The 72,089-nt window shown below is 46.5% G+C and overlaps 1 protein-coding gene and 1 pseudogene across 1 annotated transcript; one reads left to right on the forward strand and one right to left on the reverse strand.

Annotated features, from left to right (window-relative positions):
* Positions 1-18,542: 18,542 nt before the first annotated feature.
* Positions 18,543-55,897, reverse strand: LOC103346524 (zinc finger protein 717). Its single transcript, XM_051828030.2, is given in 6 exon segments — positions 18,543-19,557; positions 19,559-21,372; positions 22,905-22,997; positions 23,238-23,364; positions 36,032-36,089; positions 55,751-55,897. Coding segments are annotated over 5 exon segments (2,433 nt in total). The 5' UTR covers positions 36,047-36,089; positions 55,751-55,897; the 3' UTR covers positions 18,543-19,173.
* On the forward strand, positions 25,336-27,124 carry LOC100355114 (ras GTPase-activating protein-binding protein 1 pseudogene; annotated as a pseudogene).
* Positions 55,898-72,089: the final 16,192 nt, after the last annotated feature.

The following is a 72,089-nucleotide window of genomic DNA, read 5'->3' on the forward strand; positions in this document are numbered from 1 at the left end:
GAGGGAGGGAGAAATAGAAGAACAGAGCAGAAAAGAAAAGAGCCCCTGCACCCACAGGGGAGAGCTGGAGGAAGCTCCTGGCTTGGGATCAGCTCAGCTCCGTTGCAACCACTTGAGGAGTGAACCAGCAGATAGATGTAAGACTTCTGCCTCTACCTGTAACTCTGCCTTTCAAATAAATAATTTTTTAAACATCAAAGTTGGAGGCCTCAAGTATGGTATCAACAACTGTGTGTTCTGTGCAAAGTACGTGGAAACCTCTAATTCTCCGACCAGATGGTGGACTCTGTGGGCTGGGCCTCTCTCACGCACTTGGATTCCCACATTCTGCTGTGACTCCAGGATCTGCCCCCAAAGCCACTTTTCATCGGCAGCACCCAGGAGACAGGTCCGCACTCTGCAATTTCCTGTCCCTCAGGCCTGGCCCTGTGCGTGGCCCTGAACAAACGGCTGCTTCGGTGCAGCTGTCTCGGCAGTCATGTGGGATCAGCAGTGACGTCTGTGCCCGCAGCTTGCTTTTGTGCCTCCTATAATCTTTAATGGCTATAATTCTGGGAACATTGTTGCTATTGACCTGTAATCTCCAAATCAAGGCAAGAACAAGAAATCAAAAACAAGAACATATTCCTGTTCTGTGACTAAGCGTGACCTCTGTGCAAATCTTCCAAGAGCAATACCTGATGGTATCAGACATCACTGGAAAGAGTAAGCTGTGGGACCCAAGGGCCAGTGAGGGTGAGGGAGCAGAGGTCACGTGGAGGCCCATCCCCCTCCTATGTGCATGAGGGAGGAACACTGGCAGCAGGGGGCCAGGACTGGTGTGGAGCAATCTGGAACCCCACAGCACCCACCTGCTCCGCCCATACCTGCCGCCAGGGTGGGAATTCTCAGCGTGAGGATTGCTGGGGAGCCCGGAGATCACGTGGCCTCCAGCAGGGCCTCTGCTCCTAGCTGCAGGCGGAACGCGGGTCTTTATTTCTGTTCCTAAAGAAGACGTTTTGGCCGGCGCCGCGGCTCACTAGGCTAATCCTCCGCCTAGCGGCGCCGGCACACCGGGTTCTAGTCCCGGTCGGGGCGCCGGATTCTGTCCCGGTTGCCCCTCTTCCAGGCCAGCCCTCTGCTGTGGCCAGGGAGTGCAGTGGAGGATGGCCCAGGTGCTTGGGCCCTGCACCCCATGGGAGACCAGGAAAAGCACCTGGCTCCTGGCTCCTGCCATCGGATCAGCGCGGTGCGCCGGCCGCAGCGCGCCGGCCGCGGCGGCCATTGGAGGGTGAACCAACAGCAAAGGAAGACCTTTCTCTCTGTCTCTCTCTCTCACTGTCCACTCTGCCTGTCAAAAAAAAAAAAAAAAAAAAAAGAAGACGTTTTAAGTGACACTCCGAATCCTGCCCTTCTGCTGGCCAGAACCAAGGTGTCAGTGAGGGTTTCACGTGCAGCCACCTCAATGAAGTTATTTCCAATGGGGGGGGGGGTCAGAGAGCTTGGAAATCCTTTTCACAAAAGGTATTTATTTCCTTTTCTTGTTGAATTCCTAGCACAGCATCCCCCTCCCTGTTTTTAACAAACACATTTTTCTAAGGACTGAAGATTGAGGAGAACTAAATAAATCAAAGCTTCCTCTTTCACAAGCTTTCTGGAGCTGCCCAATGAGGACAGTGGTGACATTATCTGAGCAGTCAGTGCCTGGGTCCCAGGAAGACCTGAGAAAATCAGCAGAGTAGAGAGGGGGAAGTCATCTCTTGAACAGCTACAGAAGGATTTAAGGCTAGGGTTTAGAAACGTGACACTCGGCCTTCTCAAACTCAGTATCGGCAGAACGTCTCTGAGATTCTCCTTTTATCATTACAGACAGGCCCTGGACGGGAAGATCCAGCTTTTGGACGTCAGACGTTCTAATAACCTTTACACCCCTTTGCTGAGGCGGCTTCCAGAGCGTAAGGTACAGCCTTCCACTTTCTTAGGGTATCCTGAGGGTTGGGTGTCACAGAAAACTGACACTACTTTTTATTACTTAGGAGCAGCCGTTTGTGAGATGTTTATATAAAGTGTTAAGGAGCCTTTCTTTCTACCAACCAATACAGTGGGAAGAACTCAGGCATCATTTCCAGAGGTAATATCTAAATATGAAAGTAAACTGTAAAACATTCAAGGGGCCAGCACTGTGATACAGCAGGTTGAGCTGGAACCTACAATTCCTGCATCCCTTATGGGCACCTGTTCAAGCCCCAGCCCACTTCCGATCCAGCTCCCTGCTAATGGACCTGAGAAAGCAATGTTAGATGTCCAAGTATCTGGGCCCATTACACCTACACAGGAGACCCGGAAGAAGCTGCTGGCTTCATCCTGACCCAGCGCCAGCTATTGCGGCCATTTGGAGATTATACTAGTGGATGAAAGATCTCTCTGTCTCTCCCTCTCTGTTGCTCTTTCAAATAAATCAATCTTAAAAAATCTGTGTCATCAAATAACACCATTAAAGGGTACAAAGAGAAGTGATAGAGTGGGAGACAATAACTGCCTACACTTTTAAGACAAGGCAGAGATATACCCCAATAATAAAGTAGGCAATAGAATTGACAAGCTCTTCACATACATTTCTTATTTATTTATTTCAAAGCCAGACTGGCACAGAGGAGAGGAAGGGGAGAGGGAGAAGGGGAGGGAGGGGGAGAGGGGGAGGGAGAGGGAGGGAAAGAAAGAGAGAGAGAGAGAGGAGAGGAGAGAGAGGGAGGAGAGGGAGGAGAGGGAGGAGAGGGAGGGGGAGAGGGGAAGAGGGGAGGGGGAGGGAGAGGGAGGGAAAGGGAAAGAGGGGGGGGAGGGAGGAGAGGGAGGAGAGGGAGGAGGAGAGGGACGAGGAGAGGGACGAGGGAGGGAGGGGGCCCTTCCATACACTGGTTCACTCACCAAACTGACACAACAGCCATGAAGCCAGAAGCCACACACCAATATGGGATGCTGGTGTCATAAGTGGTCGCTAACCTTCTACACTACAATGCCGGCCCCCTAGCTTCTTTTTTTTTTTTTTTATGATTTTTAAATCTTTCATTTGATTCGAAAGAGAGAAAGCCAGGCTGAAGCCAAGAGCTAAGAACTTGCTCTGGCTCTCCCATGTGGGTGACAGGGACACAAGTGCCTGAGCCCTCATCGGTTGCCACCCAGGGTGTGCGTTAGCAGGAAGCTGGATTGGAAGCAGATGAACTGGGACTTGAACCAGGCACTTTGATATGGGATGCAGGCATCCCAGGCAGCAGCATAACTGCTGCACAAATGCCTGCCCCACCTCGACTTCTAATTGCTTAGCAATCATATGAAATGTGATCAACATATTCAGAAATTAGGGAAATGCAAACTAAAACCACCTCAGATAGACAAATTAGGCTTCTTTGATGAAGACATGGAATCATTTAGCTGTCAAGTACTGACACTGGTGTCTATTCTATCTATCTGGGTAAACTGGCTATTGAAAACACATGACACATCAACACCACAGGCATGGACTTCGAGAAATGCCAGCACACGTGTATCATAACACAGGCAGATACCCACACCCATGGCAGTCTAAGCAGTTGAAACCCGGGGAGCAAGGGGAAGAGAAGGAACATTAGGAAGAGACAAATGAGAATGTGCAGGGCAAAATTTCTAGGGATGAGTCCCACTGTCGGTCTTGCATGTCCAGTTTAATAAATAGTATGAAACACCAAGCAAGTTTCATATAAATGTCATATGCAGGTGATATTTCACACATGCATTTTTTTTAAAAAAAAAAGTGTAGATTCTATGAGAAAATAAGTTTACAGAGGGACACAAAAAGACTGAATTACAGGTGAGTGCAGATAAGAAAACACTATTACAAAGGTATCACATTTCCCCAAATTAATCTATAAATACAATATTATCCCATCAAAACTTTAATGGGATTCAAATACAATATTCTAGAATTCATCTGGATGGTTATATATTCAAGAGCACTTCAAAAATTTCATGGAATATGAAAGTAATTAAGTTTATTTGGTGCCAAACTCTTGAAACCCATACACAGTTTTCTCATAATACACATTTTTAAAAACTTATTGAAGATTCTTCATCTAATTGAAATTAATCAAGAAACTTATGAATTATGAGAGCAATTAACAACTGTTACCTGACAGGAACATATGAGACCATAACATTGCAACAGATGAAGACCAAGGATCAGCACATGAACAATATCCACAGACCGGCCCATGTGGATGAAGAGAGTGTCAGCGAGAGGCAGCCATCAATCCAACTACGTCAGAAATAACAGTGAATGTGAATGATTAATCAATGCAGTTAATGGGCAACTATGGGGGGGGGGGAGTTGATATCGACACTGGGGTGGGAGAGGTGGCTCCTGATTCTCTTCCACTCACAGATGCACCAAATATACATCTATTCATTTTTCAATGGTTTCTGAAAGTCACAAGGTGAGAGACACCTATGTCCAGGCAACTAAGAAAATATCCACACTGAATAGTAGCAAAAGCTGAGTCACACTTGCTTGCCCCAAGCACTGTGCCAAATATTCGGAGAGGAAATCCCAACATCCAGCATTACCCTGAAGACAGGGAGGTTGGCAGCATGCTTACAGCACCCTAACTCTAATATTCCTCACGTCTGGCTCTTCACCCACCCAGCTTTGAAAGTAGAAGGGACATGCACAGGCCCTCCTGGATCACAGGGCAAAGTGGTAGCGTTATGGTGTCACGCAGGTACTGAGAGGGGCTTCACACTCCAGGACCAGGGCAGCTACGAGGTCCAAGTTTGCCTCTGGAAGGTGTCTGATCTGCATCAGAAGTCAATGAGGCAAAAGTGGGGCCTGGTAGCCTGAGCTCACACATGCCAGGACCTCCACCCTACAGAGCTAACTTCTCCTGGAAGGAGTCTGTCTGTGCATCAGCTGTCTGGAACTTTAGTTTCCATGCAAGAGATGGCATCCTAGGCTCTGGGGTCAGAGGAAGCTGGCAAGTGTGAATCTCCCCAGACCACAGGGCAAAAAGGTGGCTTTGAATGAGTGTGCAAGAAATTTCAGGGGCTGCATCCCCAGAAGTGCACAGAAGCGGCTAAAGAAAGCACAGCTCCCTATCCCCCTTCCAGAAAGGGGTTCCGGCACACTCTTCCAGTATGCAGTAGACAGCTGGCTTCTAACTTGCATCAAGGAGCTCACAGGGCAGGAAACAGCAGACCTCAAGCAGCCGAGACAGACACTTCCCACTTCCCAGTCTTCCTTCCCAGCCTGCTGCAGCAGCAATCCACCCAGGTGCCGTGACTTCGCTCCCTCCAAGGGACTGCCTCCTCAACTCCATCTCAGGAAATGAAGGAGCGCTGCCTTCCTGGGTCTCTTCAGACCACCATGAACAAAGGAGGACACACAGGGAGCTCACGTTCAGTGGCCACCTCCCCAGGATGAATGCAAGGGCAAGCAATTGCCATAGATCCTCTCCCAAGATCAATGAAGAGACAGCGGGAGATAAATTGCCCACTCTTAACCTCACAGCGAGGGGCAGGCAGTGTGGCACTGCTGCAGACACCCACGTCCCACACAGGAGTGTTCCCTGAGTCTCAACTCTCCTGCTTCTGATTCAGCTTCCTCTTAATGTGCCTGGGAAGGCAGTGAGTGATGGCCCAAGTACTTAAGGTCCTGCCACTCACGTGGGAGACCTAGATGGAAATCCTGGCTCCTGGCTTGCAGGCATCTGGGGAGTGAAGCGGCAGATGGAAGGTAATTGTCTCTCTCTGCCTTTCAAATAAACAAACAAAAAAAAAAGGTCACAGAGGCTGACGCTGGGGCTCACTTGGCTAGTCCTCCGCCTGCAGCGCCGGCACCCCGGGTTCTAGTCCCGGTCGGGTCGCCGGATTCTGTCCGGGTTACTCCTCTTCCAGCCCAGCTCTCTGCTGTGGCCCAGGAGTGCAGTGGAGGATGGACCAAGTGCTTGGGCCCTGCACCCGCATGGGAGACCAGGAGGAAGCACCTGGCTCCTGGCTTCAGATCAGTGCAGTGCACCAGCCGTAGCAGCCATTTGGGGGGTGAACCAACAGAAGGAAGACCCTTCTCTGTCTCTCTCTCTCTGTTTAACTCTGCCTGTCCAAAAAAAAAAAAGTCACAGAGGATAGAAGGAATAAGAACAAATACCGCAAGCTTAGCAGCTACATCCAGGAGCTGGCTTCTAACTTACTGTCTTTGGGTACTGAAGAAATGTCTTACACACTAGTCACCCAAAGGCACAGCAACAGAGAGCACTTTACACAAACACAAACCTGAGTGACAGCTTAGAAGCTCTGGCTAGATAAATTGGTGAGATTCTTCTCCTATACAAGACCAGTCTGATGGAGACTGGAGGGGCAGTTATCTTACCTAATGTGCAGAAACCAACACAGGAAGTCAAGGAAAAAGAAGAAACAGAGAAATGTCTTCCCAGTATAAGAACTAGATAAATCTTCAGAATCCAGTACTACTGTAGTGGAGATATGTGATTTACCCAAATGGAAATTCAACTAATGGTCATTAAAGAGGCTCGCAGATCAGGTAAGCAATGCAAAAACAAACTGAGAATGTCAAGGGAGAAAATATACCAAACTAACAACCAAGCCAAAGAACCCAACTACAAAGTTCAATAGCAGACTTGATCAGGTAAGAAACAGAACCAGTGAACTTGAACATCAGCCCCTGGGAAGTACCAAAACTGAAAAGCAACAAGATGAGAATTATAAAGTGAAGACAGTTTAATGGACTCATGCCACATGTCACTATCAACATATTTTCAGCAAAAATTTTATAGGCCAGAAAGGAGTGGTACGAGACCTTCAAAGTCCTGAAAGCAAACAAACAAACAAAAAAATGCCAAATAAGAATACTATATTTTATACTATTTACATACACACACACACACACACATATATATATGTAAAAAATGAAGAGTAGGGGCCAGCGTTGTGGTGCAGTAGGTTAAGCCGCCATCTGCAATGCCAGCATCCCATATGGGCACCAGTTTGTGTCCTGGCTCCTCCACTTCTGATCCAGCTTCCTGCTAATGCGCCTGGGAAGAGCAGCAGAAGCTGGCCCAAGTGCTTGGTCCCCTGCACCCTCGTGGGAGACCTGGAAGAAGCTCCTGACTCCTGGCTCTGGCAAGGCCCAGCCCTGGGCCATTGCAGCCATTTGGGATGTGAACCAGCTGACAGAAGACCTCTCTCCCTTCAACTCTTTTAAATAAATAAATAAATCTTAAAAAAAAAAAAATGGAGACTAGACAATGACTTGTTAAACAAAGGATGAAGGTAGCTATCGCACTAGATCTGTATTATAAAAACGCTCTTCAAGCATAAGGAAGAGGATGCTAGTAAGTGAAAACGTATTGAAGTACAAAGCACATCAGCAACAGTCAGTTCACTGTTGAACTGAAATCACTACTACTGTAACAGTGGTGGTCAAGTCCAGTCTATCCCTAGGAGAAAGATTAAAAGACAAAAAACTAAAAACTATGATAGCTACAATATTTTCTAAAGGGTACAATTTGAAAAAGGGTAAAATGCTGACATAACAAACATAAAATATGCAGGAGAAAGAGTAAACGTAGCTTCTACATACAATGAAAATTAGGATTATCAGCTTAGATGCATGTTATAGGATGCTTCATACAAGCCTGAGAGGTAACCACAAAGCAAAAGCATGTAATATGAGGAATCTGCAAAACATTCAGGAAAATATGTATTATGAAAAAGCTATACAGATATCTTAAAATTTTTTGTACCCAAGGCCGGCGCCGTGGCTCACTAGGCTAATCCTCCGCCTTGCAGTGCTGGCACACCGGGTTCTAGTCCCAGTTGGGGCACCGGATTCTGTCCCGGTTGTCCCTCTTCCAAGCCAGCTCTCTGCTGTGGCCAGGGAGTGCAGTGGAGGATGGCCCAAGTGCTTGGGCCCTGCACCCACACGGGAGACCAGGATAAGCACCTGGCTCCTGGCTTCGGATCAGCGCGGCGCCATTGGAGGGTGAACCAACGGTAAAAGGAAGACCTTTCTCTCTGTGTCTCTCTCTCACTGTCCACTCTGCCTGTCAAAAAAAAAAAATTTTTTTTTGTACCCAAATAAACTTATCTTTTATCTCTAATAAACTCTTTGTAATACCCTTGTAAGAAACACAAGAAATAAAAAAGGAAGATTCAAAGCATGACACTACAGACAACAATCAAACCGCAAAGGATCTACAAATCAGTCACAAACAATTAACAAAACATCACTAGGAAGTTCTGACCTATCAATAATTATCTCAAATGTAAATGGTTTGAATTTTCCAAATAAAAGGCACAGAATGGCTGAATGGATTAAAAGCATAAGACTCAACTCACCTCACCTTAAAAGACACTCACAGATTGAAAGTGAAGGGATAAAGAGATATTCAATGTAAAATAAAGGCAAAAGAGAGCAAAGAGTACAAATCAAAGAAAATATCAACTTTAGGTCAAAAATTGTAAAACAGAGAAAAGAAAGGTCAGTATATAGCACTAAAGGTGTCAGTTCATCAAGAGGATGTAAAAAATACAAGTATCTATGTACCCAACATCAAAGCACCTAAATATATAAATCATATGTTAAGAGAGCTAAAGGAAGACATAGATTCCAACACACTAAGGGTAAGGATTTAAGTGCTCCACTGTCAACAAGAGATCATTCAGAAAGAAAATCAATAAGAAAACATCAGACTTGAACTATCCATGACATCAAATGGTCCTAACAGACATATACAGAATTTTCCATCCAACAGCAACAGAATGTAATTCATCTCAAGTGTACATGGAGCATTCTCCAGGACAGACCACGTCTATCTTCGCCACAACACTAGTCTAACAAGTTACAGAAAACGGCAATCATATCAAGTACCTTTTCAAACCACAGTGGTATGAAAATAGCAATCAGTTACAGGAAGAGTCATGGAAAATTCACAATATGTAGAAATTAAACAGTAAGCTCCTCAACAACTATTGGGCCAAATAAGAACAAGAAAAAAAAAATGTTACAAAATACACTGAGACAAGTGAAAGAACATACATACAGAATGCATCAAAAGCAGTTCTACGAAGGTTTATAGTACTGCATCCCTGTATCAAAAAAGGTCTCAGGCCGGCGCTGTGGCTCACTTGGCCAGTCCTCCGCCTGTGGCGCCGGGACCCTGGGTTCTAGTCCCGGTCGGGGCACCAGATTCCGTCCGGGTTGCTCCTCTTCCAGTCCAGCTCTCTGCTGTGGCCCGGGAAGGCAGTGGAGGATGGCCCAAGTGCTTGGGCCCTGCATCCACATGGGAGACCAGGGGGAAGCACCTGGCTCCTGGCTTTGGATCGGCACAGCGCGCTGGCTGCAGCGGCCATTTGCGGGGTGAACCAATGGAAGGAAGACCTTTCTCTGTCTCTCTCTCTCACTGTCTAACTCTGCCTGTCAAAAAAAAAAAAAAAAGTCTCAAATAAACAATCTGATAGCCTAACATTACTACTCAGGGAATTAAAAACAGAGAAGCAAAAAAAAAAAAAAAAAAAAAAAAAAACCAAAAAGAACAAGTTAAACCAAGAGTTAGCAGAAGGAAAGAAATCACAAAGATTAAAGCAGGCTTACAGAAATAGACAATAGAGGTGGATATCTGGCACAGCCATTAAAATCCCAGTTGGGATGCCCACTTCTCATATTGAAGTGCCTGGATTTGAGTCCTAGATCTCCTCCTGTTCATAGCTTTCTGCTAATGCACACCCTGGGAGGCATCAGCTGATGACTCACGTACTTGGGTTCCTGCCACCCATGTGGGAAACATGGATTTGGTTTTTGGGTCCTGGCATTGACCTAGGCCAGCCCTGGATTTTGTGAGCAAGTGAGGCCTGAATCGGCACATAGGAGATCTCTGTTTCTCTCTCTCTCTCTCTCTCTCCCCCACCTCAAAAAAAAAAAAAAATTATAAAAAAGAGACTAGAAAATAGAAACATCAATGATACTAAGAGTTGTTTTTGTTAAAAGCTAAACAAAATTGAAAAGCCCTTAGCTAGGCTAATTAAAGGACAGAAATAAAAGAGACATTACAACTGATAACAAAGAACAAAAGATCCTAAAAATTATGAATTATAAACCAATAAAAATAATAACCTAGAAGGCGGCCGTCGCCACGGCTCAATAGGCTAATCCTCCGCCTAGCAGCGCCGGCACACCAGGTTCTAGTCCCGGTCGGGGCGCCGGATTCTGTCCCCGTTGCCCCTCTTCCAGACCAGCTCTCTGCTGTGGCCCGGGAGTGCAGTGGAGGATGGCCCAAGTGCTTGGGCCCTGCACCCCATGGGAGACCAGGAGGAGCACCTGGCTCCTGCCTTCGGATCAGCGTGGTGCGCTGGCCACAACGCGGCAGCCATTGGAGGGTGAACCAATGGCAAAAGGAAGACCTTTCTGTCTCTCTCTCTCTCACTGTCCACTCTGCCTGTCAAAAAAAAAAAAAAAAAAAAAAAAAAAAAAACCTAGAAGGCTAAATTTCTACTAACAACAGCCCACCAAGATCAAATCATGCTAAATATTAACAGACCAGTTATGGCTAAAGAAATTAAATCAGTTATAAAAAAGTTGCCAATCAAAGAAAACCAAAGGCCAGATAGGTCCAAGGCTGGATATTCTCATAGATTTAGAAAAATAATACTATCCTCAAAGGCTTCTAAAAAGCTGAAGAACACTTCCAAACTTCTTTTATGAAGCCATCATCACCCTGTTACCAAAACCAGATAAGAAAGGAAAAGGAAAAGGAAAAGGAAAGGAAACTGTAGGCAATTGTTTCAGGTGAATACAATGCAAAGATACTCAAAAAAATTTGTAGCAGACTGTGCTCAACAATACATTAAGGCCGGCGCTGTGGCTCACTAGGCTAATCCTCCACCTTGCGGCGCTGGCACACCGGGTTCTAGTCCCGGTTGGGGCGCTGAATTCTGTCCCGGTTGCCCCTCTTCCAGGCCAGCTCTCTGCTGTGGCCAGGGAATGCAGTGGAGGATGGCCCAAGTGCTTGGGCCCTGCACCCACATGGGAGACCAGGAGAAGCACCTGGCTCCTGCCTTCGGATCAGCGCAGTGCGCCGGCCGCGGTGGCCATTGGAGGGTGAACCAACGGCAAAGGAAGACCTCTCTCTCTCTCTCTCTCTCTCTCTCTCAAACTGTCCACTCTGCCTGTCAAAAAAAAAAAAAAATACATTAAAAGAATTATTTACATTGATTAAGTGAGATTTATCCCTGGGATGCAAAGACTGCTCAATACAGGCAAATCAATTCACTACAGTAACAGAACAAAAGATAAACATCAGATTCAGAAAAAGGATTTGGCAAAAGTCATGATAAAAACTTTCATGATAAAAACTCCCAACAATCTGATTACAGAAGAAATATACCGCAATAAAAATCATACATGCCAAGACCACAGCTAACACCACAGTCAGCAGTGAAAAGCTGAAAATTTTCCACTAAGTTCAAGAACATAAGGACGTCCATTCTTGGCACTTCTATTCTGTATTCTATTCTGAAAACTTCTGAATAGACCACAGGTAAGAAAAAAATGATGGAATGTAGATAAGAAAGAAGTCAAATTCTCTGTGTGCAGATGACACAGTCTTATGCAGAAAGCCCTAATGACTCCATTCAAAAAAACAAAAACAAAAAAAAACACCTTAAAACCAAATTCAGTAAAGTTGGAGATTACAAAAATCAAATCAAAATATCTAAGTCCACACAATCTTTCTCTCTCTCTCTTTTTTTTTTTTTTTTTTTTTTTGACAGGCAGAGTTAAACAGAGAGAGAGAGAGAGAGAGAGAGAAAGGTCTTCCTTTTCCATTGGTTCACCCTCCAATGGCTGCTTTGGCCGGCACATCGGGCTGATCCAAAGGCAGGAGCCAGGTGCTTCTCCTGGTCTCCCATGGGGTGCAGGGCCCAAGGACCTGGGCCATCCCCCACTGCACTCACGGGCCACAGCAGAGAGCTCGCCTGGAAGAGAGGCAACCCGGACAGAATCCGGCACCCCGACCGGGACTAGAACCCGGTGTGCCGGCGCCGCAGGTGGAGGATTAGCCTAGTGAGCCGCGGCGCCGGCCTTGCACAATCTCTTTAAAACTAACAACATTCTGAAAATTTTTTTCAAGAACAAAATCTCATTTACAATAGCAAAAGAGAAAAAAAAAAGCCAACTAGGGTGGATGTTTAGCCTTGTAATCAGAGGAGCCCCAGTTGAGACACCCACACCCCACAACAGAGTACTGGGGTTCGGTGCCTGGCTTTGCCTCCAGACCTTCAGCTTCTCACTCATCTAGACTCTGGCTGGCAGCAGTGACTGGGTCCCTGCCTGACTGGGTTCCTGGCTCCCATTTTTGGCCACTGTGGGCATCTGAGGCATAAACCAATGGACTGGGGCCTTTCTTTCTCTAACAGATTTATTTTTTAAGCTTGCTTTTATTTGTGCGAAAGGCAGAGTGACAGAAAACGAGAGCAAGTGCTCCCTTCTGCTGGTTTGCTCTGCAGATGCCTCAAACAGCTGGGGCTGGGCCGTGGTCTGCTTCCGAGGGTGCGTATTACCAGGGAGCTGGATTGGAACTGAAGGCAGTATTTGATCCCACGCACTCTGATACAGGACCCAGGTGTCACAAGCAGCAGTTTAACCTGCTGTACCACACACCCACCCCTCTCAAATAAATTTAAATTAAAATTAAAAAAAAAAAAACTTTGCAGTAAATCTGACCAAGGAGGTGAATGATCTGTATACTTACAACCATAAAACATTGATACAGGGCTGGCACCGTGGCTCACTTAGTTAATGCTCCGCCTGTGGCGCTGGCATCCCATATGGGCGCCAGGTTCTAGTCCCGGTTGCTCCTCTTCCAGTCCAGCTCTCTGCTATGGCCCGGGAAGGCAGTGCAGGACGTCTATGACATTGGTCTTAAAAAAGGATTTGTTGGATGTGACCCACAAAGTACAGACAAAAAAAGCAAAAATAAATCAACGGGTGGGGCTAGGGCTGAGCAATAAAGCCACCGCCTGCAGTGCCAGCATCCCATATGGCACTGGTTCTAGTCCTGGCTGCCCCACTTCTGATCCAGCTCTCTGCTATAACCTGGGAAAGCAGTACAAGATGGCACAAGTGCTTGGGCCCCTGCATTCGTGTGGGAGACCCAGAAGAAGCTCCTGGCTCCTGGCTTCGGATTGGCTAAGCTCCAGCCACTGTGGCCATTTGGGGAGTGAACCAGCACATGGAAGACTCTATATATCACTCTCTCTGCTTCTGCCTCTCTGTAACTCTGCTGCCTTTCAAATACACCTTAATATATATATATAATAGGATTTCATGACACTGAAAAGCTTTTGCCCAGCAAAGAAAACAACTGAGTGAAGAGACAACCCCCACACTGAAAAAAAAAATTTAAGTCATATAACTGTTTAGGGAATAATATCCAAAATAAAGGACTCAAATTACTTAATAACAAAAAATCAAATATCACTATGAAAAAGTGGGCAAAGGACCTGAACAGACATTTCTAAGAAAAGATATACATGGCCAACAGATATGTGAAAAAAAATCCTCAATGTTACAATCATCAGTAAACACACCAAATTTCTTTAAGATTTTATTTATTTATTTGACAGGTAGTTAGTTACACAGAGAGAGAGAGACAGAAAGGTCTTCCCTCCATCAGTTCATTCCCCAAATGGCTGCAACGGCCGGAGCTGCGCCAATACGAACCCAGGAGCCAGGTGCCTCCTCCTGTTCTCCCATGTGGGTGCAGGGGCCCAAGCACTTGGGCCACCCTCCACTGCCCTCCCAGGCCACAGCAGAGAGCTGGACCAGGAGCAACCAGGACTAGAACTGGCGCCCATATGGGATGCCGATGCTGCAGGTGGAGAATTAACCAAGTGCACCGCGGCACCAGCCCCAGTAAAAACAACAATTAGTTATCACCTCACACCTGTCAGAATGGCTACTATTTGAAAAAAAAAAAAAAAAATGAAAGACAGCAAGTGTTAATGAGGACGTGGAGAAAAGTGACTCCTGAACACTGCTGGTGGGAATGTAAATTAGCACAGCTAGTTCAAAATAATACAAGACTCCTCAAAAAACTAAAAATAGAACTACCATAGGATCAAACAATCCCACATTTAGATATATATACTCAAAGGAATTCAAATCAGTATGTCAAACAGATGTCTATACTCCCATGTTCATTACAGCAGTATTAATAAGTTATGATATAGAAAGTACCAATGCACAACCAATGGATAAATAAAATGGAATTCCCTTCACCCTGTGAAATAACAAAAATTCTGTTACAGGGTTTGTGGTACAGCTATCTGGTTAAGCTACTACTTGGGATGCTGCCCACCCCCCAACACTGGAGTACAGATTTGATTCCAGGCTGTTCCACTTTTGATCCAACTGCCTGCTAATGCCTCCTGGAAGGCAACAGATGGTGTAAGGGCACTGGCCTCTCCTACCATGGGAGACCCACAGGGGGTTCAAGGCTCCTGGCTTCAGCCTAGCACAACCTTGGCTGCAGTGTGGAAGTGAACCAGCAGACGGAAGATCTCTCTGTCACTGTGACTTTGCCTTTCAAGTAGATCAAAATAAACATACATTTTATGAAAAGGAAATCCTGTCACTTGCAACACAAATAAACAGATTATGTTAAGTGATGTAAGTGAGGCACAGAAAGACAAACACTGTATGATCTCACATGTGGACTCTGAAAAAGTCAAATTTCATAGAAGAGAGAATGGCAGCTAGCAAAGGGTGGGAGAAGTGTGTAAGGAGAAAGCTGATGGGAACCAGAGCCCTGAACTCACTCCAGGTCTCCCCCATGGAGACCACCTGAACCATCAGATGTTATTTGAGCAGAAAGCTGGAGTAGAAGTGGAGCCAGGACTAAACCTCAGAGACTGACAGGGGATGTGTGCATCCCAGGTGCTGTCCTACCTGCTGCCACACATGTCCACTCCCTGAGAGAAGATGTTAGATGTTCTCATCACAAAGAAATTGTAAGTACATGAGGTGACAGATATGTTAGTCTGATTTCATCACTCAACAATGTATACATTAATCAAAACATCACATTTTACCCCATAAATATATACAATTATTATCTGGCAAAAAAACTGAAAATAAAAAAAATTTTCAAAGGTAGACTGTCATATGATTAAAAAATAAGATTGAATTACACATATGCTATACAGGAGAAACTATTTTTATCCATTTGACAGGTAAAGACAGAGACAGACAGAGATTGTCCATCTGCTGGTTTACTACACAAATGCCTGTAACAGCTGGGGCTGAGCCAAGAGCCCAGAACTCAACCTGGGTTTCACACATGGGTGAAATGACTTCAGCCACTACCTGCTGCCTCAAAGGGTACATGTATTATGAAGCTACACTGGGAAGCAGAGTCAGAATTTGAACGCAGGCACTCTGACAAAGGAGGCAAAAAGCCAGTGGTGTCAACCAGTGCAACAAATTCTCACCAAGAAAAAAAAAAAATTAAATTCAAAGATACAAGAGTTAAGGCTAAAAGACGACAAAAATATATACTATGTAAAAGAACTCTAAGAGAGCTTGATAAACTGGCTTCACCTTCCAAATAACAGACACAACAGAAGTTAGAACTAGAGATAAGGAGAGGGGCCGATGCCGTGGTGCAGCAGGTTAGGACCCTGGCCTGAAGTGCCGGCATCCCATGTAGGCGCTGGTTCTAGTCCCAGCTGCTCCTCTTCTAATCCAGCTCTCTGCAATGGCCTGGGATAGCAGTGGAGAATGGCCCAAGTCCTTGGGCCCCTACACCCACATGGGAAACCCAGAGGAAACTCCTGGCTTCAGATCGGCACAGCTCTGGCTGCTGCAGCCATCTGGGGAGTGAACCAGCAAATGGAAGACCTCTCTTTCTGTCTCTACCTCTCTCTGTAACTCTGTCTTCCAAATAAGTAAAATAAATCTTTAAAAAAAAAAAAAAAAGAGAGAGAGAGACAAGAAGAGACATTTTACAGTAACGAAGGGGATGAAGGGGTTAATCAACCTGGACAACAATAATGACACAAGTACATAAAAGAGCTCAAGAGTAAATGAAAGATAGAAATTAAGGGACAAGTAGATTTTCAACACAATACTCAAAGATATCAATACCCTAAGTTTCATAATGGATAGATCTAAGTCAAAGACTGACAAGGATGCAGAAGATTTGAACGCTACAGCAACTTAACAGAAATATCTGTATTCCTGTTTCTATCAGGCATACACTGTGCTCAACTGGATATGGAACACTATCCAGAAAGGACCATTTGCTACAATCGTAAAATAGACTAAGTTGAAAAAGAATGAAATCATACAAAGTACGTGCTCTGGCCATAATGGATTTAAACTACTATCAACAATAGAAAGACAAACGTGTAGAAAATAAACATACTCTGAAACAGCCAGTGGGTCACAGAAGTCCTAAAAGATATTAGGAAAAGTGATGAGATGACTGAGAAAGAAAATGCAACATACAAGAACTAACGGGGTGGACTTAAAATGTGCCAGAGGGAAATTTATCACTATAAATATCTGCATTTTGAAATGAAGATCTGAGTTTAATAAGCTAACCTTCCATCTTAAGAATCTATACAAAGGAGAACTAAACCCAAAACAAACAGAAAGAAGGAAATTCAGATTAGAACAGAAAACTGCAGAGAAATGATGGTGCAGTGCTCCCTCCTGCTGGCATGACAAGACACATGGGGGTGGGATGGTGGCCAAGTGGACAGTGACCTCCCTGCCCACCAAGACCCCACAAGCTCTGTACCTAGCCACACCCCTCAGAATCTCTCCTGGACTCAGTGCTCCAGCCCTCTCTGGACCCCATATCCCCTGGGACAGTGGCACTGTGCCTGCGGTGCATGTCAACTCCACGCTGAGCCCAGCAGTTATGTCAGCCTTCATCACCTACTTGCTCTCGTCCAGTGGCTTCAGGCCAGGCTTGCTCCATCTTGGTCAGGAACTATGCAGTCTAGGCTATTCCCTGCTTACAGACAATGAACCTGCTTGGACCTCATGGATGCTGGAAGGATACTAGAGACCTAGGTAAGAGACAAAGGACTGTACTACTCCCCACCCAGCATACAACATCATTAGCAAATTCACCTCCAATCCTCATCCTGAGACCATGTGGCAACACTAGGTGCCCAGATGGAAGCTGTATGCACGGTGGGCAAGCAGGGCAGGAGGATCCAAGTAACCCGTGACCCATTCCAGCACAAGCAGTTGCACACACCAAAGCAAGCAGCAAAAAAAAAAACGAGCTCCTTTGGCCCTGCACTAGCTGAGCTGTGCACAACTGAAGCTGCTCTGCATTAGGATACAGCAGCAAAATTCACTCTGGACAGGACGCAAGGACTGTGTCCCTACCAACCCATGCTGAGTACATGGCGGGTGCTATCACCCCTAGCCACTCACTCCATCCTCCTGACCTCATTCCTGGGATTTGCAGACCCACTCACTGATGTGCTTCCTTGAGATCTCAGCTCCAGACAGACTCCAAGGCAAACCTCCTCCCTCCCACTTCTGTCTCTCCTTGGTGACGGCTTCCTACAGGAGTCTCTGGGGGCAGTGAAGGGGTTACCACAGACTCCAGGGGGCTCCTCTACTGGAAAGAGGCTTTGAAGTGGGGCCACTGCTAGGTCAGCAGGCTGCATGGGTCTTGCAGCTCTTCTGCGTCTTGAAGAACCTGACAACTGATGCGCTGCCCAGGATTCCTCCAGCTCAGAAGTCAACGTCTCATGCACCATAGGATGTCTGCCGTGCTGCTGGCGGGTATTTTCCTGGCTTGGTAGAAAACATCAGTGAAAGTCAACTGGGGCTTTCTGCTTCCAGTGTCACTACACTGACAATGGGGATTTCCACATCCATTTATTACTTCAGTTTCCCATTTCTTACCTTTATTTTCTACACTTCACTCCCTTTCTGAACACAGGAAGACGACAGTCTATGATCACCCATTTTCTACTCCTTTAAGTTGGCTAAATTTTACTTTATCATGCTGAGTTGAGAGAAACATTTTTTAGAACTGTTATATAACCCAGACTGAATATTTTCAGTATAGATTTTTTTCTCTCTTAAAATGTTTTTGCCTCAAAGTCAACTCTGGTTAGAAGAAATGCAGCTATTTGGCTTTGTCTTGCAGTTTTTCATAAAATACACACAACCATTTATTTTCCTGCAATTCTGTATGCACTCTGATATTTAAGGTCTGCATCTTGTGACTGACTAGCAGCTGGGAGACACCAACCAAGGGGGCATGACCAGGGCTCATCGGGCTATCTCCAGTGGGTATTAGTAGAGGAGGCAGGGGTGACCTGCAGGCCTGTCCTCAGGAAGGGAGACAGGACAGGAGCAGCTGCACACAGAGCAGCTATCACTTCAGCCCGGGTACCTGAAATGGCTACACCACCCGGTGGACGGTGCCATCCTGAGTATGTGCCAAGACCAAAGATGAATGTAAAACCAACCAGAAATCAGAAAGGCCTTCAGAGATGAGGAAGTTTACTGATTTCAAATAAAACTAAAGCTCAAAATGATGGCAAAAGGGACATACAGCAACTACACTATTAGACATTCCTGTATTTATGTAAAACTGCCTGAAGATAGCTCAGTAAATAAAAAAGGAGAAATACAGATCTTATAAATTCAGTCTAGTCAGTACTCAATTACAAACAGAGTAATTCACCTCAACAGAGTGTAACTGGAACAAAAGGAAAATCTAAGTCCTGGCACATCAGTCACTGAAGACTCCTGAACGTTAGGCTGCCAGGACACTGCTCACAGCTTCTCTTCTTCCTCATAGTACAGGCAGCTGCAGATCCACACACTAGCAAGTCTGTGATTGTCAGGATTTCAGAAGTCAGCAGAGACTCACACCCCACCCTGGACAAAACACTCACCATGCAGGGCTGTATGCACAGCATTATGACTGCCACCTGAGTCATATGATGCCCCCGTGGCCACACAACTGGTCTGTATCAGAATAACGCGAGGAAGGAATGATGGGCAGAGAAAAAGCAGCCACTCCAAACCACAAATTAGTAAATGATGAAGATGGCATTTTGGAGTGGATGTTTATTTCTTCTCCTAATTTGTATGTGAAAGCAAGAGCTTAGTTATATGGTCCTATCCACAATAAGGGGAGGATGAAAATGCAGACTGTATGTCCAACAGAGAGCAGAATTTGAAGAACACGTAGCCAGTCTCTGCCATACAGGGTTACTCCCTTGCATGGTTTCTGGCAAAAGCGTTTCCACATTCATTACAGTCGTATGGTGTATTCTGTGTGATGTTTGTCGGCTTGACTTGTGTTTCCTCCATTCACAGTGCTTCTCTTCTGTGAATATTCTGATGTTTGCTGAGGTGTGACTTCCGACAAAAAGCCTTTCCACATTCGAGGCAGTCGTATGTTTTCGCACCTGTGTGAGTTCTCTGATGTGTCCTGAGGTTTGATTTCTGGCAAAAGGTTTTTGCACACTCATTACATTCATAGAGTTTTCCTCCTATTTGAGTCCTCTGATGCCTGATGAGGTGTGACTTCCGGTAAAAGCCTTTTCCACATGCATTACATTCATAAGGTTTTTCCCCTGTGTGAGTTCTCAGATGTATGATGAGGTCTGACTTTCGGTAAAATGTTTTCCCACACTCATTACATTTGTAAGCTTTTTCCCCTGTGTGAGTTCTGTGATGCATAGTGAGGTCTCCCTTCCTGCAGAAGGTTTTTCCACATTCATTACATTCATAAGGTTTTTCCCCTGTGTGAGTATTCTGATGAATACCAAGAACTGACATCTGGTAGGCTTTCCTGTATTCATTCCATTCATAAGGATTTTCCACTGCGTGCGTTCTGTAATGTACAATGAGGTGTGACTTCCAATAAAAGGCTTTCCCACACTCATTACATGCATAGCGCTTTTCCCCTTTATGAATTCTCTGGTGCACAGTGAGGACTGACTTCAGGTAAAAGGTTTTTCCACATTCCTCACATTCATAGGGTTTTTCCCCTGTGTGAGTGTGCTGATGTATGCTGAGGCTTGACTTCCTGCAGAACGTTTTTCCACATTCGTTACACTGATAGGGTTTTTCCCCTGTGTGAATTCTCTGATGCATAATGAGCTGAGACTTGTGGTAGAATGATTTCCAACATTTCTCACATTCGTATCCTTTCTCCCCTGTGTGAGTTCCTTGATGCTGAGTGAGATATGACTTGTAAGAGAAAGTTTTCCTGCATTCCTTACATTCATATGGTTTCTCACCTGTGTGAATTCTTTGATGTTTCCTGAGGCTTGACTTCCGGCAAAAGGTTTTTCCACATTCATCACATTTATAGGGTTTTTCCCCTGTGTGAGTTCTCTGATGCATAGTGAGGTCTGACTTCCAGAAAAAGGTTTTTCCACATTCATTACATTCATATGGTTTCTCACCTGTGTGAATTCTTTGATGTTTTCTGAGGTTTGACTTCTGGCAAAAGGTTTTTCCACATTCATCACATTCATAGGGTTTTTCCCCTGTGTGAGTTCTTGGAAGCATAGTGAGGATTGGTTTCTGGTAGAAAGCTTTCACACATTCAGTGTAACCATAGGGCTTTTCCCCTGTATGAATTCTGTGATGCAGAGTAAGGCCTGGTTTACAATTGAAAGATTTCTCACACTGGTTCCAGTCATAAGGCTTTTTCCCTGTATATGTCTGATTTATTTTAAGATCTGATTTGCTAACCAAAGGTTCCTCACACTTAATGTAGTTATAGAGTTTCTCTCCTGCATGTGTTTCCTGATGATCAGTGAAATTAGACGTTTCATAGAAAGCTTCCTTTCCTATGTGAGTTGCCTCCCCACCAATGAGAGCTGACTCATCACAGCCCATCCCATATTCGTTATATTTATAGAAAGTCTCTCTCATTTGAACTCTCTCATGTGCAAAGAATACTTCCTCCCTGTTGAAAGCTCTCCCTTGTCCACTATATTCAAATGGCTGCGGCCAAGTCTGAATCTCATGATGCTGACTAAGATTCTCACACCATTTGAGGGATTTCCCGCTGACACTGTAGGCACCAGGTTTTCCTCCAGCATGCATCTCATCAGGTTCACCCGGGAGGAGCACATTCTGACATACGTTGAACATCTCAGGCCTCATTTCTGAATAATCTTCACTCTTTACAACAAGTTTTGAAATATGGTTTGAGTTTAAATTAATTGTTTTTCTTAATTCTACTCTGTCCTCAGTTGATGTGTTGTTGTTCGTGATTACAACTTGCCAAAAAATTATGTCTTGACTTTCTTGGCTGGTCCCAATGGTGTCATCCATTTTCTGGACAACTGAAAGGAGAGAAAGAGAGAGAGAAGCTATATCCATAAACCACACCTCATGAAATGCTCACGGAAAGGTAAAAAAGTTTCTTCTTATCCTAGCAGCATATAATTCAGAATATCAATAAAAAGTATTCATTGGTGACAAGTGTATAGTTGTTCTTAAGGAATATAGTAGATTACATTACTGATTTTTCAATGTTAAATCATGATGGTTTTGCTGCTTTTAAGTGATTTTTCTTTTTAGAAGTGAGGAAATGTTTAGTCAAAATACTTACCTGCTGCCTAGCTGTAGTATTAAGCTGAGTACATTCCATCAGCCACTTGTTTTCCCTGTTCTTTTTCTCTAGTTTTAAAAATAATAACCGTGTGTATTTCATGCTTCTCCTCTGCTGCTCTTTCAGCTCTGAAGATGGCAAGGTTTTCATGGATTAGCTACTTGCAGGTGCAGGGAGGGCCATTCAGCTATTCCCTAGGCAGGGACATGACGTAGGAACAGGACTTGAGCCTGTGTTTGCTAGTTTTCCACTCTTCCTATAGAACGCCTACAGGCATGGGGGGTTTCCAGTACATCATCTCTTCCCCAACTTCAGATGAAGGCAGACTCTCAACACCTTTAAAGGAATTTGACACCTTCTGCTTCTCAGAACAATAACAAAACTAGGACAGCTACAGACCACTGGCACCCTCTTCTAACTGGTCTAATGGATTTGGTTCTGCGGCCTCGTCTGTGCCCACCATTTCAGGTTCCATTTGAAATCAACGGCTCTCACATTCTCCCCTCATTTCCTGGTATACACGCTTCTGCTTGGTCACTCACTGCTTTGGAAGGCTTTGTTTTCTGTGTTGGAGTTTCAGCTGTCACCTACTTTCACAAAAAAATCGAATCTCCTATGTATTTCTTTATTTAGAATGATTTTGAAAGAGAAAGGGAGAATACTCACTTCAAAATCCACCTCCAAACAAATCTGAGTGCTTCACCACAAAACTATTCACTTGGCCTTGAGACCCAGGACCTCCTGGTTTTTCTCCGACGTTCCAAACCACTGTTTCCTAGTTCCTCTGCTAGGTCCTGCTTAGTCATGATTTCTGAGGCGGTGGCACACAAGGCTCACTCACGGATCCCTTTTCCTCATTATCATCATCTTCCTAGGAGAACGCCTCCTAAGTATGATGTTCAATATTACCTGTGAGCTACCAATTTGCAAATTTGTATTTCTAATAGTGATGTACTTGTTTCCTCCAGACTTTAGACCACCCTCCCTCATATGTTATATGGCAAATTTGGCAAACTGTCAACTTAAAATTAAGCTAAGTCAGGTAAATAAATCTCTCTCTAAAACTGCCTCCCCTTAAATGTCCAAGGAAGGTAGACACTCATGTGAGAGCCTTCCTTGGAGACTGTACGGTCCATGTGTCTGATGCATGAAACCAGCAGTCCTCAGGGCTAGGGCTAGGGGAAAACATTGTTGAAAACATTTCAGCACAGTTGACAGAGTTCTCCTTGTCCCACCCTCCCTGCCCAGTCTACATTGACTGACCTGGCTGGCTCTGGTTTGAGGGTTCTTCCGCCATCCATGGCTCTGCTCCTTGCTCCAACTTGAAGATCACCTCAGGTTTGGTAATGCAGGACCCTGTTAAGAGGAAGTAAGGGAAGACTTTGCCCAACTGCTCCATTAGGCCTCTGAAGGACAACAGCTTGGCTTCGGGAATTGTGCGATGGAAGGGCAAATTTGAACATTTCACCAGAGAGCGCTGATACCTATATTCTCCACAAACTGGGCTCTTACAACTAACTAGCATTTACAAAGCATTCATTTATTTGTCCAAAAAGAATGTGTTCCAGTCAGGAATCACTGGGGAGTGTCACTCACCCAAGGACAGCAGGCTGCTGTAGGTCTCCAGCATCACGTCCCTGTACAGGGTCCTCTGAGCATCATCCAGGTCCTGCCACTCCTCCCAGCTGAAGTCCACAGCCACATCCTCAAACGACACCAACCCCTGCAACAAACAACACATTCCTCCTCAACATACTAGCTCTGGTTTACAAGACAAGAAGACAGAGTTGAGTCTTCTGTACGTTCTATGTGTATCTTACATAAGGTATCTCTTACTTTGAATTCTATATGATGATACCAAGAAAACTTACAACAAAAATATCTTGCCTCTGAATTTCCCAAAAAATACCACATGAGTTTCCCTTGCATGCCTGGAACTGTTCTTGTTCCCATCAACAACAGGATCAATAAAATTAGGATCCCAAAAGGAGCTCAGTGTAGTCTGAAGAGATAAACTATAAATACATACATCAAATAACAGGCTAGATGAACTGAGATACATGTTCAATGCAGAACAGAAAAAAATAAGGTTTTCTGTATTATCAGGTTGCACTTCACTGAAAAAAACAAAGATATTTAGATATTTTACACAAATGTGTTTTCATGAATATGAAGCAACAGAAATCAGATGGCAAAAGCACAAAGAACACACACTAGGTGAAGGTAACCACCAACACCATGTCTCAATGAGTGCTCCTGGGCTGTGATGACATCGAAGGCAGTTAAGGTGTGCAAGAAACTGATAATTGAGTGATTCTGCATTACATAGTTATCTTCATTCAACAATAAGAAACTTTTAATTAAGTATGTTCACAAACATCTTTGTTTCTCTTCAACATCCAAAAGAATTGCTATATTCACATCAAAGTGATTACCTACGTTTTAAAACATAGGGTGTAAAAAGTGAGGGACCAATAAAAGGTGATAGGTTGCTTAGCCAGGTTTACATGTTTAATAATCTTCCCCCCAGGAAGAGAGAGAGCAGAAGAAATCAGAGACATGACCAGTACATCAGGAAACAAATGGACCACAAGAAAAACAAGGAAAGATGGAGCACCAAAAGAGAATTCAGCAGCAACGTATATGCAGAATAAAAACTAGAGTTTAATTCTCATTGTCTGCATGAGTAACCAGGTAGATACTGGCACTGTAACTGAAAATGGGAAAAAGGAAAAAGAATATGATGGAAAGAAGAGTGACCTCAGACACATTGTTTCTGATGTTTCTGTAGTCAAAATATAGACATGTGCAACTGGATTTACGATCTAGAGCAAAGGTGAGAGAGAGATTTACACTGAAGATAAAGATTTGGAAAGCAGCGGAATTTCAGTGATGTCCAAAGCCATCAGAGTGAGAGCTCAAAGAGAAGTTAAGAGACTGGAAGAAGAAAAAGAACAAGTACTAAATTTGAGGAAATACTGACATTTGTCAATAGAGGAAGGGAAATGCCAATGGAATATAACAGAGAAGGAATTTTCAAATTGCTTTTTCAAGGTTCAAGGAAAGCTCAGTATTAAGAAACCTAGGGGCAGGTTTTGGCCTAGTGACTGAGATGCCAGAGCGCAGTGGTGGAATGCCTGGCTGGGATCAATGCCTTGCTCCAGCTTCCTGTTAACACAGATCCTGCAAGGCAGTGGTGTGGAGTCAAAGGACTGGGTTCCGGCCATCCACGTGAGACCTGGACTGAGTTCCCAGCTCCCAGCTTCACACTTGGCAAAGTCCCAAGAGTCATGGACATTTAGGGAGTGAACCAGGTGGGAGCTCTTTCTATCTCTCTCAAATTAATTTTCATTAATTATTTTTAAAAAGATTTTATTTATCTGAGAGACAGAGAGAGATCAATCTTCCATCTACTGGTTCACTCCCCAGATGGTCGCAACAGCCAGTGCTGGGCCAGGTTGAAGCCAGGATCCTCTTCCGGGGTTTCCCACGCTGGTAGCAGGGCCCAAGCACTTGGGCCATCTTCCATTGCTTTGCCCAGGCCCTTAGCAGGGAGCTGGATTGAAAGTGAAGCGGCCAGGACATGAACTGGTGCACACATGGATGCCAATGTTGCAGGCAGCAGCTTTACCGACTATACTGCAACACTGGCCCCTTACATTAATTTTTAAAAACACTTATGATTTCGGTGCGGACGCAGTTGCGTGAGCAATTTCTGCTTCCCTCCGTGCGGTGGAGCAAGGCTTGTTCCTCTCCCACTCAGCCGCGCAGGTTCGACATTTTTTTTCCTCCCCAAGGTTGAATTAACCAAAGCAATGGTTATGGAGAAGCCTAGTCCCCTGCTGGTCGGGCGGGAATTTGTGAGACAGTATTACACACTGTTGACATGCTACACAGATTTTATGGAAAGAACTCTTCTTACGTCCATGGGGGATTGGATTCAAATGGCAAGCCAGTGGATGCAGTTTATGGACAGAAAGAAATCCATAGGAAGGTGATGTCACAGAACTTCACCAATTGCCACACCAAGATTCGCCATGTTGATGCTCATGCTACTCTGAATGATGGTGTGGTGGTCCAGGTGATGGGACTGCTCTCCAGTAATAACCAGGCTTTGAGGAGATTCATGCAGACATTTGTCCTTGCTCCTGAGGGTTCTGTTGCAAATAAACTCTATGTTCACAATGATATCTTCAGATACCAAGATGAGGTCTTTGGTGGCTTTGTCATTGAGCCTCAGGAGGAATCTAAGGAAGAAGTAGAGGAACCTGAGGAAAGGCAGCAGACACCTGAAGTGGTACCTGATGATTCAGGAACTTTCTATGACCAGACTATCAGCAATAACTTGGAAGAACACCTAGAGGAACCCGTTACTGAACCAGAGCCTGATCCTGAACCAGAACCAGAACCAGAACCTGTCTCTGAAATCCAAGAGGAAAAGCCCGAGCCAGTATTAGAAGAAGCTACTCCTGAAGATGCTCAGAAGAGTTCTTCTCCAGCACCTCAGACATAGCTCAGACAGCACAGGAAGACTTGAGGACATTTTCTTGGGCATCTGTGACCAGTAAGAACCTTCCACCCAGTGGAGCTGTTCCAGTTACTGGGATACCACCTCATGTTGTTAAAGTCTCAGCTTCACAACCCGGTCCAGAGTCTAAGCCTGAATCTCAGATTCCACCGCAGAGGCCTCAGAGGGATCAAAGAGTGAGAGAGCAACGAATAAACATTCCTCCCCAGAGGGGCCCCAGGCCAATTCGTGAGCCTGGAGAGCAAGGTGATGTTGAACCCCGAAGAATTGTGAGACACCCTGACAGTCACCAGCTCTTCATTGGCAATCTGCCTCACGAGGTGGACAAATCGGAACTGAAAGATTTCTTTCAAAATTATGGGAATGTGGTGGAGTTGCGCATCAACAGTGGTGGAAAGCTGCCCAATTTTGGTTTTGTTGTATTTGATGATTCTGAGCCTGTTCAGAAGGTCCTTAGCAACAGGCCCATCATGTTCAGAGGTGAAGTCCGTCTGAATGTGGAAGAGAAGAAGACTCGAGCTGCTAGGGAGGGAGATCGTCGCGATAACCGCCTGCGGGGACCTGGAGGCCCTCGAGGTGGGCTGGGTGGTGGAATGCGAGGCCCTCCCCGTGGAAGCATGGTGCAGAAACCTGGATTCGGAGTGGGAAGGGGGATTGCTCCACGGCAATGAATTGCCCATCGCTGATCATCACACAGCCGTACAAACCCCAGCTCCTGCAGAGTGGTGAATTTCTTCAACCAGCCTTTCTTGGAGTATGACCTAGTCTGTTATAAACTGCTTACGTTTGTACAACTTCACTTCTCTTGTGTTAATGGTGTGTGCTCCCTTTCCCTCCTTCTTCCCTTTAGTCCTTCACTTCCAATTGTGTGGAATGATATTTTAGGAGTAATGGATTTATAAAGAAGATAAAGACAAAAGACTGAATTTCCTTGCTTAAAAAAAAAAAAAAAACACTTATGATTTCAAAAATTTTTGTACCAAAATAAACATTTTAATTCCATCTTCCAAAGACTTTTTGAAGTACCCTCAAATACTTGTTAATATTCATGCTCATCCACATAGGTGTGGATAAAGTATATTTTAAAATACCATCCCATCAGTAATACTTTCAGGGCATTCCCCCTACCCTCCTTGACTTCCTTTTTTTTTTTTTTTTTTTTTAAATTTATCTGAAAGGTAGAGTTACAGAAGGGGAGACAGAGAGACAAGGCAGGAGAAGCAGAGAGACAGAGATCTTCCATCAGCTAGTTCACTCCCCAAATGGCCACAACAGCCTGGACTGGGCCAGGCTGAAGCCAGGAGCTTCTTCCAGGTCTCCTATGTGGGTGCTGGGGCCCAAACACTTGGGCCATCTTCTATTGCTTTCCCAGGCCACTATCAGGGAAATGGATCACAAACGGAGCAGCTAGGACATGAACTGGTGCCCAGATGGGATGCTGCGCCACAGACAATGGCTTAACCCACAATGCCAGTCTGGGCGTTCTCCCTTTACATGGCAAGATGTATATATCTTAGCCCAAAGGCAGCATCACAGTTAAAGAGGAAACACTACAAGACAAGAGTGCTCGGGGAGGGGGGGGAGGGCCCTCTGTGGCACAGCAGGTTAATGCTCTGGCCTGAAGTGCAGGCATCTTATATGGGCACCAGTTCGAGACCCAGATGCTCCACTCTCAATTCAGCTCTCTGCTATGCTCTGGGAAAGCAGTAGAAGATGGCCCAAGTCCTTGAGCCCCTGCACCCATGTGGGAGACCTGGAAGAAGCTCCTGGCTTCAGATCAGCGCAGCTCCAGCCATTGCAGCCAAACTGGGGAGTGAACCATCAGATAGAGGACCTCTCTCTCTCTCTCTGTCTCTCCTCTCTGTGTAACTCTGACTTACAAACAAACAAATAAATATTTTTTTAAAAAAAGAGTGCGCTATCATCAGTTATTCAACTCTGCATGAAAGGTGTTGGTCAATTATGATTAAAGAGGAAGCAATGAAAATGATTCTGACTTGCAGTCACTTTATATATAATTTTTATTTATTTATTTCAAAGGCAGAGAGAAAGAAATCTCCCATGTGATAGTTTACTCTCCAAATGCCCACAATGGCTGGGGCTGGGCCAGGCCAAATCCAGGAGCTGGGAACTCAATCCAGGTTTCCCACATGAGTGGCAGGGACTAAAATACTTGAAATAACCTGCAGCCTCCCAGGGCGCATAACAGCAGAGAAACTGGGAACAAAGCTACGACTCTGACCCCTGGATATGGGGGATGTGGATATCCCAAATAGTGCCTTAAACACAACACCAAACTTACATTCCTGCATACAGTTCCTACTGACAAAATTCAAGAGAATAAGTCCTGAAAACTATTCTAAATAGGATGATTCAATAAATTAGTAAGATTATAAAAAGAACATATGAAAGTCATCATAAATATGAGAATACTCAAATTAACAAAAATGGGGTTGGCATTTGGCCTAATATCTAAGATGCCCATTATAATGTGTCCAACATCAGAATACCTGGGTTTGATTCCTAGCTCTGACTTCTGATTCCAGCCTCCTGCTAATATGGACTCTAAGAAGCAGGCCAAGTGATTTGGTTCCTGCCACCCACAGGGGAGACTTAGATTGTGTTCACAACTCTGAATTTCAGTCTGGCTCAGCACTGTCCATTGCAGATATTTGGAGAGTAAGCTAGTATGTAAGAGTGTGCTCACTCTTACACACGCACTCACACAAGCACTCTCGCATTTCTCTCTCACTGCCTGTCAAAGAATTTTTTTTAAAGATTTATTTTATTTATTTGAAAGACAGAGTTACAGAGAGAGAAGTCTTCCAACCGCTGGTTCACTCCGCAGATGGTCGCAACAGCCAGAGCTGCACCGATTCGAAGCCAGGAGCTAGGCGTTTCCTCCTGGTCTCCATGTGGGTGCAAGGGCCCAAGGACTTGAGCCATCTTCTACTGCTTTCCCAGGCAGAGAGCTGGATTGGAAGAGGAGCAGCCGGGACTAGAACTGGCACCCATATGGGATGCCGGGGCTTCAGGCCAGGGCTTTAACCTGCTGAGCCACAGTGCCAACCCTGTCAAATTTTTTAAAATAAAAGAAAATTAATGCAACAAAGTAGTTTGTTTGCTAGGGCTGTCCTAACAAAATTCTACAGACTAAATGACTTAAAAAACCCACATTTAATTTTTCATACTTCTGTAGACCAAACAGCCAAAGACAATCTGCCTGCAGAACTGGTTTCTTCAGGGACCCTTCTCTTTGGTTTGCATGTAACCAACTTCTCATCATGTTCTTACATGCCTTTTCTGTGTGTACTTCAAAACCCTGGTTTCTCTGTTACAAAGACATCAGAAGTTCCAAGATCAAAATCATAGTGTATTCTCTAAACATGATGGAGTTAGAAATTAGAAATCAAGAAAAACAAACATATGAGAGCCTCAAATATTTAAACAGCCATGATATTAGAGATCACAACAGAAATTAGAATCTATGTTGATGGGGCCGGCGCTATGGCGCAGCAGTTTAATGCCCTGGCCTGCAGTGCCAGCATCCCATATGGGCACCAGTTTGAGACCTGGCTGCTCCACTTCCGATTATTCAGCTCTCTGCTATGGCCTGGGATAGCAGTGGAAGATGGCCCAACTCCTTGGGCCCCTGCACCCGCGTGGAAGACCCAGAAGAAGCTCCTGGCTCTTGGCTTTCGGACTGACGCAGCTCCAGCCGTTGTGGCCACTGGGAGGTGAACCATCAGATGGAAGACCTCTCTCTCTCTCTACCTCTCCTCTCTGTGTAACTGTGACTTTCAAATAAATAAATACAATCTTTAAAAACAAAAAGAAACTATGTTGAACAAAATATATTGCAGCAATGACATCTGTGATACATTAACATACATCTTAAGTGGCCTGTTCTGTGTGTACTCCCAAACCACGGTTTCTCTGCTAGAAAGACATCAGTCAACTGAATTAGGGCCCATCAATAAGACCTCAGTCAACGTTAATTACATGTTTGCAGGTCTTATCTCCAAATATAGTCATTTGAGTTTATAGTTTTCACACATGTATTTTGGGGGAAACACAATTCAGTCTATAAATACAGGTAAAAAGACAATAAAAGTACTAAAATGAAATAAAAATATCAGATTCACCAAAAAGAAGGTACTAAAGAAAGAAATGAGAGAAACAGAAAATTTCAGATGTGAAAATAGAAAATAACCACACACCTAATTTCAACCATATTAATAACTATCTCAAACATAAATGGAATGAACATTTAACGCAGAGATTGTCAGACTTGAAAAAAAACCAAGACACTTGATATCCATAAGTGCCACATATTAAATACAAACACAGACTGAAAGCAAAAGGAGAGGAAGATACACTAATCATAAACACTAAAATTATCAATGTGCATATGACCCAAAACAAAGCCTCAAATGACATAAAATAAAAACCACAGAACACTGAAACAAAAAAGTCCACAATTAAAGTTGGACAATAAATACTCCTGCTGTGGTAACTGATAAACATGAATGGCAGTATATTGACCTGACTGGCGTTACAAAGCACTGTGTGGATATTCCTGAAGATGCAAGATGTACTGAGCCGTAAGTCCCAAGACCAAAATCATAGCGTGTAATCTCTAAACATGATGCAATTAGAAATTAGAAATCAAGAAAACAAAATATGTAAGAACCTGAAAAATTTATTAGCCATGAATTTAGAGATCAGAACAGACACTAGACTTTATGTTGAACAAAATATACTGTAGCAATGACATCTGTGATACATTAAATGTGGCCAGAATTTCTCTCCTACTACTTACTACCTTTGAGGTCGAAGCTAATTTCCTCAATTGTTTCTGGGCTTGCCTTAGCCAACAGAAATTGGAATATTTGGAACACTGATAAAGTCATTAGGGACAAAAGATAAAGCTTAACTGGAAACAAGCTGAAATTTAGATTGAATTTTGGTTTCTAAAAACAATCACCCCATATTTTATGTTGTGATATCAAACCATAATTGTGAATTTAAAATTCTAATTTAAAATTAAAAAGAAAAAACAGTGAGAAACATAGGTCTGGTAATAACTTCTTTGATATGACATTGATACTGTATAAGCAACAAAAGGAAAAATGGTAAGATTATCTATATATAATTAAAACCTTCTGGGGCTGGCGCTGTGGCGCAGCAGGTTAACATCCTGGCCTGAAGCGCCAGCATCCCATATGGGCGCCAGTTCATGTCCCGGCTGCTCCTCTTTCGTCCAGCTCTCTGCTGTGGCCTGGGAAAGCAGAAGATGGCCCAAGTCCTTGGGCCCCTGCACCTGCACCTGTGTGGGAGACCTGGAAGAAGCTCCTGGCTCCTGGCTTCAGATCGGCGTAGTTCCAGCCATTGCGGCCAACTGGGGAGTGAACCAGAGGATGGAAGACCTCTCTCTCTCTCTCTGCCTCTCCTCTCTCTATGTAACTGTGACTTTCAAATAAAAATAAATAAATCTTTAAAAAAAAAAAAAAAAAAAAAAAAACCTTTGTGCACCAAAAGCTACTGTCAACAGAATAAAAAGCCCTTGGAATGGGAGAAAATACTTGCCAATCACAGCTCATGCAAGACTGACATCCAGAGGATACAGCACATATTTTTAAAAAAAGGTTTAAAATGGGTAAAGGATTAAATAGATATTCCTACAAATTAGATGTACAAATTGTTGATAAACACAGGAAAAGATGCTCAACATCACCAGTCATTAGAGAAAGGTAAATGAAAACTGCAATGTCCATCATGAGAAAAAAAGTGTTTGACAACAACATGGAGAATTTGGAATTCTAAAGACACCCTGGTGTGGATGTAAAACGTGGAACCAGTGCAGAAAGGCAGTATGAAACTGTCATCCTTGGCAGAACCTTAAGAATGTATTGAGAAGGGCTGGCGCTGTGGCGCTGTGGCACATCAGGTTAACGCTCTGGCCTGAAGCACCAGCATCTCATAGGGGCGCCGGTTCGAGACCCAGCTGCTCCACTTCCGATCCAGCTCTCTGCTATGGCCTGGGAAAGCAGTAGAAGATGGCCCCAGTCCTTGGGCCCCTGCACCTACACCTGCGTGGGAGACCCAGAAGAATCTCCTGGCTCCTGATGAGCACAGCTGGGCTGTTGCAGCCAACTGGGGAGTGAACCAGCAGACAGAAGACCTCTCTATCTTTCTTTCTGCCTCTCCTCTCTGTGTAACTCTGATTTTCAAATAAATAGAAGAATTCATAGAGATTCCTGAAAAACCTAAACATAAAATTATAACAGGACCCAGCAATTCCACTCCTGAGGATACACCCAAAGGAAAGGAAGTCAAAGGAGGGACTAGAACAGATGTTTGTACACATATGTCCACAGAAGCATTACTTCCAGTGGATGGAAGGGGGAAGCAATTGCACGCTTCTCTGGAAGGAAGACTGGATATACCAAATGTAATATGTACACAGGTGCTACTAGTCCATTTTCTTTTTCTTTTTTTTTTTTTTTTCTTTTTTGACAGACAGAGTTAGACAGTGAGAGAGAGGAAAAGGTCTTCTTTCCGTTGGTTCACTCCCCAAATGGCTGCCACGGCCAGAGCTGCACCGATCTGAAGCCAGGAGCCAGGAGCTTCCTCCTGGTCTCCCATGTGGGTGCAGGGGCCCAAGGACCTGGGCCATCCTCCACTGCCTTCCCAGGCCACAGCAGAGAGCTGGACTGGAAAAGGAGCAACTGGGACTAGAACCCGGTGCCCTATGGGATGGAGGATTACAAGTGAGCCACAGTGCCAGCTCCTAGTCCATTTTCTGTGCTGCCAGTCCACAATACCACAGGCTAAGCAAGTTACAAGGGAAAGAGGCTTCTTTTGGTTTGTGGTTCTGGCCAAAGGCCTGCTTGCTGGCAGTCCCAAGTAGCACAGCAGACAGGAATGCAACTGTGTCTCCTCAGGTCTCTGAATTCTTACAAAGCCACCAGCATTCCTTCAATCATGAGTGCTGCACCCAGAAGATCTCACTTGACCCTCATCACCGCACACTGAACACCACAGTCGTGAAGTCATCTACCCTGACCACCTCCAAGAGCAGGAAAGCCCAGCTGCGTTCTGGAGGAGACAAACCACAACTATATACAATGTGGAGGCCGGCGCCGTGGCTCAATAGGCTAATCCTCCACCTTGCGGCGCCGGCACACCGGGTTCTAGTCCCGGTCAGGGCGCCGGATTCTGTCCCGGTTGCCCCTCTTCCAGGCCAGCTCTCTGCTATGGCCAGGGAGTGCAGTGGAGGATGGCCCAAGTGCTTGGGCCCTGCACCCCATGGGAGACCAGGAAAAGCACCTGGATCCTGGCTCCTGCCATCGGATCAGCGCGGTGCGCCGGCTGCAGCGGTGGCCATTGGAGGGTGAACCAACGGCAAAGGAAGACCTTTCTCTCTGTCTCTCTCTCTCACTGTCCACTCTGCCTGTCAAAAAAAAAAAAAAAAAAAAAAAAAAAAAAAAAAAAAACTTCTCTATACAATGTGGAACTCAGAGCTTGGGAAAGTGAGGGGATGCTGACAAATCACACAACACAGATCAATGCTGAAGACATTGCGCTACATGAAGTAAGCCAAGTGCAAGACAACAAACACTGCATGATTCCACTCACGTGAGGTTCCTGGACTAGATACATTCAGACATAAAGTGGACTGGTGACCACCAGGGTCACAGTGAGGGAGAACACAGTCAGCGTCTGATGTATACAAAGTTTCATCTGGGAAAAACAAATTCTGAAGACAGGTGTTGCAGGGTAATCTGAATACACCTAGTGTCACTGAGCTGCACATTTAAAAATGGTGTGAAATTTTAGGTTAGGTATATTTTATCACAATTAGAAGTTCGTTTTTAACCAATTATTAACTACAATTCTAGTCTGTAATCAGAGTTATGATTGATACACACATCTATTTTTTCCCTAATCATTTATTTTATTTTTAAAATTTATTTGAAAGGTAGAGTTACAGAGAGACAGAGGCAGAGAGAGAGAAGTCTTCCATCCACTAGTTCACTCTCCAAATGGCCACAACGGCCAGAGCTGCACCCATCTGAAGCCAGAAGCCAAGAGCTTCTCCCAGGTCTCACATGCAAGTGCAGGGGCCCAAGGACTTGGACCATCTTCTACTGCTTTCTCAGGCCACAGCAGAGAGCTGGATGGGAAGTGGAACAGCCAGGACTCAAACAGGCGCCTATACGGGATGCCAGCACCGCAGGCGGCGGCTTTACCTACTACACCACAGCGCTGGCCCTCCTATTCATTTCTAAGTGATTAGCTAAAATAACAGAATCTTTAAAGGAGTTTGAAAATACGACAAATCACTTGGGCTAGAAACACACAATTGTATCAACAACATAGGTAGAAACTACAGACAGACGCACATACATTCAATATATATTATATACACGAATATGAACAAAAGGTACAAATGATTAAAACCTGAACTCTTGTATCTTTCTCTTGACTCTCCACATGCACCCTACTAACTCCTCAATGCTTCCTCCCATGGGCTCCTAAGGCTTCCACCTTAGGAACAGCTGAGCAAATACACTCTAGTTTCTGCCAAGGGGGACAGTTCCAAGGTTAACAAAAAAAAAGTTAGGGGCCACACTGTAGCAGTGAGTTAAGCAGCTACCTGAACACCTGCATCCTATATCTCAGTGCTGTTTCTAAGTCCCAGCTACTCCACTTCAGATCCAGCTCCCTGCTCATGCACCTGGAAAATCAGTGGTTGGTGGCCCAAGTATTCGGGCCTGTCACCCACATGGGAAACTTGGATGGAGTTACTGGCTTCTGGCTTCACCCTGGCTCAGCCCTGGTGGTTGCAGAAATTTGAGGTGTGAAATGCTGAGTAGAAGATTTCTCTCTCTGCCTTTCAAATAAACCTTTTTGAAAAAGTTAAATACTGGGTTTTCAGCAGCAACAGCTCTTCCTCCTTTACATGCAATGATGCAGGCGTTAGAATAAGTAATGTAAGGAAAAGGAAAGCAGCGGACTTGCTGCCAACTGGGATGAAACTCAAGAGAGAGGAGGAGTTCAGGAAAAATCCCATTTTGGTGGTTTGGGTCATATGAGTATAAGGGAAAATGAAAGATCTGGTTTTCACTTTGGATTTGTTGAGTCTGAGATGCCTGTGGGCAGCAACAAAAAAGCATTCGACAGGGAACTGAATCCATGGTCTAACGGCTAGGGAAGAGGTACCTACCGGAGAGAAGCAGTGCAATCGAGGAACACTGCAGAGACAGATGAATGGGGATCAGAGGCAGCACTTGAATGAGCTATGAATGTTAAGGAAAGAACAGGGACAGTAGTTTCAAATACAGCTGAAGACTCAAGCAATGAAAACCCAGAGCATCGTCTTTGGATTTGACTGAAACGCTGAAGAACTGAAGTAAGACTACACCATGAGTTACAGTACACATGAATAGAAATATTTGCCTGAAAACACTTTGGTCAGTCTGTCGTACAACCATATACACAGGAAGCTAAGAGAAATGCATGGTTTCCAGGTTGGAACTCAAACACTGTCTATCACATCCTGTCTGTGACCCATAAAAATTCTGCTTCATACTTCAAATCCCAAGATAATTTAGCATGTTCTCATCTTAAGGTCAATTTGAACTCATGTAATCGTGTCTTTTTGGTCCAAAAAGCCAGAAACCGATCTGCATTCAGCTTAGATGGCTCTAAAGTCTTATAACCAAGCCAACTTAATCTTGTTCGTGTATATTCTTCTGATGCTGAATTTTATTTCTTATTTTTCTATTTCAGTTAACGAATCCTCATAAAGCTCCTGAAATACCGTGTAAAACAAGCTGAGACATACACAACTTACTGGCGATGTGCTCATTTTCTTTGTTCTTTTAAGTATGTAGATGACTCTGGAAGTACACCTGGAAGAGAAGGCAAATGGGGGCATCAGTGAGAGAAACGGTCCCACTCGCTCCGAGATTCCACTGCACAAAATAAGGTCTGGGGAGGCCAGAGAACAAGGGACACATCAGCTGGAAAATGCATCAGAGGGGGCAGGAAAGACCACACTGAAAGAGCACCCACAATTCTACTAACTGGTAGGGGATAAACACAAGTTATCATTAGGTTAAGAAAAACATTTATCTGCTACTGATTTTGTACAAATTAATTTTATTGAAAAGAAACAACTTAAAATTTTAAGAATAAATTATTCTACACCAAAGGAAGAAATAGTACACTGTCATTAACAGAAAAAATATTTAGGGCCGGCGCCATGGCTCACTAGGCTAATCCTCCGTCTACAACGCCGGCACACCGGGTTCTAGTCCTGGTCAGAGCGCCGGATTCTGTCCCGGTTGCTCCTCTTCCAGTCCAGCTCTCTGCTGTGGCCCGGGAGGGCAGTGGAGGATGGCCCAGATCCTTAGGCCCTGCACCTGCACGGGAGTCCAGGAGAAGCACCTGGCTCCTGGCTTCGGATCGGCGTGGTGCACCGGCCACGGCACACCAGCCGCAGCGGCCATTGGGGGGTGAACCAACAGAAAAAGGAAGACCTCTCTGTCTCTCTCTCACTGTCCACTCTGCCTGTCAAAAAAAAAAAAAAAAAAAAAAAAAAAAAAACAGAGGGAGCATCAGAGCGTCTCCAGACGTGGTGACAGACTCAGTCTGAGAGAGCTCTAATTCTGAAAATAATGAGTAGAATGAAGTAACGGGAGTGTGTCAGGAAGCAAAGTAGACAGGTCCTCCTTCATCACAGGCCACACCCTCAACAAACATTTCCTAGGCCTTTGCCTATCTTTCTTAAACCATTCACATCTCCCTTAGGAAAGTTAGTTCAAACCTTTCCACATCACCCAGTCTTCGAGTTTATGAGCCAGCCAAGGTAGTACCGCTCAAATCTGTTCACCCCGGGTAAACAGATCAATAATTATTTGGGCTATGCAAAGCTAGTATGTTTGCCTTTCTGGGACTTGGCCAAAGGGGTATCCTTCCAAGTGGAGTTCCCCTCATACAGTACAGTAACTACTTCATTCCAAAGAAAAAATTATCATCATCCACTACCCCAACCTCCCTTACTAACCCTAACCTCCCTCGCTGTTCCGGAAACTGGGAGAGCAGCAGAAAGCGCACTTGCCGCACACACACTGAAACCCCTCAAACGCACTGCCACAGAGACTGTCGCGCACTCCACGCTGACTTCCGGCCTCCACACACTCACCTTCAGATGGCAAACGTTTCGCACGGAGTCACAGGACGCCCTAGCAGAGCTGGAATGCGGACCCACACCTCACACCCCGCCTCATACTCAGGGACACAGCAAGACTGACTCCAGTTTGAGAAACACAGAACGGAAGTAAGCAAAGCCTCAGTCACCAAAACAAACACGTTTACCCAAGGAGACGGAATTATATCAGCCAACCAGAATCCAAGTTAACACCAGGGGTGGTGCAACTAGAAACGCCCCAGCCAAAACGCGGGGGAAAAGGAACCGTCCAGCTTGCAGATGGCCCTGTCAGTCAGCGTCACCCTGGCGACTGCAGCCGCGGGCGCTGCTTGAACTCCCCTGCAGAATGAGGGCTCCCCGCGCCGGCCCAACCCCGACTCCCTCTCCCTGGTTCTCAGCCTCACGACGTGAATCGCTGCGTGAATAATGAGTTCCATCGGTGTGAACGTTATCCCCCTCCCCGCCCCGACACCAACCCAACGACTACCAAGCGGAACGGGCAGTACCTGGCTGCACATGACGCCTGCGACGCCCACAGCTAAGCTCCTGCGACACCGTTCCTCCGCGCCCACGCTGGGGCTCGCCCCGGCTCCACTGCCACCCCATCTGCAGAGCTCCTGGAAGCACACCCGGCCTCCTGACAGCACACCGCTCTCTGTCAAGGCGGCCCCGGCCCATCCCGAGCCGCTGCTCCTCCAGCGCCGGACCAGAGGACCTGACCCCAGTGTCACCTTCCGGGCCGGCTCGGGCCCGCCGCTCGCACCTGCGCGTCAGGCCCCGCCGCCCGAGACCCACCGGCGCTTCGCTCCCACCACACGGAGACCCGTCATGCTCCCCAGGGCCCCTTTCACCCGCACACCGACCTGCGGCTACACTGACGCCCAACCCAGAACGCGCGGAACAGCGTCGGGAGAGCGCAGCATCTGCAATTTCCAGGAAGATGGCGCGGGTGGGCGGGGCCGCACATGCGCAGAAGGAGCTTGGAGGGCCTTTCCCAAGATCCTGTGCTGCCGATGTCATGAGAGGCGGAAGACTACGTTTCCCATGAGCCTCTGCGCCCCGCCTCGGGAAGCAGGAGCACAGTGAGCCCGGTCTGGGGAGACAAAGTCAACCATATACCCTCCGACCGGAAGCTCATCTTAATTTCACTGGCTTTAGAGTCTCCGCGATGGACAGAGATGCCCAGGATTCAAACAGCCTCCACAGAGAAGAACCAAAATAAGGAAACAACCGCATTTTTAGGGAGAACACCAACTCAGCACAAGAGACTTGGAACCGCATTGATGCAGAACAGAGGGACAGTGTACCAGCAACTGCGCCACGGCCCCACAGCTCAGAGAGAGCCCCACTGCATAGAGGGACCCTGCACCAGCAACTGCGCCATGGCCCCACAGCTCAGAGAGATCCCCAGTGCATAGAGGGACCCTGCACCAGCAACTGCGCCATGGCCCCACAGCTCAGAGAGATCCCCACTGCATAGAGGGACCCTGCACCAGCAACTGCGCCACGGCCCCACAGCTCAGAGAGATCCCCACTACATGGAGCGACAGTGTACCAGCAACTGCGCCACGGCCCCACAGCTCAGAGAGATCCCCACCGCATAGAGGGACCCTGCACCAGCAACTGCGCCACGGCCCCACAGCTCAGAGAGATCCCCACCGCATAGAGGGACCCTGCATCAGCAACTGCGCCATGGCTCCACAGCTCAGAGAGATCCCCACTGCATAGAGGGACCCTGCACCAGCAACTGCGCCACGGCCCCACAGCTCAGAGAGATCCCCACTACATGGAGTGAGTGCACCAGCAAATGCGCCACGGCCCCACAGCTCAGAGAGATCCCACCGCATAGAGGGACCCTGCACCAGCAAATGCGCCATGGCCCCACAGCTCAGAGAGATCCCCACTGCATGGAGCGACAGTGCACCAGCAACTGCGCCACGGCCCCACAGCTCAGAGAGATCCCCACCGCATAGAGGGACCCTGCACCAGCAACTGCGCCATGGCCCCACAGCTCAGAGAGATCCCCACCGCATAGAGGGACCCTGCACCAGCAACTGCGCCATGGCCCCACAGCTCAGAGAGATCCCCACTGCATGAAGTGAGGGCACCAGCAACTGCGCCACGGCCCCACAGCTCAGAGAGATCCCCAGTGCAGGGCAAAGGTTACACAGGGGAGCTTCATCGGACATCATCTCATGCAACACCAGATACCAGCATTCTTAGCTACAGAAGGGACCCACAGTCACCAGACTGACAGCCCAGGGAAGTGAGTACTTGGGAGTACACACAGTAATTCTGCTTCTGGAAAGGAGCTCACATTGTCTTCCCACAAGACCCCAAGGAACAAGCCCTGGAAATGTGACTCCATCTTGAAAAAGGAGTCACTGTCGCAACCCAGGCTTCTGTAAGGGACAAAAACCCCTTCATCTCCCCATCCATGGGACTCCACAGACTTTCCACACAACTAACAAAACAGGCAGCAGCCTCGCACACCAGCAGCAACCAAGACCTCATCACCTTATCAAGCAGTGTCCTGCCCCACAAGGGACAGGCAGCTCAGCTTATTAGGGTGGGTCCTGCCTCCAAGACCTTGGAAGTGAGGGTGCTTGCCTTTCACACCGCTTCCCCTACAGCAGTGCCAAGCCCTGAGCTCTCCCTCACGTTGGTGGCTACAAGCAGACACATGCGCACACACACCCTGCACTTGGGCCAGGCCCTGCTGGGACTCCCTTCCTGAGCCACCCTGGCTTTGGTGGGCACGGGCAGCTGTGCATACCCACCTAGACTTGGGCCTGGCACTGCTGTGATCCCGGCATGACCACTGGGAACCACACATCATTGCTGGGAATGACAGGAGCACACACCCTAATCCCCCACCACCACTGCCATCAGAAAGCACAGGGAGATTACACTTCAATGTCCAACCTGAACTAAAGCCAAAGTAGGCAGCCAAACCAACAGCCAGATTCATCTTTAGGAAAAAGTCTTCAATGCACAGAAGCTACCTTTTTAAGGTGACAAAACAACTGACCAGCCAGATGTGCAAATATCAACACAGGGACACAAGAAGCACGAAAAATAAAGGCAATATTACATTCCCAAAAGAACACAATAATTAATGATAATTAATGATTAATGAAATGCCTGATCATGTAAAATAATGATTCTACAGATACTCAAAAAGATGCAAGAGAGGCCAGCGTAGTGCTGTAGTGAGTTATGCCTGCTGCCTGTGATGCTGGCATCCCATGTAGGCATCAGTCCTAGTCCTGCCTGTCTCACTTCTGATCCAGGTCCTGGGAAAGCAGCAGAAGATGGCCCAAGTTCTTGGACCCCTGTCACCCACGTGGGAGACCTGGATGAAATTCCTGGCTCCTGGCTTTGGCCTGGCCCAGTCCTGACCATTATGGCTATTTGGAGAGTGGACCAGCAGATTTCTCTGTCTCCCTCCCTCCCTCTGTGTGTGTGTGCGTGTGTGTGTGTGTGTTGCTCTGCCTTTCAAGTAAATAAATCTTTTTTTAAAAGGTGCAAGAGAATACAGACAGTTAAACAAAATCAGGAAATTGGTGCAAGATAATGAGAAAGTCAGCAAAGAGATAGAGGTCTTGAAAAAAGAACCAGATAGAAATATTAGAAATAAAGAACTCAGGGCCGGCGCCGTGGCTCACTTGGTTAATCCTCCACCTGCGGCACTAGCATCCCAAATGGGCGCTGGGTTCTAATCCCGATTGCTCCTCTTCCAGTCCAGCAATCTGCTGTGGCCTGGGAGGGCAGTGGAGGATGGCCCAAGTGCTTGGGCCCCTGCCACCCGCATGGGAGACCAGGAGGAAGCACCTAGCTCCTGGCTTTGGATCAGCACAGCGCCAGCCGTAGCAGCCATTTGGGAAGTGAACCAAGGGAAGGAAGACCTTTCTCTCTGTCTCTCTGTCTAACTCTACCTGTCAAATAAAAAAAAAAAAGAAAGAAAGAAAGAAAGAACTCAACAAGTCCGATACAAAACCCTCAACAACAGACTAGATCAAGGAAGTATATATCTCAACTTAAACACAGGTCTTTGAAATATCCCAGTCAGACAAAGAAGGGGGAGAGGATGGGAAGAAGTAAACAGGGAGGAAAAAGGAGAAGAGAAGAATGAAGATAGCCTTTGAGACACCATTAAATGAACAAACGTTCAAATTAGGGAATCTCTGGGGGAGAAGCGAGGGATAGAGGAATAAAAAACCTATTAATGGGGGCTGGCGCCATGGCACAGTAGGTTAATCCTCCATCTGCAGCGCCCGCATCCCATATGGGCCTCAGTTCTAGTCCCGGCTGCTCCTCTTCCAATCCAGCTCTCTGCTGTGGCCTGGGAAAGCAGTAGAAGATGGCCCAAGTCCTTCGGCCCCTGCATCTGCATGGGAGACCCAGAAGAAGCTCCTGGCTTTGGATCAGTGCTGCTCCAGCCATTGCAGCCACCTGGGGAGTGAACCAGCAGATGGAAGAACTCTCTCTGCCTCTCCTTCTCTCTAACTCTGACTTTCAAATAAACAAAAATCTTAAAAAAAAAAAAAACTATTAATGAAATAACAGCTGAAAACTTCCCTGATGTGGAGAAAGATATTCAAATACCAGAAAATCATAGGTCCCCAAATAAACATGGCCAGAAAAGATCCTCACCATGTCACATGAAAGTCAAAACTCTCAAAAGTACAACATAGAGAGAGAAATCCTAAAACCTGCAAAAGAACAGTGTCAGCTTACATACATTTAATGGAACTCTCATTAGATTAATGGCTGATTTTTCAACAGAAACTTTACAGAACAGGAAAGAATGGCATGATGTAGTCCATGTTATGAATGAAAAAAAATTGCAAAGAATACTTTACCCATCAAATTTATCTCATAAATGAAGGAGAAATAAAGACTTTTCAAGGCAAGCAAAAAGAGATTGGCCTTACAAGATTATTTTGTAACAAAAGATTCTTAAGGGAATCCTAAAAACAGAAAAAAAAATTATAAAACATGTGAAAGTATAAAGCCCATCAGAAAAGGAACAAAGGATACTCAAAATAAATGGAAGAAAAAATTTAAATTACTGGACTAAGTCATTACCTATCAATAATAATTCTGAATGTAAGTGGATTAATGCCACAATTAGAAGATACAGAGTAGATGAATAGGTAAGTAATAATAAAGACCCAATAATATGCTGCCTATAAGAAACTCACTTCACCAGCAAAGATACATAAGACTGAAAATGAAAGGGTGGAAAAGATATTCTATGCAAACAGAAACTAAAGTGAGAAGAATAGCTATGCCTATATTGGACAAAATAGACCTTGAGACAAAAACTGTAAAAAGAAACAAGTTCACTATATAATCATCAACAGATCAATTTAATAAGAAGATACGATAATTACAAACAGATGTGCACTTAATACCAGAGCACTTAATTTTAGAAATCAAACGTGCCGGCGCCACGGCTCAACAGGCTAATCCTCCGCCTTGCGGCGCCGGCACACCGGGTTCTAGTCCCGGTTGGGGCGCCGGATTCTGTCCCGGTTGCCCCTCTTCCAGGCCAGCTCTCTGCTGTGGCCAGGGAGTGCAGTGGAGGATGGCCCAGGTGCTTGGGCCCTGCACCCCATGGGAGACCAGGAAAAGCACCTGGCTCCTGGCTCCTGCCACCGGATCAGCGCGGTGTGCCGGCCGCAGCGCGCCGGCCGCGGCGGCCATTGGAGGGTGAACCAACGGCAAAGGAAGACCTTTCTCTCTGTCTCTCTCTCTCTCACTGTCCACTCTGCCTGTCAAAAAAAAAAAAAAAAAAAAAAAAAAAAAAGAAATCAAACGTAATTCAACCTAAAGAAAGAGCTTTAATATGATAATACTGGAGGGCTTCAACATCACATTTTCATCAATGGACAGATCATCCAGACCAAAAAAAAAAAAAAAAAACCCAGAAACATCAGTTAACTGCACACTCACTCAATGGACCTACGAGACATTTACAGTACATCCAATATTCTCTCCATCGGCATATGGATTCCCTAGGATAGACCATACATGAGGCCACAAAACAACCAATTCAAAAAATCTAAATCATATCGTGTATCTTTTCTGACCATAATTCATAAAACTAGAAATTAATAAGAATACTGGAGAAGCTGGTGTTGTGGTGCAGTGGGTAAGGCCACAGCCTACAATGCCAGCATCCCAGTGGGCACCAGTGCATGTGCTGGCTGCTCCATTTCAGATCCAGCTCCCTGCTAATGGTCTGGAGAAAGAAGTAGAGGCTGGTCTACTTTCACCGACCCCTGCTACCCATGTGGGAGACCCAGAAGAAGCTCTTGACTTTGGCCTGACCCAATCCTGGCCGTTGTGGCCCTCTGGAAAGTGCAGCAGCAGATGGAAGATCGAGTTCTCTCTCTCTCCCTCTTTCTCTGTAACTCTTTTAGATGAATGAATGAATGAATAAATCTTTTTGAAAAAAAGAATATTGAAAAATTTACAAATACATGAAACTGGAAACACACTCATTGTACACACATACTAAATGTCACACTGGGGGCCAGTGCTGTGGAGTAGTGTAGAACAGTGAGTAGACACTGGAAAGGTGCAGTCAGATGGAGGTAACAAGTTCCCGCACTCTGCAGCACAGATGGATGGTCACAGTTCACAGTAATCTGTCTACACTCAAGAAGTGGGCGTTATACGCTCCTCAAGAGAAGAGCTGGGAGCTTCCAAACACAAGAAAAGATAAGGAAAGATTACTCTCCTGATATGATCTGTTTAAGCTGTGCACGTGTTGAAATATTGTACCCGTAAAAATATAAATTATTACATGTTAACCTAATATTTTAAAATACATAAATAAAAATAAAGCCCAAAATAATTTATTTTTTTTTAAGTTCACCATATGAGAAACCTGGATTGAGTTCCTGACTTCTAGGTTCTGTGTGGACTAGCCCCAGCCATTGTAAGCATTTGTACAGTGAACCAGAAGATTGGGGCGGGGAAGGAATCTCTCTCTCTATCTTATCTTTGTGTCTGTGTGTCTCTCTGCTTCCAAAAAAATTTTTAGGGGCTGATGCTGTGGCATAGCAGGTAAAGTCATCACCTGCAGTGCTGGCATCCTTTATGGGTGCCAGTTTGAGTCCTGGCTGCTCCACTTCTGATCCAGCTCCTTGCTAATGCACTTGGGAAAGCAGCAGAAGATGGCCCAGGTGCTTGATCCCTACACCCACGTGGGAGACCAGGATGAAACTCCTGGTTCCTGGCTTCGGCCTGGCTCAGCCCTGGCTGTTGCAGCCATTTGGAGAATGAACCAGTGGGTGGAAGATTTCTCTCTCTGTAACTCTGCCTTTCAAATAAATAAATATTTAAAAAGATTTTTTTTTTAATTTTCAAGTACAACTTGAGATTCTTTATCAAAAGTTCAAGTACAGCAAACAGAATGACCAATATGGTCAGTTACTATTTTTGCTTCACCTAAGTTATTTTTCAAATAAGAATCTTATGTTTATTATCTTTGATAAAAAGCAAGGATGGGGGGCCAGCACTGTGGTGCAATGGGTTAAAGCCCTGGTTTGCAATGCCAGCATCCTATATGGGCGCCGGTTCAAGTCCTGGCTGCTCTAATTCAGCTATCTGCTACGGCCTGGGAAAGCAGTAGAAGATGGCCCAAGTCCTTGGGCCCCTATACCAATGTGGGAGACCCAGAAGAAGCTCCTGGCTTCAGATAGGTGCAGATCTGGCCACTGCGGCCATGGGGAGTGAACCAGAGGATTCTTCTCTCTCTCTCTCTGCCTCTGCCTTTCTGTAACTCTGCCTTACAAATAAATAAATAAATCTTTTTTTTTTTCTTTTTTTTTTTTGACAGGCAGAGTGGACAGTGAGAGAGAGAGACAGAGAGAAAGGTCTTCCTTTGCCGTTGGTTCACCCTCCAATGGCCGCCGCGGCCGGCGCGCTGCGGCTGGCGCACCGCGCTGATCCGGTGGCAGGAGCCAGGAGCCAGGTGCTTTTCCTGGTCTCCCATGGGGTGCAGGGCCCAAGCACCTGGGCCATCCTCCACTGCACTCCCTGGCCACAGCAGAGGGCTGGCCTGGAAGAGGGGCAACCGGGACAGAATCCGGCGCCCCAACCGGGACTAGAACCCGGTGTGCCGGCGCCGCAAGGCGGAGGATTAGCCTAGTGAGCCGCGGCGCCGGCCTAAATAAATAAATCTTTAACAAAAGAAAAAAACAAGGATGGGGAGAGTGGAGAGAGGATGGCTTGGGTACAGAGGTACAGCTGGATAAGAGAAATAATTTCTAATGTTTATAGCACTGTAGGGTAGTGATGATTGACAGCATTTAATTGTACATTTTTTTATTTTGTTTTTTAAAGATTGATGAGCTTAGCATTTTGATATTTTTAAAAGATATTTATTTACTTTGAAAGTCAGAGTTACACAGAGAGAGAAGGAGAGGCAGAGAGAGAGAGAGTGTCTTCATCCGCTGGTTCACTCCCCAACTGGCCACAATGGCCAGAGCTGCACTGATCCAAAGCCAGGAGCCAGGAGCTTCCTCTGGGTCTCCCACACGGATGTAGGGGCTCAAGGGCTCAGGTCATCTTCTACTGCTTTCCCAGGCCATAGCAGAGAGCTGGATCAGAAGTGGAGCAGCCAGGACTCAAACAAGCGCCCATATGGGATGCCGGCACTGCAGGCTCCAGCTTTATCCGCTATGCCACAGCGCCGGCCCGTAATTGTACATTTTTCAATAGCTAGTAGAAAGGATTTTGAACAGAGAAATGATAAATGCTTGAAGTGATGGATATACCAACCACCCTGATTTAGATATTATATACATTTATTGAACTATCACATTGTACCATGTAAATACAATTATGTATTGAGTAAACTTTTTTTTAAACAGAGTGTGACTGTAGAAAGAAATGTTATGTTTCAACGGAAAACTATAACCAACTCCTAAGTTTTCAGATAGGGGCTGATATTGTGGTACAGTGGGTAAAAACCACCACTTGTGATGCCATCCCATATGGGCACTGGTTCAAGTCACAGCTGCTCCACTTCCAATCCATCTCTCTGCTAATATGCCTGGGAAAGCAGTGGAGGATGGCCCAGGTCTTTGGGCCCCTACACCCACGTGAGAGACCTGGATGAAGCTCCTGGCTCTTGGTTCCTGGCTTCAGACCAGCCCAGCTCTTGCCACTGTGGCCATTTGGAGAGTGAACTAGCAATTGGAAGCTATCTCTCTGTGACTCTGCCTTTCAAATAAATAAATAAATATTTTTTTAAAAAAAGTTATCTGTCCTATTCATTATTTGTGAACTATTTTTACCTGTTTGTAAAAGATCCTACCATTTGGCACATTTTGTTCCTCAAAGGTACTTTTGGGACAAGAGGCCAATTTATTGTCACTGTTGTCCATCTATCTTTTGTCAGTTAATATGCAGGTTCCCAACCACTGAAATCAAATCAAGTAAAAGGAACTTGCTCCCAAGAATCATAACCAAACTGGGGTACGAGTGCAATATTTCTCAGCAATAGAAATGAATGGATTATCAACCCATGCAGAGATATTGGTGAATATTACATTCTAAGTGAATGAAGACAGCCTAAAAAGGCTACATACTATGTGACTCCATTTAATGAGATACTGAAAAGGGCAAAACAACAGAAATGGTAGATCAGTGGGTGTGTGGGGTGGGAGTTTGAAGTATTACATGTGATACTTTGATGGCAGAATCTGCCACTATGCATTTGTCAAAGCCTGTAGAATTTTATAGTCCAAAGAACACATCATAATCTATTTAAATTAAATTACCTAGGATGCAGGAGTATTCCAGCATGGAATATATAATGTGACAAAGAATCTAACTACATCACAAATGTGTGAAAAACCCCATTGAAGGTGGCAGGGCAAATAGTGATGACTTAGCTACCTTTGGAAATGAATAGAATCTGCAGACTAAAGGCAAATGAGCTCTACTTCTACAGTGGACACTTAAGTTCTTTCTCACCAGGGTAATAGTTAACAATCCTAAAATCACTATACTTGTATTTGGAATCAAACAGCAGTTTTTGTAAAAGGCAGATAACAGGATCTGCTGGTTTCTTACTACAGGCATGGGAGGTTACAGATAAGCAAAGTGAGAAGACTAAAAATAATGTAAGTGATAATGTAAGTCTCAGGTTTGGAGACATAAATAAAAACTCATGTTTAGCTGAATGTACATATGGTTCCACAGAGAAGTCTGTATGTAGATTAAATAGGATACACACACAAGATTCATACACATTGTCAGCTGCAAGGGCCCGGGTGTACTAAGCACATTAGCTACCAGATGTAAGTGTTCTATTCTATATAAAAAGCACCAGGGATCTCTAGAAATGATAGTAGGACTAACACAGTAAATCTATGAGCCAATATAATCTTTATTTTTATTTGATAGGTAGAGTTATAGACAGTGAGAGAGAGAGACAGAGAAAGGTCTTCCTTCCGTTGGTTCACCCCACAAATGGCCGCTACAGCCGGCACTGCGCCAATCAGAAGCCAGGAGCCAGGTGCTTCTTCCTGGTCTCCCATGCGGGTGGCAGGGCCCAAGCACTTGGGCCGTCGTCCACTGCCTTCCCGGGCCACAGCAGAGAGCTGGACTGGAAGAGGGGCACCCAGGACTAGAACCCAGCACCCATTTGGGATGCTGGCGCCACAGGCGGAGAATTAACCAAGTGAGCCACGGCGCCGGCCCCCAGTATAATCTTAAAGTACCAGAAAGTAATGAAATGGAGTCACAGGAAAACGGGATCCAATGAAATGAGGTCCCAGTGGCAAAAGCAGGAAGGAACTGGGCAATGAAATGCTGTGGTGCTGGATAATCACCAAGGTGATGATCTGGATGTCCACGCATATGAAAGCACATGCATGGGGCCCGTGCTGTGGCAGACAGGTAAAGCCACCCACTGCAGGGCCAGCATCCCACGTGGGTGCCAGTTCTAGTCCCGGCAGCTCCTCTTCCAACCCAGCTCTCTGCTATGGCCTGGGAAAGCAGTAGAAGATGGCCCAGGTCCTTGGGTCCCTGCCACCCATATGCGAGACTTGGAAGAAGCTCCTGTCTTCAGATCAGCTCAGCTTTGGCTGTCGTGGCCACCTGGGGAGTGAACCAGCAGATGGAAGACCGACCTCCCTCCCTCTCTCTCTCTCACTCTCTCTGCCTCTGCCTCTCTGCAGCTCTGCTTTTCAAATAAATAAATAAATCTTTTTTTAAAGAAGTAAATGCATAAGCAAATGGAGTTGAGTAAAACCCTCCTACACAGAAGAATCACAAATTATTGATGTAGACATCTGTCCATCAAGAAGGTGGAGCCAATTCTCCACCCTTTAAGTGTGAGCTCTGCAGACTGGCTTTCTCCAAAAGAACACACAACACGGACACTGGAAAAGGCAACTTCACAGTGGAAAAACCTGACCACCACTGCTCAAAGCGAACATCAGCTTGATGATTCACAATCTGGGTTCATGCTCTATTTTAGAGTATATTTTAGAGACTTTTTTTTTATTTTTGACAGGCAGAGTGGACAGTGAGAGAGAGAGACAGAGAGAAAGGTCTTCCGTTGCCGTTGGTTCACCCTCCAATGGCCGCCGCAGCTGCCGCGCTGCGGCCGGCGCATCACGCTGATCCAAAGGCATGCGCCAGGTGCTTATCCTGGTCTCCCATGGGGTGCAGGGCCCAAGCACCTGGGCCATCCTCCACTGCACTCCCGGGCCACAGCAGAGAGCTGGCCTGGAAGAGGGGCAACCGGGATAGAATCCGGTGCCCCGACCGGGACTAGAACCTGGTGTGCCAGCGCCACAAGGCAGAGGATTAGCCTAGTGAGCCGCGGCGCCGGCCAGAGACTGTTTAAAACTCATGACTGAATATTTTCAAGAGTGACTTTGTTAAAAAAAAGTTCCAATAATAAATTGGCTCACTGTGACTGATGCCATTCTTGCTCATCGTCCAAAAGACAGATAAACATTGGAATGTATTCTCAATTGGGTCTCACACCTATTGCCTTCATATACCACCCACCACAGCCACCTGAAAGACCAGTTGCTTGAATACTTGAAAGACCAGTTCCAGGAATTCCTCTCTGCCAACTGCCCCCACCCCCACCCCATCCAGAGCCCTCCTAAAATATAAAAAAGCCCGGCACTGGGGGTTGGGGCCTTCTGCCACATTTTCCATTAATGTGCATGCGGGCAGTCGGTCACCCACCTCTACAAATTTCTCTGAATAAATTCGGTCTGGCTGTAAATTCGTACACTGCCTCCTCTCTATTCTGTGCCTCTTTTCCTAACATTTTGGTGCCCTGTATGAGGAGGCACCAGTCTGCAACTCTTTTCCTAACAATGACTGAATAACTTAACTCCAAAGAATCCTTTAGGATTCTTTCATTCCATTCTTTCATTTTGTTTCCATGCATACTTTAGCAGTAATTTAACAGAATCAAACATTCAAAGGAAGGAAGAATGTGAACAGAACTTGTGAGCAAAATTATTCAACAGTGCACTGTAATGCTCTTCGGAACAGAAGAGTTTAAAAGAATAGTCAGGGGCCGGCGCTGTGGTACAGCAGGCAAAGCTGCAGCCTGCAGTGCTGGCATCCCATGTGGGTGCTGGTTTTGAGTCCCAGCTGCTCCACTTCCAATCCAGTTCTCTACTATGGCCTGGGAAAGCAGAAGAAGATGGTCCAAGTCCTTGGGCCCCTGTACCCGCGTGGGAGACCCAAAAGCCCTAGCTCCTGGCTTCGGATCGGTGCAGCTCTGACCCAGTGAAGCTCTGGCCGTTGTGGCCAACTGGGGTGTGAACCAGTGAATGTGTCTGCCTCATCTTCTCTCTCTGTGTAAATCTGACCTTCAAATAAATAAATAAATCTTTTTAAAAAAAAAAAAAATAGATCTCCTTAAGAACCAAACAAGTATATCTTTGACCAAACAAGCTTTCCTGTTATTCTCAATTCTAAATAAATCTAACAGCCTGCATTTCTTTAAAACAAAACAAAACAAAACCAAAAGGCCAGCAGCTCACTAGGCTAATCCTCCGCCTGCGGCGCCAGCACCCCAGGTTCTAGTCCCAGTTGGGGCGCCGGATTCTGTCCCAGTTGTTCCTCTTACAGTCCAGCTCTCTGCTGTGGCCCGGGAGTGCAGTGGAGGATGGCCCAAGTGCTTGGACTCTGCACCCGCATGGGAGACCTGGAGGAAGCACCTGGCTCCTGGCTTCCCATCTGCGCAACGTGATGGCTGTAGCAGCCAGCCACCTGGGAGGTGAACCAATGGAAAAAGGAAGAGCTTTCTCTCTGTCTCTCTCTCTCTCTCACTGTAACTCTGCCTGTCAAAAAAAAAAAAAAAAAAGAAAGAAAGAAAGGAAAAGAATAGAGTCCATTTCCTGAAGTGATTTTTAGATGTTGCTATATTTTGTGTGAAAAAATAATTTACCTTTTAGAAGATCACAAATAGTTATTGTAAGCACAAACTCTGGAATGTTTGCATGAATTACACATTATATCACAAAATATGTACATAGTAACTATGCTGTTATAACAGTAGGAGAAAGCATTATTGAGTGTTGAAAAGAAAGAACATGGATTACTTTAGCTTAAGAAATGATTAATTATTACTGGCAAAAAAATGTTCCTGGCCAGACATTTAACAATGGAAAGCAATAATAAGAGTAGAAAAAGGGGGACAGCTATTATGTCCCCTCCCCAAAATAAACTAAATCTGTACTTTGTTTAGCTCTTAATCTTAATATGTAATATGTAATATGTAATTCTATTAATTCAAGTATGATAACCTTCCTGAATTTCATAAAGGTAAAATTCTTGTAAATTCAACAAGCATGGGATGTTGTCATCTCTGTCCTAAAAAATGTTATGAACACACAGGGGCACCTAATGACATGAAGATAAGCTGCAGTTAGGGTGCCTCCCACAGAAAATGACATTTACCAAGTGCTGAGGGACACATACATCATCTCAAAAGAAACACACAGTGCTGAAATCTAAAGCAGTTTTGAGGCTTCTTAAAATATTTTTGAACAAAGGGAAATAACAGAGATTTCTAAGAAAATCCTGACAATACATAAAATGGCATGGTTATTAGAAGCTCTATCCCCTTGCTCTCAATGAATGACAGTAAGCTTTTGGTAAGTGTTAAAACTTTATTTAAAAAAAATATTTATTTATTTATTTGAAAGGCAAAGTTACAGAGAGGCAGAGGCAGAGAGAACGAGCAAGTTCTTCCATCCACTGGTTCATTCCCCAGATGGCCACGATGGCCAGGCCAAAGACAGGAGCCAGGAGCTTCTTCCAGGTCTCCCACGTTGGTGAAGATGCCCAAGTACTTGGGCCATTTTCTACTGTTTTCCTAGGTGCTTTAAACATACAGCTGAATAGGAAGTAGAACATCCAGGACTCAAACTGGTGCCTATATGGGCTGGTGGTGCTGTAGGTGTTGAATTAACTCACTGTGGCACAGCACTGACCCCAAACACTTTAAGAAGGTATATGAATATGCTTTCCAAAAGAAACTAGAAATACATAAATCACCAGATGCAAGTTTCAATTACTATGAGAACTAGTCATGTGGCAGGTGTTTGGCCTAGTGGCTAAGACACCAGTTGAGACACTCACATCTCATATATGAGTGCCTGGCTCTGCGACAGATCTGGGAAGCAGCAGTGGTGGCCAACTAATTGGGTTCCTGCCACCCATGTCGGAGACCTAAACTGAGTTCCCACCTCCTAGCTTCAGCCCCAGCCCGCCCCAGCCCAGCCCACCCCAGCCCAGCCCAGCCACTGCAGGCATTTGGAGAGTAAACCAGCAGATGGGGAAGCTCTGGCTTGCTCGCTCGCTCTCTTTCTCTCTCCCTCTCAAATAAATATGATTTTCTTAAAAAAAATCAAGGAGAGGTGGGAATTTGGGCAACTGCTCCTTGGGAGTGGCTGCATTCCATATTAGAATCTCTGGATTCAAGTCTGGGCTCTGCTTCTGATTCCAGCTTCCTGACGATGCACACCCTGGGAGGCAGCAGGTGACAGCCCAAATACTTCGGTTACTGTCACCCATGTGGGGCGTTCTTGGCTTCCGCCTGGCCCAGCCCCACCTGCTGTAGGCATTTGAGAGGTGAACCAGTAGAAAGATAATCTTGGTTTCTTTCTCTCTCTCTGACTCTTTCAAATATATATAAATATATACATACATCAGTCTTTTTAATCAAAAGATTATAATCATGTTGATTTCACCTAGGAAGTAGAGATGAAAAGTACCTTCAAATGTTGTCTTTTTAACAGCAGAAAATGTATTTTAAGTAAATATATTTGAGTTACAAAAAGTAGTCGTTGACTTGCTCTTAACTATTCTGATGATCTATGTCCTAGAGAAATTTCTTCTTAGGTGTTAGGTATCGGGGCCCGCATCAAGAAACGGTGAGTAAAGGTGCCACTCACAGTGCCTGCATTACACACTGAAGTGTGAGTTCAAGTCCTGGCTACTCTACTTCCAACCCAGCTCCATGCCAGCCCATCTGGGAAGACAGCAGAAGATGGTTCAAGTGCTTGGACCCCTGCCACACATCTGGGAGACCCGGATGGAGTTCCTGGTTCCTGGCTTCAGCCTGACCCAGGCCTGGCAGCTGTGGCCACTTGGGAAGCAAACCAGCAGATGAAAGATTCTCCCTCCTTCCTTCCTGCCTTCTTCCTTTCTTTCTCCTTCCTTCCTTCCTTCTCTTTTTCTTTCTTCCTCTCTCTCTCTCCCCTCTTCACCCCCATTTTTCTATCTGTCATTCTGCCTTTCAAATAAGTAAATAAATAATCTTTTAAAGATGTCAGGCATCAGGCAATATCAATAATTGGCATGAGAAAATATCACCATCTTGTTTCTATCTTCTGAAATGGATTCACAAATTTTGCTTGGAACAATCTCATTCAAATTTGAAAGAAGACCTGGGGTGAGTGTATATAAACTTTAAACAGTGATTATGTCTACATAAGACATCTTAACTAAGAATTAATTTAAAATAATTTAAGATTGCAATGAGAAATTACCAAATATAACAATTCTCTCAACCAAAACCAAGATAAGAATCATTTTTAAAGTGTTGATGGGGGGAGGGGGCTGGTGCTATGGCACAGCAGGCTAAGTCACTTGCAATACCAGCATCCAGTATGGGCACCAGTTTGAGTCCCAGCTGCTTCACTTCCAGTCCAGCTCCCTGTTAATGCACCTGGGAAAGCAGCAGAAGATGGCTCAAGTCTCAGTCCCTCTCTGTAACTCTGCCTTTCAAATAAATAAATAAATCTAAAAAAAGAACAAAATATTGTTGGAAAAAATAGCAGAAGTATATACTATTAGAAACTCTGAAGAAGCAGGCATTTGGCGTGGTAGTTAAGCCGGCAGTTGGGATGCCCTTATCAGGTACTGGCGTGCCCAGGTTTGAGTCCTGGCTGATTCCAAATTCAGCTTCCTGCTGATGCGAAGCCTTGGATCCCTGTCTCTCTAGTGGAAGACCTGGCTGAGTTCCAGACTCCTGGCCTCTGCTTGGCTCAGCTCTGCCATCGTGCAGATATAGGGAGAACCAGCAAATGGAAGATTTCTCTGTGTGTGTGTGTGTGTGTGTATCTGACTCTGCCTTTCAAAAACATATACACATACAGAAATATTTAAAATTATATCAAGGAGATTATAGTCATGTTAATTACACCTAGGAAGTAGACTAAAGTACCTTCAATTGTTGTCTTTTTAACAGGACAAAACATTTTAAGTAAACATTTAATTTACAAAAAGCAGTCACTGACTTGCTCTTACACATGCTGATTTAAGTGCTACAGAAATCTCATCTTAAATGGTGTTAGGTATCATGCAATATCAATTACTGGCATGAGAAAATATCATCATCCTGTTTCTATCCTCTATAATGGATTCATGGCCGGCGCCGCGGCTCACTAGGCTAGTCCTCCACCTTGCGGTGCCGGCACACCAGGTTCTAGTCCCGGTCGGGGCGCCGGATTCTGTCCCAGTTGCCCCTCTTCCAGGCCAGCTCTCTGCTGTAGCCCGGGAGTGCAGTGGAGGATGGCCCAAGTGCTTGGGCCCTGCACCCCATGGGAGACCAGGATAAGTACCTGGCTCCTGCCATCAGATCAGCGCGGTGCGCCAGCCGCAGAGGCCATTGGAGGGTGAACCAGCGGCCAGGGAGGACCTTTCTCTCTGTCTCTCTCTCACTGTCCACTCTGCCTGTCAAAAAAAAAAAAAAATTAAGAGATTCTAGTCATGTTAAGCTCACCTAGGAAAGGGAGGCTACAGCACTATTTTATGGTTTTTTTTTCCTACTTTCAAATGTTGTCCTTTTAACAGGAGAAAATGTATTTCAAATATACCCAATTTACAAAAAGTAGTCACTGACTTGCTTACACAATCTGATGATTTAAGTGCTGCAGAAAATCTCATCTTAAATGGCAATAAGCAATAATCAGCATGAGAAAAATCACCATCCTATTTCTGTCTTCCAAAACGGATTCACAAACTTAGCTTAGAACGGATCTCATCCAAAATTGAAAGTGTGTGCGCACGCGCGCATAAACATACAGTTGTTTCACAATGCAGTTTGGTCCTAAGACATTTTACTAAACAGAAATTAATTTAAAATAATTTGAGATTGTCATGAGAAGTTACCACATAGAACAAGTCTCTCAACCAAAACTATCCAAGAAACGTCTACACACCATCGACTGTAAAACAGCGGAGGCGCAGGGACTGCGCACTGTGGGGGGCTGGCCCCGCCTCGCGGCTAGGTACCACAGGCAGCGCCGGCTGCAGTCCTGGCTCTGCTCCCAGGTCCAGCCTCCTGCTCACGCACCCTGGAGGCGGCAGGTGACGGCGCGAGCGCCTGGGTCCCTGCCACGCGCGTGGGAGACCCGGATGGAGCTGCTGGCTGCGCGCCTGGGCCTGGCGCGGCTCTGGCCATTGTGTGCTGCGGGGAGCGACCCGGAGACGCGAGCGCCGTCTGCCCGCCTTTGTCTTTTTCCTACCCGTTCTCTGCCTCTCAAAGAAGAAGAATTCTGCAGGAAACGCGGACGAGAGGAGAGATTAAACGTCATCAGACGGGAGTCCTAACGGGGAGGGGCGGTTCCCTGGCGCAAACGCACATGAACAGAACGGTCTCTAAAGCCAGGAAAACGGGGACAGACGAACCAGCGAGAAGCCGGGGCGAAGCCCGTCCCCGGCCCCCGCGTCCGCGCCGAGGGCCCTGACGCCGCCCTCGCAGCGCAGGAACTCGGCCGCTCGCCCGGACACCCGGCCCTGAACAAAACGCCTCGGCTCGCCCCGCAGGCGCCGCCCCGCCCTCACCTGCGGCTCCGCGGCCGCGCGCGGCCTCCCGAGGGGTCCTGAGGAGAAAGCCGCCCGCTCCTCCGCGCGGACGTGGCTGCCCGGCGTCCGTCCGGCCGCGTCTGAGGCGGAGGCGAGGCGGCGGCGGCGGCGGCGGAGCAGGAGGGGGAGGCGGAGGGGGAGGCGGAGGGGGAGGCGGAGCAGGAGGGGGAGGGGGGGAGCAGGAGGAGGCGGAGCAGGAGGAGGGGGAGGAGCAAGAGGAGGAGGAGGCGGAGCAGGAGGAGGAGGAGGCTGCGGCGGAGGGGGAGCAGGAGCAGGAGCAGGAGGAGGAGGGGGGAGCAGGAGGAGGAGGGGGAGCAGGAGGAGCAGGAGGAGGAGGGGGAGCAGGAGGAGGAGGAGGCGGAGCAGGAGCAGGAGGAGGAGGAGGGGAGGAGGGGGGAGCAGGAGGAGGAGGGGGGGAGCAGGAGGAGGAAAAGGTGGAGGAGGCAGAGCAGGAGGAGGAGGAGCAGGAGGAGGAGGCGGCGGAGGGGGAGCAGGAGGAGGAGGGGGAGCAGGAGGAGGAGGGGGAGCAGGAGGAGGCGGAGCAGGAGGAGGAGGAGGCGGAGGAGGAGCAGGAGGAGGAGGCGGAGGAGGAGGCGGAGCAGGAGGAGCAGGAGGAGGAGGGGGAGCAGGAGGAGGAGGAGGCGGAGCAGGAGCAGGAGGAGGAGGAGGGGAGGAGGCGGAGCAGGAGGAGGAGGAGGGGGAGCAGGAGGAGGAGGCGGAGCAGGAGGAGGAGGAGGAGGGGGGAGCAGGAGGAGGCGGAGCAGGAGGAGGAGGAGGAGGCGGAGCAGGAGGAGGAGGCGGAGGAGGAGCAGGAGGAGGAGGCGGAGGAGGAGGAGGAGGAGGAGGAAGGGGGGGAGCAGGAGGAGGCGGAGCAGGAGGAGGAGGCGGAGGAGGAGCAGGAGGAAGAGGAGGTGGAGGAGGAGGAGCAGGAGGAAGAGGAGGCTCCGCCCTGCGAGCCCCGGAGAAACGGGGTCTCCGCGCCCCCTGCTGGCCAGAGCGCGCGGCGCAGGCGCCCGCCGGGACCCCGCCCGGCCTTCCGGAACCTCGGTCCAGAGACTGGACATTCACACTGAACGCCCAGCCCCGGCCTCCTCGGGAACGGATGCTGCCAGGATTTGAATGTCTGCCCTTCAGAATTCCTGTGCTGGAAACCTGATCGCCAAAATCATAGAGGAAAAGGAAATTAAAGGATGTTTATTTTGAAGAGTTCTGAAATCATGGGCTGGGCATGTGGCACAGCGGGTTGAGCAGCTGCCTGTGACCCCGATATCCCATATGAGCGCTGGTTCAAGTCCCGGCTGCCCTGCCTCCAATCCAGCTCCCCGCTGGTGCTCCTGGGAAAGCACCTGGCTCTTGGCTTCAGCCCAGCTGTTGTGGTGATCTGGGGAGCGAACCAGTGGATGCAAGATCCCTCTCTGTCTCCCTCTGTAACTCTGCCTTTCAAATAAATAAATGAATCTTTAAAAAATTGTTTTTGGAAATCTGTTCACATGAAAAGTATTCAGTAAGATATGAGAAATTTATAATATGAAGGAACTATGCATATATTTCGCATTTTTGCATCAAAATAAACATCTTTCAGTACCAAATTTTTCCACAAACTTTTTTTATCCTTTTTTTTTTTTTTTTTTGACAGGCAGAGTGGACAGTGAGAGAGAGACAGAGAGAAAGGTCTTCCTTTGCCGTTGGTTCACCCTCCAATGGCCGCGGCGGCCAGCGCGCTGTGGCCAGCGCACCGCGCCTATCCGAAGGCAGGAGCCAGGTGCTTATCCTGGTCTCCCATGGGGTGCAGGGCCCAAGCACTTGGGCCATCCTCCACTGCACTCCCTGGCCACAGCAGAGAGCTGGCCTGGAAGAGGGGCAACCGGGACAGAATCTGGCACCCCGATCGGGACCAGAACCTGGTGTGCCGGCGCCGCAAGGAGGATTAGCCTAGTGAGCCGCGGCGCCGGCCTTCCACAAACTTTTTTAAGTCCCTCGGACGTTAATGGTATTTGGAGGAGGGACCTTTGAAAAGTGGTTGACAGCCCTCATGGAGAGTGACTTGGTTCTGCAAGTGAGTTCACTCTGATACACTTGCTTGGTCTCACGTTGTGGCACTGCTTCAGGATCCTGCAGGGAGTCCCCACCAGCAACAAAGTCACTATCACATCGTGCCCTCTACTTTAGATTTCCTAGCCTCCAGAACTGTAGAAAATAAGAATTTCTTTATAAATTACTCTGTATCAGATATTCAGAGACTATAATAGGAAAATGGACCAAGAGAGATTGACATAGCAAGAACACAGTAGATAGAGTGAGTTCATTTCCTGTCTCCAGCAGTATATGAATAACCGGCACTACAAATAAAAAAAAACAGCTTTTTCAATAACACTCCGAAAACTGAACTCCTTAAGCATAAATCTAAGAAAACGCATGCAAACTTGCACTCAGAAAGACCTGAAACATGGCTGAGAGAAATCAGAAGAAATATAAGTAAATGCAGAGAATTGCCTTGTTCAGGATCGGTACAGTCATTATTTGTAAGGATGATAATTGGGATTCAGTGAATCCCAATCAAGTTCCAACAAGTATTTTTCTACCTAGAACAGACGACAAAAGACTGAAGACAAGCAAAGCTGAAAAACTCACATGCAGGTGGAAGCCCTGATCGTACAACTGCGCTAACAGAGGGGGATGCCGGAGCTGGGTAGATGAAGAGAGGATGGAACAGCAAAGGACTCGAAACAGGCCTGTGCAGATCTGCTCAGTTTTGCAAAAGGTGCAAAGACAACTCAGTGGGGAAAGAAAAGCCTTCCTACAAATCGCCACAGAGCAGTTATGCAGAGAAATGAACCATGTAGAACCCACACAGAAAAAAGAAACATACACACAAACTTTATATCTCACCCAAAAAATTCACCCAAAATAGTCCATGGACTTAATTTTTCAAGTGCAAAATTGTAAGTTATGGAAAGGAATCTACCTTTGCTGATGACTTTAGATGCTGCCAAAAGCCAGTCCTTGAAAGAAAAACAAGCTGATGGTATGGACATTATTGAAATGGAAAGGTTTACTCTGTGGAAGACCCTGTTAACAGAGCAACAGGACACAGACTGGGGAAAAAATTACTTGGAAAACACGTCCGAAGAAGGACCTATCTGCAAAATATACAAAGAGGCTCTAAACCTCTAAACCTCATCAAGCAGACTCACCCCAGTTACAGAGGGTGCAATCTGAAGAGACATCTCGCCAAAGAAGACATGCAGGTGACAAACACACAAAGTACTGCTCAGCAACACTCATCATAAGGCGAAAGCAAATTAAAACCACAAAGAGAGCTGGCTCCGTGGCGCAGTAGGTAAGCCTCTGCCTGCAGTGCTGGCATCCCATGTGGGGGTCAGTTTGAGTCCCGGCTGCTCCTCTTCCAATCCAGCTCTCTGCTATGGCCTGGGAAAGTAGTGAAGATGGCCCAAGTCCTTGGGTCCCGCACCCATATGGGAGACCCGGAAGAAGCTCCTGGCTCCTGGCTCCTGGCTCCTGGCTTCGGATTGGTGCAGCTCCGGCCATTGTGGCCAACTGAGGAGTGAACCAACAGAAGACCTTTCTCTTTGTCTCTCCCTCACTGTCTATAACTCTTCCTCTCAAATAAATAAATACAATCTTTAATAAAAAAAAAAAAAAAAAGAGAGAGAGAGAGATAGCACTACACATCTGTTAAAATGACTAAAAACTGGGGCCGGCACCGTGGCTCACTAGGTTAATCCTCCGCCTGCAGCACTGGCAGTCCTGGTTGCTCCTCTTCCAGTCCAGCTTTCTGCTGTGGCCCGGGAGTGCAGTGGAGCATGGCCCAAGTGCTTGGGCCCTGCACCCGCATGGGAGACCGGGAAGAAGCAGCTGGCTCCTGGCTTCGGATCGGCGCAACGCCAACCATAGCAGCCATTTGGGGAGTGAACCAACGGAAGGAAGATCTTTCTCTCTGTCTCTCTCTCTCACTGTCTATAACTCTACCTGTCAATTTTTTTTTAAATGACTAAAAACTTTCTTTAAAAGCTACAATAGCAATTGCACCAAGAATTCTCATTTGTTGCTGGTGGAATGGATACTGGCGGGGGCCACTTTGGAAGACAGATTGGCAGTTTCTTCCAAAGGTAAACACAGTCCTGCCGTAAGAGCCAATAATCACACCCCTATGCATATAAACAGCTGCTCTGATAATTCCATCTATAAAAGACCAGCATTTAAATATGCGCAGCAGCTGCCCTCGTAATGGCAGAAAGCTTTAAGGGACCAGCATGATCTTAATGAACCTGATGCCATGTCAGCCATCCAGAAGAGAAGGGAATGTCTGCAAATCCACGCAAAGACGTGGGTGAGCCTTGCCTGCGTGGTGCTGAGTGAGGAAGCAGTCTGAAGCGGCTCCTCACTGTACGGTCCCTTACATATGATGTCAAGGGAAACAGAGGACCACAGAGCTGGTAAACAGACCTGCTACCGACAGGAAGGGTGTGATCGGCTGTGTAAAGAAACACGGTGATGGAGGGAGGCACAGGTGGCCAGGTGGGAGTGGAGTCTCTCTGGTGCGGTCACTTGTGTGTGCATGGGTAAGCTGGGGGTGTGGTCCCAGTGTGAACAAGATGGCTGCTTCTCACTCTAGGAGAGAACCGTCTCCTTTCACCACACATGGGACTATTTCAGGACCAGTTCTGAGGGAGATTTGTGTGTGTGTATGGTGGGATAAGGGGCAAGTAGGTAAAATACACGCAACATAAAATTCATCAGTTTATTTATTTTAAGCATGCAGTTCAGTGGCATTAAATACATTGACAGTGTTGTGTAACCATCGCCACTACTATTGTACACTCCCACCAGCAATGCACCAGGGCTCTGGTTTCTCCAGATACTAACCAGCTCTCGCTCCCTATTTTCATGTTAGCCGTGAGTACAAACTGCCCCTAAAAGGCCAGCAAAGCACTGGACAGAAACACCTGCTGCAGGTCTATTCATCTTGCCCACCAGGTCAGTTTGACTTGGGAGATGTACGCACAGGGTCTTTTTCATTCTGGACTCCTGCTCTCTATCTATGCATTCATCATCTATTTCTGGACATGTCCTTCTGAAAATTAACCAGTATCCCTCTTTTCTGAAGATATGCGTAACCAATCACAATCTAAACATTGTAATCTCCAACTTGTGAGAAATTCAATCCCATTTACCTAAAGTCCATATTTTGGGGCCAAGCCAATGTACGTTCACTGTGAAATGATAAGTTCAGCTTTACTTCCATGGAATACATAAATCCTAACTAGAATTTGACTACTTTGGAACACTCCCCAAGATCCCTTAGCAGTCATTAGACTTGTGTCTCCCAGACCTAGGTCACTCACAGTCTGTCCTGAATAAAACTTCCATTAACCTTTTTGCAGAGCCTGTTTGTTCCCATCAATAACCATTCTAATGAGTGTGAAGTGGTATCTCCTTGTGGTTTTAATTTCCACTTACTAATGACTAGTGATGTTGAGCATTTTTTCATGCGTTTTTTAGCCTTGGGTTTGGCAATGATTTCCTAGGAATAACACCAAAACAGGAACCAACAAAAAATAGATGCATTATGTAAGGAAGACCCATAGGTGTTACAGAAAAAGTGGTTTGAGTTTCTGTGGGGAATGGGGGTTGCCCTTCAGCACTGTTTTTAGAGGGTGGCCTATTCACTGTACTTTAGAAAGATTTGTGGATTGAAACTAAGGAAATTGCATTGGTTTTATAAGGTGTGCTGTTTTTGTGAGTTGATAGTCACTCTCTTACTTGTCTTGAGGAGGAAACTTACCCCATGTGAGGTAAGGAGTTTCAAGATGCACAATGAGGGGCCAGTGCTGTGGCTCAGCAGGTTAGAGCCCTGGCTTGCATCACCGGCACCCTATATGGAAGCTGGTTCCAGTCTCAGCTACTCCACTTCCAATACAGCTCCCTGCTAATATGCCTGGAAAAGCAGTGGAGGGTGGCTCAAGTGCTTGGACCCCTGCACCCATCTGGGAGACTGGGAAGAAGCTCCTGGCTCCCAGCTTTGTCCTGGCCCAGCTCTGGCCATTGGTGGCCATTTGGGGAGTGAACCAGCAGATGGAAGATGTGTGTGTGTGTGTGTGTGTGTGTGTCCCTGTTTGTAACTCTGCCTTTCAAATAAATAAATGAATCTTAAAAAAATGCAAGATGAGCAGTCTCATATAGGGTGTCTTCTGGAGGAGCCAAAATTATTCCCTCTGGAACAGGATATGGTTATTTGGACTCACCTGAAAGGCTGCTGCATGTGAGATCTAACACCACCATGAGGTTTTAGTTGCCTAGAATTCCCTCAAAGGGGCTGAAAGAAATAACTTCTTTTTCCGTTAGTTTGCTGGCACCCTGGTAGACACCTAGTTTGTTGGTCAAGCAGTCCTATTGTAATACTCAAAAAGGCCAGTAGGTGTCACCATGAGCGCAGTTGTCTTCATCGAGAGGTGCACTCGCCCAAAGACTGCAGAACCCTGCGCCTTGATCTGCCTCGTGGTGAAGACAAAAATTAAAACTAGAATCTTCAGCCTATGAGCAAAAAGACACAATTCGTCTGCTGAAAGCGAGAACATTGACAAGAAGCACACAAAAAAGAGCTTCAGATCTCAACCGAAATGAGGTTGGGAGGCCAAATTCTGGAGAAGTTCCTTGGGCAGCCCAGCTCCTCCAGGGGAGCTCACCTGGATCCTGCTGACACCTAAATGTCAACAGGAGGTCATCCTAGTCATGAACAAACAAACTTCCATTCATTGGGGGCTAATCAGGCTCTAAGGATGCCTAAGAAGGTGCTCCAGGGTTTTCCAAGAAGTCTCATTTGGAGCTTAAAATTGCCAACGGGTGGTGTTTCCATCATTTGCTCATCAGGAATTACGATTATTATTAACAAGAGTCGGGCCGTCTTGTAAAAAAGGAACTGGATGCTGTCCTAGCCTCTGTATAATTACAGGGAGCTGGGTTTTGCATAGAGCTGCCAAACCTGCTGATTGCAGTGTGGCCCCATCCAAAGGTCAGCACGCATCTGGCTGCCCATCTGCAGTCTCACTACGGTTCTCTTGCACCTAAGACCCACACTGGGCAACAGACTCTGTCCCTTTGAAGTGCATCAGGAGGCCTATTCAGCTATTACAGGGAGGGCCCATACATAACCTCTAGAGCTTGCTAAGGCTATTAATGGAAACTACTCCCACAAAAGCGTCTTTTACAGATACGTGGAGAATGACCTTCTGCCTCACAGAATCCAGACATCTCTGGGCAGCATTAAGGCACAGTGGGTCAAGCCACTGCTTGTGGTGTTAGCATTGGTGTTGGAGTGCAGGTTAGAGTCCTGGATGCTCCACTTTTGATCCGGCTTCCTACTAGTGCACCTGAGAAGGCAGTGGATGATGACCCAAGTGCTTGGGTCCCTGCCACCCATGTGGGAGACCAGGATGGAGTTCCTGGCTCTTGGCTTTGGCCTGGCCCAGGCCTGGCTGTTGAGACAACTTGGTGAGTGAACCAGTGGCTAGAAGATCTCTTTTTTCTTTTTCTCTCTCTCAGTCCCTCTGCCTGGCAAATAAATAAACAAATCTTTTAAAAAGAAAAAAAAGTACATCTTCATAGAAATTCCTAATGACCCACTGAAAAGGCCCTTTCCAGGGGCTTCTTGTGAATCCCTACACAGCCAAACTTGGAAGACTTGACTCCTGGATCCACATTTGCCAGCCCAGAGACAAATGAACTCAAACTCAAACTGGCCAGAAAGAGAAGTGGCTGAGAGCTGAAGGTTAACTACTTCTGCCTGAAACTCTGGGCCATCCCTGTGTCAACCTTAATCTATTGATCTTGGTGCACTTCCGTATGCTGATTTTATAGTTGCTATAGTAATTTTGTTCTTAAGAATACTGTGAATTTTGGCTATTACTATACTAGCTGGCCAGCAAGTATAGTAATTATATACTATACTAGCTGGTCAGCTTCCTTGTGTTCAGATAGTCTATTTTAAGCCATTACTTTGCTAGTTACTAAAATAATAATAAAATAATAAGAATGTTTTATTTGTAATTGTTACACTTGTCACCTTCGCCCAGGCATAGAGAGCTTTCTTAGTCATAACCTCACATTCTCTAGCAACTGCTGGAAACTTAACAAAATGTTGGAGGTGCCACCTGCTATAGTTTGAATACGATTTGTCTCTGACTCATGTAGATGTTTAAACACCAAAGTCATCAGTGAATGGTATCGAGTCTGTAAACTGAACCAAGTGACAGTGTCTGGGAGGTGGGCGTAGGGGGAGGCCCTCCAGTCACAGGGGCTGTGCTCAAGGGGCAGCTGTTGTGGGAAGGCTTTCATAAAAACCTGAGCAGGCCTGCCTCTCTGCCCTAATCTCAGATGTTGAACCTCCGCAACTGTGAGCCGCAGTCGGTCACCTCAGGTGTTTGCTGCGTTGATGAAAAGCTGCGACGCACTCCCGTGCCGCCCGCGTGCGCACCCTGCGCTGGTGCAGCTGCGTTCCTGAATGCGTGTGGATCAGACCCGACAGCCATTTCGGGTATAATTCCGTTTTCAGCTACTGGGTTAGCTCATCTAGCCAACTCCTGTCATGTTTTGATGTTTACTCTTGTGTTTTTCCGCCCAGTTTTACCCATGATACCACTGAACAGGCCCATGCTAAAGCAGAAAAGCTAAAAGAAGAATGCAATGGGTCTCTTAAGGAGAAGATTCCGCAATGCTGATCAGGGCTTATGATCTTTGTCTACAAATTAGACAACACTTTAACAAGCTGTTACACCTCAGGTTTTATTTTTTTGTATGGGAAAGATCACCGTCCATGGAAGGACAGGCCATGGCAGGGAGGACAATGCCCCCAGTACAGCTGCCCACGTCTGTGCCCGTGTTTGACCCAGAGGAAAGCTAGCACTGGACTAGTGCCCTCAAAACACCCATTTTTACTTTTTAAACTTTTTAAACATTCTTACTTTTTAAACTTATTTTCATTTTATTTGGAAGCCAGAGAGACAGAGATTTTCCATCCACTGGTTCACTCCCCAAATTCCCACAATAGCCGGAGCTGGGCCGGGCTGAAGCCAGGAGCCAGGAACCCCATTTAGGTCTTCCATGTGGGTGGCAGGGGCCGAGCGCTTGAGTCATCACCTGCTGCTTCCCTGGAGCACACTGGCAGAAAGTTTGGCTGGAAGTGGAGTTGTCAGGACTGAGCCAGGCACTCCAACAGGGGATCCATGCACTCCGTCAACTGCTTAGACATACACCACCCTTAAATGACCCCTTTTAAATGGAGACTGTTTGGCTAAAATCTTCCAAATGTTTACCATGAAACCAGGACAATGGCTCTACTTACTTTGTTTTGTTTTAAAAATTTTATTTTATTTACTTGAAAGGCAGAGTTACAGAGAGAGGGAGAGAGAGATTGAGAGACAGTTCTTCTATCTGCTGATTCACTTCCCAAATGGCCACAACGGCCAGGGCTGGGCCAGGCTAAAGCCAGAGCCAGGAGCTTCTTCTGAGTCTCCCATGTGGGTACCCTTGGGCTATCCTCACCTGCTTTCCCAGGCGCATTAGCAGGAGCTGGATTGGAAGTGGAGCAGCCTGGACTTGAACCAGCTACTTTGGAGAGCGTTTCTTCCATGGTGGGTGTGACTTCTCATGAGCACACAGTTAGATTAGGAACCTCCTCACTGCTTCAGGGACTTTTGCTCGCACTTACACAGCCAGAGTAATGGGCGTATGTATGACAGTTCATGCATCTAGCTGTGTATATATTAGCACCTCTCATAAAACAGAAATCGTGTAGAAAATATCAGAAAAGGAGCTTTCTGGCTCAAACAAGGCTCTCTGGATAGAGCAGGTTAATGTGCTTGAGGCCTTTTGAGATGGCAGCCAGCAGGACTGAGTTCGTTGTTTAGAAAACATCACAAGTTAGTTCAGTTCCACTTTGCGTTCTTTTGATGGTTATAATTTCCAAATTCTGATTCTTACAACTTTCTTGACTCTATAAATCAGTAGACTGAATTCTAGCCAATGCTATGTTTCCTCAAAAAAGACTGAACTAACTACCTATACTTTTCCAGAAGAGGCCACTTCTGAGAGAACTGAGGTCCTTGACAGTGACCAGCTGCCGGTTCTCTCTTCCTCCCCACCACCCTTGTGTAGCCCCCAATCGGATTAGAAGACAGCTCACCATTGTCACCAGTAGATTTCCCTCTTCACTGGGACAAGTCTCTCTAGAAATAACCCCTCCTGGTGATGAGGGCTGTGCCCTGAACACAAGCAGACCAATTAAGACGCAGTAAAATGTCAGTGTTCATCATCAATGCTTTCTCAAAGAGGTATCAGTGGAAAAGAAGGAATGATACGAGAAGAATTCTGAGATGTCCTAAAATAAGCTATAGGCTGGAGAATGAAGGGAAGGTACAAGAGTTTGTATGAAACTAACAGCCTTGGGCTAAACCAACAAGTTAAAGGAAAAATAGTGCACTTTATTTCCTGTATGTTGAAATTCAGCCATCAAGACGACAATGCACTCGTATGCAGAAGCAACACCAACAGGCAGGAGCTGGGGCAGGAGCTGGGGCGCCGCGAGTCAAGCCAGCACTTGAGAAGCTCACTTCCATGCCCCTGGCTTCTCACCCAGCTTCCTGCTGTTGCGCACCTGGGAGGCACCGGGCGATGAGCCCAGTGCTTGGCTCCTGCCGACCCCGAAGCCACCTTCTGGCTTCAGCTTGGCGCAGCCCTGGCTGTTGCAGGCATTTCAGGAGCGAATCAGTGGATGGAAGGTCTCTCTCACACTCACGCTCTTGCTCTTGCTTTGCCTTTCAAATAAATAAACTCAATAAAAAGCAATGGAAAACTCAAGCAACTTTAAAAGCAGCAGCAGTGGCAGCAGCAGCAAAGCCCTTGTTTTTGTGGCCCTCTCCTCTGCAGGGTGTAGCCCACCAGTGTGTCCTGCCCCATCGTGGGTGGCTAGTGTGTCCTGCCCCGTCGTGGGTGGCCAGTGTGTCTGTTAGGTAGGAAGTCAGATATGAGCTTATGTGTGTGTGACAAAAGCCTAAAGAAAGGACATCTATGTCCAGCATCTGCATCTGCATCTCAAAGTCACCCTGATAACGTTTCAGGGCCAGCCCAGAGTTCGCATCCTGCCCTGCCCCTTCTACCTGATAACCTGCCAGGTGGGGGTCTCTGCCCCTTCTGCCTGACAATCTTACACAATCTCCCAGATGCAGCCCAGTATCTGCATTTCAAATACCCTGCTCTGGATCCCGATTCTCCAGGGGGTCTTGCTCACCCTTCCTCTAAACTCAGGACTGTGGGGAGCAACTCGGACTAGACTAAGTTACTGGAATTAAGACTTATTCTATGCATCTGCTCTCCCACAATATGGCGCTGAGAAGGGAGAAACAGCTTCTGCACAGCTGCCTCCAGTTCAACCAATAAACAGCAGGACCTGCTCCTGATTGGAGGAGAGCAGCGTACTCGACGTGTGGGTAGCAGAGTTGGGATTGGTGGAAGAGGACTATAAAGGAGGAGAGAGACAACATGCACCAGGAACATCTAAGGGGAACATCTATCTGAAGGAACACCTGTGCAGCCCCCGAGAGAGCCGGCCGGCAGTGTGCCGCTCCCCTGCGGAAGTGGGGAAAGTGGCAGGGGGAACCGCCCTTCCACGGAGGTGGAAGGGATGGTAGCCAACCCGGGAAGAACCAGCAGCAAACCCGGGGAGGGCCGAGCAGACGAAAGAACAACGCAGGGTCCTGTGTCGTTCCTCCACGAAGACGGGGAGTGACATAATGGTGCTGTGACTCGGATATGAAGCCTAGGCAGGGTTTAGTGTCGTTCCTCCATGAAGAGGGGGAGCGACAAGGACTGTGCCAGCTAGGCTTCCTCCTGTCTGATATCTTCAGGGGAAAACTCAGATAGGAGCTTCTTAATATTTACATTCAAAAAATCCTTTGTTTCAGGAGGAGATGGTGAAGACAAAGACCCATCTCCTTTAAAAACCCCCAGTCTCAACTGGACTGCACGCTCAGCCCTCTGCCTCTATGCTGAGTCATCTGCCTGCCTGCCCAGGTGTACTCTCTCCACTCAACCATGCAACCTCGCTCCTCCCCCCAGTCTGAGCGACTGGGCACTCTCTCTCAGGTCCTGTCTGGAGAGGTGCCCATCTGTTCTTATGGATGTCCCTTCCCTAATAAACTTTGTTACTTTACTTTCCACTACTCTGTCTCACGCCTGAATTCTTTCTTGTGCGAAGACAAGAACCCTGCCATTCACCGGTAACATGTCCTGCCCCTGTCGTGGGTGGCCAGTGTGGGTGCAAAGAATAGCACCTGCCTTCTCCCCACACTTCCATCACAAACATCTTGAGTTGTGGAGTTGGTGGACGCTTCCCAACTACACTCGGGACATGCTGGGGGCTAGAGAACGTGTCCCAGGAGGGTGGTTTTATTTTGGCATCTGTAAAAGTTCAGCAAAACTCTTCTACTTACAAACATTTCTCTGTCACTAACGTTTTGGCTTAACAAAGGAAATGACCAGAAAGGAAGGCAGAGATGTCTCCTCCCTGTTTGGACTCTCTCCCAGGCCTGGCAGCAAACAGATGTGCCGGGTCCTGTGTCATACAGCTTCAAATGAACCTAGAGACAGAACCCAGAGCTCTGGGCTTCCAGGTGATTCTGAACTAGAGAGAGATTTGCTCCCTGGAGCCCGGGCCCAGAATTACAAGAAAACAAACATCAGCCATAAAGAAGGTGTGCAGGGTCAACATTGTGGTTAAGCCACTGCTTATGACCCAGCATCCCTTTCTCAGTGCTGCTTTGCTTCTGGTTCAGCTTCCTGTTAATGTGCCTGGGGAGGCAGTGGAAGACGGTGCAAGTGTCCGGGCCCTGCACCCACATGAGAGACCAGGATGGAGCTCCTGGCTTTGGCTTCAGCATGGCCCAGTCCTGGCCATTGTATCCACCGGGAGACTGAACAGGGAAAAGATCAATCTCTCTCTCTCTCTCTTCCTCTGCCTTTCAAATAAATAAATAAATTGTTTTTTAAAAAATAAAAAAAAGTGTGGGGCAATTTTCAAGAGGAACATGAAGAATTAAATTTGGTAGGAAGAGTTTTGGTAAGCTACACAGGAATTTAGAGATTTCAGAGGGAAAACTGCAATTCAGCTGCACACAATGCACACAATTAGGGATAAAAATAGCTTTGTGACTGTGAAAAATTATAGGCTTCACATTGCTGTGTTAATGATCTACTAGACAATTATTTTCTTTCTTTTTTTTTCTAGATTTTATTTATTTATCTGACAGGTAGAGTTATAGACTGAGAGAGAGAGAGAGACAGAAAGGTCTTCCTTCTGTTGGTTCACTTCCCAAATGGCTGCTACGGCCGGAGCTACGCCAATCCAAAGCCAGGAGCCAGGAGCTTCCTCCTGGTCTCCCATGGGGTGCAGGGCCCAAGCACTTGGGCCATCCTCCACTGCACTCCCGGGCCACAGCAGAGAGCTGGACTAGAAGCGGAGCAACCGGGACTAAAACTGGTGCCCATATGGGATGCTGGCACCACAGACGGAGGATTAACCTAGTGAGCCACGGCGCCAGCCCCTAGACAATGATTTTCAACTTATTTTAATAAGACAGTGCCCAGCACAGACAGGGGGCATGGCATTTCCTGACAGCCTATGCTACCTGGGCACTCGTCCACTCCCCGTCTAACCATCTGGGGAGAAGACAGCTGGACACTGAAATCAGAAACTTGAGTGAATCTCAGTTGGCGTCAGCACCTAGTGAGCACTAAAGCACCTGCTATGATGCACAGACATGGAGAGTCCTGAGACGCTCGCCGTCTAGGAGAACCAACAGGGCACTTCTCTCCCTGCAGAAGGTCTAACTTTTGGCAGGTGCCACAGCTCACTTGGCTAATCCTCCGCCTGCGGCACTGGCACCCTGTCGCTCCCCCTCTTCGTGGAGGAACGACACAGGACCCTGCGCTGTTCTTTTGTCTGCTCAGCCCTCCCCGGGTTTGCTGCTGGTTCTTCCCGGGTTGGCTACTGACCCTTCCACCTCCGTGGAAGGGCGGTTCCCCCTGCCACATTCCCCACTTCCGCAGGGGAGCGGCACACCGCCGGCCGGCTCTCTCGTGGGCTGCTCAGATGTTCCTCAGATGTCCCTGGTGCATGTTGTCTCTCTCCTCCTTTATAGTCCTCTTCCACCAATCCCAACTCTGCTACCCACACGCCGAGTACACTGCTCTCCTCCAATCAGGAGCAGGATCAGCTCCTGCAGGTCATCACTCAAGTTGGTGAGAGGCAGCTGCGTAGAAGTTGTTACTCCTTTCTCAGCGCCATATTGTGGGAGAGCAGATGCATAGAATAAGTCTTAATTCCAGTAACAGTCTAGTCCGAGTTGCTCCCCACAGCACCCCAGGTTCTAGTCCCAGTTGGGGCACTGGATTCTGTCCCAGTTGCTCCTCTTCCAGTCCAGCTCTCTGCTGTGGCCCAGGAAGGCAGTGGAGGATGGCCCAAGTGCTTGGGCCCTGCACCCGCATGGGAGACCAGGAGGAAGCACCTGGCTCTTGGCTTCTGATGAACCAATGGAAGGAAGACCTTTCTCTCTGTCTCTCTCTCACTGTCTAACTCGGCCTGTCAAAACAAAACAAAACAAAAAAGAAGGCCTAACTTTTACTCTTTTTATGGCTTTGAGATTAACAATCCAGGACATAAGAGCCCAGTCCTTGGTTTGGGACTTCACTGTATTTCTGCCCTGCACCTCAGTCAGAGTGATTGGTCCTGGGTCCCAACACAGGGTCCATTTGCTCAGCTGAGAAAGGGGATGCCTGCTTGGTCCCCTCCAAAGAAACCTAGGTAACTCTCAGAAGCATTGTGTTGAGTGAAAGCAGGCATACACAAGAGATCACAACTTGGGAAGGTGACCCCAGAGAGTAGCATGTCTGGATGGAAGAGGATGGAAGACCTCTCTCTGTCTCTCCAGTCTAGAGACAGGAAGCAGGTCAGTGGGAGCCTGGGCCCGGGGCATGAGTGAGGAAGGCCTGTACGTGGATGGCAGCCGGTTTGGAATGAAGAAGGAGTTCTAAATCTGGATTGTGGTGATAGTGGCACAGTGTGGAAATTTACTAAAAATCATAAAAATTTACATTTTGGTGGGTGAATTTTATGGCATGTCAATTATACTTCAATTAAGCTGAAAAAAATGTCCTTTGGCCTTCAAAAGGAATTTAATTTTGACACATGCCAAAACACCAATGAACTTTGAAAACATTTTGCCAAGTGAAGTTCGTCAGACACAAAAGGAAAACATCTGGGCTGGCACTGTGGCATAGTGGGTAAAGCCGCCGCCTGCAGTGCCGGCATCCATGTGGGAGCCTGAGTCTCAGCTGCTCCACTTCTGATCCAGCTCTCTGCAATGGCCTGGGAAAGTAGTAGAAGATGGCCCAAGTCCTTGGGGCCCTGAACCCACGTGAGATACCCTGAAGAAGCTCCTGGCTCCTGGCTTAGGATCGGCGCAGCTCCGGCCATTGTGGCCAATTGGGAAGTGAACCAGCAGATGGAAGACCTGTCCCCCCCCCCCCCCCCGCCGCTTCTCTATCTGTGTAACTCTGACTTTCAAATAAATAAATAAAGATTTTAAAAAAGGAAGACATTTGTATGAGCCCACCTGAGGTTCCTGGTGTGGTCAGATTCAGAGACGGAAGCAGAAGGGGGAGGGGGGGCAACAGAGTTCTGGAGATGGATGGTGAGGAAGCTACAGGGCACTGCAAGTGCCCTAACCAGTGAACTGTGTGTTTACGATGCTTAGAAAGGCAGATTTCATGTTCTGTATATCTTACCACAATTTAACATTTACTTAGAAAGAAATGACTATGTTCAAAAATTATGTATAAGGCGTGAACAGTACAGAATGGGGAGAGAATAAATTTTATGAATCAAATATATCAAATACAAATTCAAAAATGAAAAATTACTGAAGATAAAAACCTCAATAGAAAGGTTAAACAACTGAAAGCAAATGAAAAAACCAACAGAAATCATATAGAAGTCAGCAAGAACACACATAGAAAATATGAGAAAGAGAGGCCAGCATTGTGGTGTAGTGGGTGAAGCCACTGCTTGTGGCGCTGTCATCCTGTATGGGCACCGGCTTTGTGTCCAGGCTGCTCCACTTCCCATCCAGCTCTCTGCTGTGCCCTGGGAAAGCAGTGGAAGATGGCCCAAGTTCTTGGGCCCCTGTATCCATGTGGGAGACCTGGAAGAAGCTCCTGGCTCCTGGCGCCTGGCTTTGGATTGGCT

Source organism: Oryctolagus cuniculus, chromosome 10, assembly GCF_964237555.1.
Source record: "Oryctolagus cuniculus chromosome 10, mOryCun1.1, whole genome shotgun sequence".
Taxonomy (NCBI): domain Eukaryota; kingdom Metazoa; phylum Chordata; class Mammalia; order Lagomorpha; family Leporidae; genus Oryctolagus; species Oryctolagus cuniculus.